Genomic DNA, 54,578 nt, shown 5'->3' on the forward strand with positions numbered 1-54,578 from the left:
TCATATTTGGCCTTTGTGAGGGATGTTGGTGCTGATACTCCTACTATTGAATCTTTTTTGGTAATACAAGACTTTCTGGATGTGTTTTTTGTAGACCTATCGGGCATGCCACCCGAAAGGGATATTAATTTTGGTATTGAATTGGTGCCGGGCACTCAGCCCATTTCCATTCCTCTATATCGTATGGCACCAGCAGAGTTGAAGGAGTTGAATGAGCAACTTCAAGAGCTTCTTGATAAGGGATTTATTAGGCCTAGTGTATCGTCTTGGGGTGCACCGATTTTGTTTGTGAAGAAGAAGGATGGTACTCTACCTATGTGCTTCTATTATAGGCAGTTGAACAAAGTTACAATCAATAACAAGTATTATTTTTCGTGCATTGATGATTTATTTGACCAGTTTTAGGGAGCGAGGGTGTTCTTTAAGATTGATTTGAGGTCTGGTATCACCAGTTGAAGATTCGGGACTCGGATATTCTGAAGACGGCATTTAGGACCCGCCATGGTCACTATGAGTTCCTTGTGATGTCTTTTGGGCTGACCAATGCCCCAGCAGCATTTATACATTTGATGAATAGTGTACTTCAGCAATATCTTGATTCATTCGTCATAGTATTCATTGATGATATCCTGGTGTACTCACGTAGCGAGGAGGAGCATGCACAACATTTGAGGATTGTACTACAGAGGTTGAGGAAGGAGAAGCTTTATGCTAAGTTTTCCAAGTGTGAGTTTTGGCTCAGTTCGGTGGAGTTCTTGGGGCATGTGGTGTCTAGTGAGGGGATTAAGTTGGATCCAAAGAAGATAGAGGCAGTTGAGAGTTGGCCCAGACTTTCCTCAGCTACTGAGATTCGGAGTTTTCTCAGCTTAACCGGATATTATCGTCGCTTTGTAGAGGGTTTCTCGTCCATTGCAGCGCCTTTGACCAAATTGACCCAGAAGGGTGCTCCATTCAGGTGGTCGGATGAGTGTGAAGAGAGCTTTCAGAAGATCGAGACTGCCTTGACCACAGCTCCAGTGCTAGTTTTGCCTTCAGCGTCAGGCTCTTATACCGTGTATTGTGATGCTTCTCGGATCGATATTGGGTGTATCTTTATGCATGAGGGTAGAATGATTGCTTATGCTTCACGTCAATTGAAGCCCCATGAGAAGAACTACCATGTTCATGATTTAAAGTTAGCAGCCATCGTTCATGCATTGAAGATATGGAGGCACTATCTCTACGGTGTGACTTGTGAAGTATTTACGGATCATCTGAGTCTCCAGCTCTTATTCAAAAAAAAGGATCTAAATTTTAGGAAGCGGAGATGGTTGGAGCGGCTAAAGAACTATGATATCACTATTTTGTATCATCCTGGGAAGGCCAATGTGGTGGTCGATGCCTTGAGTAGAAAGGCGGTGAGTATGGGTAGCCTTACGTTTACTCCTGTTGGTGAGAGGCCGCTTGCATCAGATGTTTAGGCCTTGGCCAATCAGATCGTGAGATTAGATATTTCGGAGCCCTGTCGGGTGCTAGCTTGTGTGGTTTCTCAGTCTTCCTTATATGATCGCATCAGAGAGCGCTAGTATTATGATCCCCATTTTCTTGTCCTTAAGGACACGGTTCAGCACAGTGATGCTAAGGAGGTTACTATTAGGGATGATGGGGTGTTGCGGATACAGGGTCGGATTTGTGTGCCTAATGTGGATGGGCTACATGAGTTGATTCTTGAGGAGGCCCACATTTCACGGTATTCCATACATCCAGGTGCCGCAAAGATGTAGTAGGACTTGAGGCATCATTATTGGTGGAGGAGGATGAAGAAAGATATAGTGGGGTTTGTAGCTTGGTGCCTAAATTGTCAGCACGTGAAGTACGAGCATCAGAGGCCGGGCGGATTGCTTCAAAAGCTTGAGATTATGGAGTAGAAATGGGAGCGTATCACCATGGATTTTGCAGTTGGACTCCCATGAACTTCGAGGAAGTTTGATGCTATTTGGGTTATTGTGGATCGGTTGACCAAGTCCACGCATTTCATTCTAGTTAGGATTACTTATTATTCTAAGCAGTTAGCTGAGATATACATCCGTGAGATTATTCGCCTTCACGGTGTGCCAGTGTCCATCATTTCATATCAGGCACGCAGCTTACATCGCAGTTTTGGAGAGTAGTGCAGCGAGAGTTGGGCACACGGGTTGGGTTGAGTATAGAATTCCACCCTCAAATGAACGGACAGTTCGAGCGCACTATTCAGATATTGGAGGATATGTTACGCGCATGTGTCATTAATTTCGGGGGTTCATGGGATCAGTTTCTACCGCTTGCAGAGTTTGCCTACAACAACAGCTACCAATCGAGCATTCAGATGGCTCCGTATGAGGCTTTGTATGGGAGACTGTGTCGGTCTCTAGTGGGATAGTTTGAGCTAGGTGAGGCTAGGTTGTTGGGTACTAACTTGGTTCAGGACGCTTTGGACAAGGTTAAGTTGATTCAGGATCGGCTTCGCACGACACAGTCTAGGCAGAAGAGTCATGCCGATCGGAAGGTTTGTGATGTTGCTTATATGGTGAGAGAGAATGTACAACTCCGAGTTTCGCCTATGAAGGGTGTTATGAGGTTCGGGAAGAAGGTCAAGTTGAGCCCTCGGTATATTGGGCCTTTTGAGGTGCTTGAGAGGATTGGAGAGGTGGCTTATAGGCTTGCATTGCTGTCTAATCTATCAAGTGTTCATCCAGTATTTCGTGTACCCATGCTCCAGAAGTATGTCGGCTATCCATCTCATGTTTTGGACTTTAGCATAGTTCAATTGGACGGTGATTTGACTTATGATGTGGAGCCAGTGGCCATTTTGGATCGGCAGGTTCGAAAGTTGAGGTCAAAGAACATAGCTTCAGTGAAGATGTAGTGGAGAGGTCATCTAGTTGAGGAGGCTACTTGGGAGACCGAGCGGGAGAGGCAGAGAAGATATCCACACCTATTTGAGACTCCAGGTATGTTTCTAGACCCGTTCGAGGATGAACATTTGTTTAAGAGAGGAAGGATGTAACGATTCTGCCGGTCATTTTGAGTATTTTAGTCGTGCTCTCCCATTTACTGCTTATTCTAGGCTTAATTATTGTTATGGGACTTGCCGAGGTAGTTGGTTTGGTTTCGGGGATGTTTTGAAATGAATTGGGACACTTAGTCTCAAGATTGGAAGCTTAAGTTGAAAGAGTTGATCGGATATTGACTAATGTGTAAACAACTCCAGAATGGAGTTTTGACGGTTCTGATAGCTCCGTTGGGTGATTTTGTACTTGGGAGTATGTCCGGATAGTGATTTGGAGGTCCGTAGGTTGATTTTGGCTTGAAATGGCAAAATTTGGAAAATTAGAAGTTTTGGAAATTGAGAAGTTTGGCCGAGAGTTGACTTTGTGGCTACTGGGCTAGGATTTTTGTTTCGAAAGTTGGAATAGGTCTATTGTGTCATTTATGACTTATGTGCAAAATTTGAGGTCAATCGGAGTTGATTTGATAGGTTTCGGCATCGATTGTAGAAGTTGGAATTCATTAGTTTTCATTAAGCTTGAATTGGAGTGCGATTCGTATTTTTGATGTTGTTTGATGTGATTTGAGGCCTCAACTAAGTTTGTATCGTATTGTAGGACTTGATGGTATATTTGGTTGAGGTCTCGGGGGGCTCGGGTGGATTTTATATGGTTAACGGATCGAATTTAGAACTTAACACATAGCTAAGCAGTCCTGGACTAGTGTGATCGCACCTGTGAAGGTCGTGGTCGTAGGTGCGAGGCCGCAGGTGTATGGATGGCATTGCAAAAGAGGATTTGGATGAGCTGGGGGAGTTGCGTAGGTGTGAGAGGAATTCCGCACCTGTGAGTTCGCAAATGCGGAAGAAGCATCTCAGAAGCGAAAAGAGGCATGGTGAGGCAGGTCCACAGAAGCAAAAGTTTTTCTCGCAGAAGCGAGGCCGCAGGTGCGGGTTAGTGAACTTAGGAGCGCAAGGTCGGTATCCAGTGTAATCCCGCAGATGCAGAGCTTTGACTGCAAAAATGGAACCTCAGAAGCGGCTAAAATATCCACAGAAGCGAAAAAGCCTAGCAGTGTATATAATTCAAGGGTTCTGAGATTTTATCATTTTCGAACTTTGCAAGCTCGGATTAAGGCGATGTTTTAGAGGGATTTTGAGAGATTTCTTGAGTAAGTCACTTTTGATCATTTTTATTCAATAATATTGATGATCCATTGAATATCTCACCTAATTTATGTGTTTTTAAGGTGGAATTTGGGAGTTTTAGGCTAGGGATTGGAGAATGAAATTTCGGGATTTGAGTGACGATTTGGTATCAGAATTTGATAAATTTGGTATGGTTGGACTCATGATTGAATGGGATTTCGGATTTTGTAACTTTTATTTGGATTACGAGGCGTGGGCCCGGGGATTGACTTTTTGAGTTGACGTTTTGACTTTTGATTAAGAACTTAGCATTTTCATATCTTATAGCTTGAGTTGTTTGTGGCTAGATTCGAAGCGTTCGGAGGCCGATTCGCGAGGCAAGGGCTTGTTGGAATAGAGATTTGTATGGTTTTAGGTAAGTAACACTTCTAAACTTGGTTCTGAGGGTATGAATCCCTGAAATTACATGCTTTGTGATTGGTGTTGAGGTGGCGTGCATGCTAGGTGACGGACGTGTGGGCGTGCACCATAGTAATTGTGATTCAGTCAATTCTATGGAACTGTGTAGTTATCTTGTCTGAATATTATTACTGTACTCTATGTGTTAGAGAATTTAAGTTGTGATTTATGTTAGAAATCATGTTTAGGCTATATGCTAGTGCTATTGGGAACCACAATGGTCGTTCCTTGTTGTTGAGTTATTTGCTTAATTACAGTTATGTACTCAGTCGCATTCATCATTGTACATCATATCTCAGTCTCTGTTATCATACGATTTTGGCTACTTGACATGAGTGTTGTGAGCCCGAGAGACTAGAGATTGATGGCTGAGTGAGGCCGAGGGCTTGTTTGTGAGTAATATTGATGGGATCAGGCTACAAGCTGTAGCAGGTACTATTTACTCATGATGGGATCGGGATGCATGTCGTAGCAGGTATTATTGATTCATGATGGGATCGGGTTGCGCGGCACAACAGGTTTTATTAGCGCTTGGGCAGGATTCACCCCTCCGGAGTATGCACACACACAGTAAGCGCAATTGCTATTGATTCATGATGGGATCGGGCTGCACGCCGCAGCAGGTACCATACAGTGCTGAGTGATTGAGTGTGATGAGTAAGAATTTGACAGTCAGGTTGAGTACTCTAAGAGTGTGAGTACGCGAGGCTTTCATAGTGTTGCATCACATACGATATGCATATAGGCATGTAGATATAGAGATGTCATATTCCTCATATCATTCAGACTGGCATATTTTAAATGTATTGAGCTTAACTGTTAAACCTGGAAGCATGTCTACATTCCTGCACTGGTACCTGCAAATTATGACTTTCTCTGAGATATTATTTTCATATTTTCTGTCAACTTCCATACTATTTAATTCTGTATTTGGACTGTATTGTTCAAGCTCGTCACTGCTTTCAGCCCACAGGTTAGACTTATTGCTTATTAAGTTGGTTGTACCCACGCTACACTCTACACTTCGTATGCAGAACCCGGTATTTTTGGACACGGTGGTTGTTGATTTCTGGAGCTTCATCAGTCGGAGATTATCGAGGTAGCTGCCATGGCGTCCGCAGACCTTGACTCTCCTCCTTTATCTTTTAGCTTTGTTTATACTGTTCTACCTTCCTAGACAGTGTTTCATTTGTCAGACCGTGTTATTGTTTAGATGCTCATGTACTTCGTGACACCCGAATCTTTTGGAAAATTCTGTTTTGAGTTGTGGCATTTTCATCCAGTTTTTATGAGATTCTTACTTACTTAAACATATTTCAGTATATATTGAATTTAAGATGTTGGTATGTGTGAGTTGTCGGTTTTCCTAGTATCATGATAGGCGTCATCACGACACTTGTTATTTGGGGTCGTGACATCAGGTGGTCTTTAACTTTTGATCCTCGCTTGCCTATGAGCAGAACTTCAAGGTCAAAAATTAAAAGTGTTGCACATGGGGCAAGCAAGTGAAATACTTATTAACCTTGAAGTTCTATCCATGAGGCAAGTGAGGAGAAAAGTTCAAGACAATCTATTTTTTTTGGGGGGGAAGGGGGGGGAGGAAAGTACACAAACAACTATTCTTTTAGGGCTGCTATTAAGGCATTAACCAGTGTTTATTTGTCTTGAAAATATTAATTAAATATTATAAAATTAAGATAATTCAGAATATTTATTTTTCGAAAAATTAAACTGAAAAATTAAAATTTCAGGACACATTGAGTAATTCCTATATAGCAACCATTTAAAGTGGCTAACTGGTGTCATTCCTACTCCATTTTGAGGGCCAACCACATACCATTAATTGGTTTGTTATACGGCCCAATACACACGAGCCAGTAGCATCGAACCCAGAAGCATAGTATCTCCTCCCCTTTCATCCACTTCAACAGACCAAATATTCTAGTCTCTTCCCCAAATCATTCAAAACAAAACGGATAAGGGTCTGATTTGCCCCTCTACTATCATAAATAGGCCTTATTTATACTTCGTTTAAGTGTTTTATCAAAAATATCTCTACAGTTATACATTAGGTTCATATTTACCCCCTACACGTTAAAACGAGTGAAATTTGCTCTTCGTTATACTTTAGGATCATATTTACCCCTCTACTCATCAAAAGGGTTACATTTGCCCTTCGTTATACTTTCTTGACATATTTATCCTTACAATTATACTTTAGGATCATATTTGCCTCTCATCCGTTAGATCGCCATATCCCACCTTTGTTTTCCTACATGGCGCCTATGTGGATTTTTTTTTCTTCCAATATAAATATGGTCACCTATTTAAGATAATTTAACCCCCTCACCCAATTTAAATAAGACTTCATTAACTCCATTGTTGTGCAATTTCTCGTAATTTACTTTGGTTACTGCAATAATTATGAGTTGTATTAGATTAGTGATTTTGAGTTCAAAGTTATTATTTGTCAATATGTTGCCGCTGCTATAACTATTGTATTTCGCACAATATTCATAAATGTCGTATCAGGAAATTGCTTTTCGTGGATCAATCATGGTCAATTGACCCAGCTTAGACTTTACAGAGTTGTATCTCTACAAACACTTCAAAACATCATTGAGTGATTCATGTCTCCTAAATCCTAAGTATTAAAGAGAAACAAATTATCATAGACAAATGTGAAATAATTAAATAAATCAATTAGAGATAACACTATAGTTTCGTTCACTCACTGTCCAAAATTTTCTCGCTCTCCGAAAAATATGGAACTGACCCGGAGAAGAGAGATGGACGAGTTGAAGGGGATTGGGAATTATGATTTTCATTTATTTTAGTTAGTGTGTTTTATTTAAATTGGGTGGGCGGATTAAATTATCTTAAATAGATGACCATATTTAAATTGGAAGAAAAAAAAATCCACATAGGCGCCATGTAGGAAAACAAAGGTGGGACATGGCGATCTAACGGATACGAGGCAAATATGATCCTAAAGTATAATTGTAAGGATAAATATGTCAAGAAAATATAACGAAGGGCAAATGTAACCCTTTTTGAAGAGTAGATGGGTAAATATGATCCTAAAGTATAACGAAGGGCAAATGTAACTTGTTTTAAACATGTAAGGGGTAAATATGAACCCAATGTATAACGGTAAGGATATTTTTGATAGAACATTTAAACTGAGGGTAAATAAGGCCTATTTATGATAGTAGAGGGGCAAATGAGACCCTTATCTGGAAAAAAAAACCCTTCTCCGACAAAACCGAGCGGCGTGTGCAGGAAGCTCAGACGGCGATTTCGCGACTCCATAACCAAAATGTGATTCTTTTGGACTCAAACGACCGAAATGTGTGGAAAAAAATATAGTGACCAAAATATGTATAATGCCCTTTTAAAGGGCGCTATACCTTAACGGTCGTTTGCCCGTTAAGGTATAACGCCCTTTAAATGGGTGTTATACTTGAATTTGAAAAGACGGGCAAGTATTTGTTTATTAAGGCGCTCTACATATTTTGTGGGCCCACAATTAATTTTTCTGGGCTTAACTGAAATAACAACAATTCAACTGGGCGTTATACCTAAAACAATTGTACCCCAGACTAGTTTTTATTCCCTATTTAAGGAGGTTAAGAACTTTTTAAAAATACATTCATAAATATTCTCAAGTATTCTAAAATATTTCTTCGTTAAGTTGTTTTGTATTTTTTCATAATGTCTGAAGAGCGAAAAGTAAGGGTTTCATTATATGGGGGGGAGGGGGGTGAGGTTATGGTGGCGAATAACTCAGTAACCTATAATTTATCTCCACAATGTTATGTTAAGTTGCCACTTACAATGGAGTACGATAAATTGGTATCGCTATTATGTAAAAAAAAAAATGACTGTGAGCAAACGTTCAGTGAACCTTAAAGTAACCGGAAGATATCCGTATTTTGTCACTCCGCAAGGGATTACTTGTTATGCTGAGTTTAACATTGAGGACGATGAAACTCTGAGAGATTTTTTGAGGACTCCGGATGAATAACGAAAATTTCTTGTGATAAAAATATTGGAAATGTACGTCAAGGTTGAAGACGTTCGCGATAATGAGGTTGCGCAAAGCAGATTTATCCGTCAGTCATCGGGTGGTTGTTTTAGAGCAGTTTTAGCCGAACAGGTTCCGGCTGAAAGAGTTTGGCCTGATCCAAACTTATCTCTACGGGCAAATGAGGAGCGAGGAAATAATTTCTCTCCTAGTTTACATAATCCACAAGACGAGTGGTAAACTTCAATTTTCCTTTGTGTTACGATGTTTATTTTTGCTGTATTGAATTTGTATTAACACTCATATATTCCACAGGGGGTACCGGCCAGATATGAATTTTACAAGTTATGAACTAACACCAAGTTGGAATATTCCTAGTTCAGGTATGTTGGATCATGGTGGTCCATCCGGGAGTCATCAACAATAGGATAATGTCCATCATGGGATGTCAACACATTACGATTTGTAAGTGAAGTGATATAGCTATACGTAAAGTATTTATCAATTTGAGTAACTCATTATTTTGTTGGTTGTGCAGTGAAAACGAACATCCTGAAGGTCTTGTCCTTACTCAATTGCCCGAAGACGACATATTTAATCGGGATCTGGCAGATGCACAGAGTCAGGAATTGAATAGTGATTATGAAAACAATGCCGATGAGTCTGGAGATGACACACCCTACCCTGATAAGGGTGATGATGAAGAGGAAGAGAATGTTGGACCTGAATTTGTCACACCTTCTTTTTTCTCGAGGGGATTGGGGAGTTTTTTCATATTTAAGTGACATTAATCGAAATGGGATTATTTATCTATTCAGAGTCGCTACTTGGAATAATTTATGGTGTCCCAAGTCACCAATTTATTTTAAATCCCAAATCGAGGAAATTGACTCTTATTTATGGTCTACGAATATAGAAGACCGGGTAAGGAATTCTATTAACTCGGGAGAAGGTGTGAGACACTCCCGAGTTCCGTGGTTTTAGCACGGTCACTCAACTGTTAATAATTGGCCTAATTATCTGATTTAATACATATTTGAAACCTATTGTGCACTTTTACCTTTTTAACCGCTTTAATAGAGTTTTAATTGCTTTTAGAATTTATGGAGTTTATTTAAATAAGTTACGATGTCGACTTATTGTTTATGTACACATTGTGAATCGCGTCATGTGAAACGCACCCGTGATTTGTAATATGTTTATTTTATTATTATTATTTAAAATTATAATCGAGTCACGTGAAACGCACACTCGAATTGGGGATTACGTATCATGACTATACTACGGGAACCGTACCCATAGTCATGATGATTATTATTAATCGCGCCTAAAGTAATCTACAATATTCATGAGTTATTTTCGTAAACTACTTTGAGATTTGTTGTACATTTAAACCATATATAGCCCAACTAGCAAAATACTACCAGAAATAGTTGAATTACACCATAACAGGAGCATAAATTCAACATTCAATCAATGAGGGAAGCTAGGTGATTCAATTATACAACTCAAACATAAATACATGGGATTATGTGTGCACCTAGTGTTCAAAACAAGCTGAAAAGACCAACTAAAGGCTATCAAATGAAGTGTTGGAGCTCAACAGTGGAATAGCAGCAACGACAGCAACAAAATAGATCGAATCAAACTTTGCACACCCAGAAATGATGGATGAAATATCTTAGAACAACGAGAAGCATAGGCTGCTTCATAACTGTTTGTCTTTTGAAAGAAAAACTCTATAATTGCTCACAATTTCTCAGCTGCCCTCTATGGTTTTCTTTTCCAATCCTTGCGTCACTTAGCCCAGATCCATCCTTTAACTAATTAGTGAACACATCTAATGACTTAAAGAGGCAAGATACAGAACACATATTTTGCAAAATCCATTTGTAGCTCATGAACTCAATTAACAATAAGGAGGATTTCAGATTAGATTTATGTCAAGCACATGAAACTATCAATTAATGCTAACAGTGATTCAAATCACAAACCATTCACGCAGGCTACTAGATCGATGTCTCAACTACTAAAATTAAGATTACAAACCAAGCATGTCATAAATGACCAATTCTTAAACTCTGCCCTTTATATTGACGCTTTTAGACATGAACTTCAGTTGGTTCCACAAGTGTTTCTAAAATTTAATTAACCAAAACAGTTTGAACATTAATCAGATCTGCAAAAATGTGACTTCTAACACAACTGATTTCAAAATATAAAAAAAAACTATTTAATCACTAATTAGCATATCCCGATAGGAATCCGATATATTCACAACAAGCAGATGGAATATAGTGACTGAATCATCTTAGATTCAAAGTGAAATGTAACATTAACGCTCATTCAATAACAAACACTTACGGATCTCAATTCGAGCTCAAAGCATATACATTCTTATAATTTCATGACATCAAAAGTCAAATAGAAGCATAATTTCAGGAAGGAAATTACTTACCTCAACAACAGCGGACAAAATAAAGTTGTTTGAAGCAAGAACAAAAAGCAAACTAGATCGAAAGCCGAATAAATACGAGGTTCTTCAAATTGGAGCCTAGCTTCAGCGAAAATCGGCAACTTAGACTTTGAACAGCACTGATAGGAATCCAGAAAAAGTCTTTAAGCCTTAACGTTTCTAACAATCCATTAGAATTCAAATCTTCATCAAACATTCATCTTCCCTTTTTAGACCCTTTATTTTCGGATTCGATTTTTTTGAAATTTGAAGAATCTCTCTTCTCTTTTAGATCTATGTATGAGTGAAATGAGGGTGAGATTGAACGTCTTGAGTGAGAAAATGCGTTGTTGGAGTTGATGGAGGAGCTGCTAGGGTTTTTTGTTTTTTTTTTTTAAATGAGGGGTCGTCCGCCTCTGGTGTTTTCAGAACCTCAGATGGCGGCTAGGAGGATGAAGATGGAGAAGGGGAAGGCTAGGGTTTTTTTGTTGGGGAAGGGAGTTATAATGAGATGGGAAGGGAAAACGACGTAGTACTTGGGTGATACTACGTCATTTCATGGTCTCAGAGGTTAAGAATTTGGACCGGGTCTGGGCGAAAATGTGGCAAAAATATGGCGTGAAACAATGGCCCAATCTGATTTAGCTTATCAGCCTTTTTCCTTCTTTTCCTTCTTTATTAGCCATTTGTAAAATTAGCCACTTTAGACTCAAATTTTAATTTAAATCTCACTTTTTGTGGCTAGTCTATTTATTTTACCTAATGATAGACTAATTCAACTAATTAATTAATTAACTAACCTAAGAATGCACTTTGTGATTTTATGTATTTAACTAATGCATTTAACAATGTAATTAAATTCTAAAATGCAATTTAAAATCTAGAATACTATAAAATTAAGATTTTAACATTTTTTATGATTTTCTTGATTTACGATACTACTAGCATGCATAACAATGCGAATAAGTGCAAAAACAAATAAAGGAAAACATCTAAAATCCATAAAAACAATTAAAATTATTTTTGGATTATTTTTAGGAGTAATTTTATATAAGGGCAAAAATTAGGTGCTCACAGCTGCCCCTCTTTACTCGAAAACATGAAGAGTTTTCGAGAAAAGATAAAGTGAGTAATTGCGAGCAATATTTGCCCGTTTGGATACTCCATGGGAAGCGTTTTTTGAAAAGTTTAACCGAACCTTGCTTCGGAGGTTCCCTACATATTCTTGGCTATAAAGGAATCAGGTCAATGTAGTTCTGGAAGTTTAGGTAGTTGAGACTACCAGGAAGCTGTTATTTCACTGTTGTTGTTGCTGCTGCTGCTTACTGAGCTCCTTATTACACCAAAGTCAAAAATGAAAAAGACTAACTAAGCCTATCAACTATGAGTTATAAGATTCCTATCTATAAGACTTCTGAAGCTTGATCTTGAGTCTTGGCTGGTCTAGATACAGACTCTGATCTCAATTTTGATGCTTGTTAGCTGCAGGTGCTAGTTCATTCTTCTATGGCTTCTTCGGATCAAAACGGGAAATGCAATGCTCGTGACTTCAGTCATGTCTTGAGTAGTCCACATCTATTCATCTGCTTCTGCACTTTGGATTCACTTCTTTCTTTTCTTTTCTTTTCTTTGGATCGAGACATCTTCTTTTGGTCATCTCGAACCTTGTGCCTCGAGGTATAACCTGCTCAGGCACCAAAACAAACGAACGAAATTTTCTGCCCCAGTTTTCACTAGGAATATTTAGTGAGTTATTTGTAACAAAACTCTATACTACTTCATTATTGAAAGCAATAAAAGGTTGGGATTGGTGTTCCCTGGGAAAACAAAGACTAGGGAGTGGAGACCCTATATCTAAGATAAAATCAACTAAGGAGTAGAGACCCTATGTAGAAAAAGCGATTAGGGAGTGGAGACCCTATGTCTAAAAATAAAAATCAACTAAGGAGTGAAGACCCTATGTTGGAAAAGAGACTAAGGAGTGGAGACCCTATGTCTAAAATAAAATCAACTAGATGAGTGGAGACCCTATGTTGGAAAACTAGACTAGGGAGTGGAGACCCTATGTCTAAAAACATCAACTAGGGAGTGGAGACCCTATGTTGGAAAAGCGACTAGGGAGTGGAGACCCTATGTCTAAAATAATCATCAACTAGGGAGTGGAGACCCTATGTTGGAAAAGCAGAATGGGGAGTGGAGACCCTATGTCTAAAATAAAATCAACTAGGGAGTGGAGACCCTATGTTGGAAAAGCGACTAGGGAGTGGAGACCCTATGTCTAAAAATATCAACTAGGGAGTGGAGACCCTATGTTGGAAAAGCGACTAGGGAGTGGAGACCTTATGTCTAAAAACATTCAACTAGGGAGTGGAGACCCTATATTGGAAAAGCGACTAGGGAGTGGAGACCCTATGTCTAAAAATCATCAACTTGGGAGTGGAGACCCTATGTTGGAAAAGAGACTAGGGAGTGGAGACCCTATGTCCAAATATCATCAACTAGGGAGTGGAGAACCTATGTTGGAAAAGTAGACTAGGAATTGGAGACTCTATGTTGGAAAAGAGACTAGGGAGTGGAGACCTTATGTCTAAAATAATATTAACTAGGGAGTGGAGACCCTATGTTGGAAAAGAGACTAGGGAGTGGAGACCTTATGTCTAAAAATCATCAACTAGGGAGTGGAGACCTTACGTTGGAAAAGAGACTAGGGAGTGGAGACTCTATGTCTAAAATAACATCAACTAGGGAGTGGAGACCCTATGCTGGAAAAGAGACTAGGGAGTGGAGACCCTATGTCTAAATATCATCAATTAGGGGGTGGAGACCCTATGTTGGAAAAGCAAACTAGGAAATAGAGACCCTATGTCTATAAAGCATCAACTAGGGAGTGGAGACCCTATGTTAGAAAATGCAGTTAGGGATTGGAGACCCTATACTACCATGATTTCGAACTTTTATTCTTTTTTTTTTAGAGAATGAGTAAAATACGGGAATGAATTTGGAGAAGACTTCCCCCTTTTTTTTCATCATTATAATCATCGTTTTCTTTTTCTTCTTTTTTTTTATTTCAGAGAATGAGTAACTGCGGGAAATAATTTTGGAGACTTCCCTTTTTGGAGTTGTTGCTGCAAAGTTGTTTCTAGCCCTTGCGCAGTTTCTTTTTGGTTGCACCTGCTTCTTGCAAGGTTGCTTTGGATTACATCTGTTTCCTTTTTTTTTTAAAAGAACAATGTGTTAGTTTGAAACGGTGGTTGGTTTTGTGGCCTTGAATGTTTCGGTCAGTTGATCTCGGCCCTTTTAACTGCAACTGGTTATTTCCTAAATACCGATTGCATTTCTGACCCTAGAGAACCTCTAGCTTTTCCAGACTTTGCCATGACGGTTGGTCACGTGGGACTTAACCTTTCAACTTTATTTTGCCTTTGTGGGCATTTGACTTTGATTTCCTTTCTTTTCAAGAGTTTTTGATTTCAAAACATCGGCCATCATGGCCAGTCGGAGTCAACTCGATACACCTGCCGAGGCTGGGTGCCTTCTTGAATATTGGCTCGTATCACACAAGAACCCTGTAAATCAATATTGCCATCCTTTCTTTGTCTTAGTTTCATAACAGAATTAAACCGAAAGGGATTCAAATAAAAGCAAACAATGAAATGGACAAATGAACTTAGAAGAGAGGTATCCCTTACGGGGAAAGGAAAGAAGGACTTATCTGGAGTGCATGCGGACTTCATTGAACATGACATGCCTTTTGGACTGGATGCCTGATCTTGTGTAAATCGTCTGACTCTCAGAAATTCATCACAACTTTTGCCTTGAAACTGAGAGACCTTGCCCAGGATTGTGTCGGTGCCAGTGATTGTGAGGATCCTCTTTTTGATCAGTGGCACCCTTTGCAGGTTTTTATCAGCTGACCTCTCTTATTTCTCTTCTCACCGTCGCCTTATAGTGCTCTTTGCGAGTTTTCACTAACAAGACTCTCATTTTCAATTTCTCTGCTTACCGTTGCCTTTCGGTGCCTGTGAGGGTTTTCACCAATAAGACTCTCTCATTTTATTTCTCTCATTTTGTTACATTGGATACATATAACTGTATCCTCCCATTTTGAATCTCTTTGCCGATTGATCGGAAGGACTTGAACAGGAGTTTGGGGTAAAAAGCATTTGGATTGAATTACAACTTTGGAACCTTTTAGGCGAGACCATCGCCGAAACATTATAAGATCTGCCCTAGTTTCACTTTTTGGGGAATTTGAATTTTTATTTTGGTGTGACTGAACCCCAGAGAGAGGCTGCCTACGTATCCTTTCGGAATCAAGTTGAACGTAATTCAAGGAACTTTTGTTTTCTCTTTCTTTTTCCTTTCCTTTTTTTTCATTTTTCATTTCATTTTCTTTGTCTTTTCTTCATCCTTTTTTTGTATTTTTCTTTTTCTTCTCTTTTCATTTTTTTTTTCATTTTTCATTCATTTTGTTTTTCAATAATGACTTCTAGGTTCCAATGAGGGTAATCAAAGAATAGGAGCCGGCTCAAAAGGGTTTGCAAAGGGTTAAATATTTGGATAGTGAGAAAGAAAGCTTTCTTCATCACAACCGGAGAACATTAATGCGATATAGAGGATCCAACATAGTACCTTTTGACTGCACCTGCGTTGACAATTGTTTTAGGGACATTTTCTTCGATGTGTCCCAAGTACAACGCTCTCTTTTGGCAGTACTCTTGTGCAATGTATGAACCTTTCCAACCTGAAGCCAATTTTCTTTTAGTTGTTCCAATTCTTTGTTTTATTTTCTTAAACATATCTTCATTGCATTCTGATTCTTGATTCATTATTTCAAAGTCTGACAGCATTTTAGGATCTGGGCATGAAGTCCGCAAGCATGTCATGTTATTGAAATCTGCATTTACCATAACTGAAAAAAGAATAAGAGAAGTGACAATTAAGAAAGAGACATTCCTGAACAATAAAATATTAATTTCATTTGATTTTTGTTCTTTTTTTCGATTGATTTTTTAAAAAAAAAATTAAAGATAGAAGGGTTTACACCGAAAAGTAAGACAATAAAGTAAAACATCCGGATCACATCCTGAGATAATCATGACGCAGAAAGAATAGCAAGACTGGCTACCAAGACTCCCATCTGATGGGGAACTTCCAGGCTTGGCGACCGTTTTTTGGCTTTTCCTCTGTCTCGGCAAGGGCTGTAAGGGACTTCAGTGCCGTATCAAATTCCTCATCTCTCCAATTTCTGTTCATCAAACCCTCCAAACCACTCTGAACGGCCCGTGATGTGGCCATAAAGGTAGCATGACTCAAAATTCGGCCCGTTTTTAACCCATTTTCTACCAACTCCCCAATTTTGATAACCTCGGCAAATGGCCTACCCATAGCGGACATCATGTTTTGGAAGCTGTCCGCCTCTTGGGCATGTAGAAATACTACAACCATTTCGGCTTCGTCCATCGGAGGCTATACCCTGGCAGCTTGCTCACACCATTTGATGTCATATTCGCGGAAGCTTTCCGCGATTTTCTTTTTCAAAATGGACAAAGAGTTCCTGTCGGGGAGCGATGTCTACATTATATTGGAATTGGCGGACAAAATCTCGAGCCATATCGTCCCACACATTCCAATAGGTAATATCTTGATCCATATACCACTAAAAAGCGATTCCAATGAGGCTTTCTCCAAAATAGGCCATTAGCAGCTCCTGTTTTCCACCAGCATCCGGTTACAATATCATTTCAGATGAGCGACTGGGTCTCCGTGCCCGTCTTACTTTTCAAATTTTAGCGTTTTGAAACCAGTCGGCAAGTGAACATGGGGAAACATATACAGGTCGGAGTAAGAGACACTCTTTTGGCCACTCAGACATTGCATGTTTTTCGGTCTCTCTTCCAGGCTCTTAATCTTCCGAGTCATTTCCTCTTGCTCGGGATTCTTGACAACCTTTTCTTGCCTCGACGAGAAGTCACATTGCGTAAGTTGAGTAAATGAGTATGGGGTCACATATGTTATTTCTGGTTGAAATTGTAGACCTTGAAAGGTGAACATTGGAGGCTCAACATACGGCCGTGGTAAAGTTAGTTGTGTTGTGGTGTAGACTGGTACTGCGGAGAACATTATTGGCGGTGCCTTTGAAGCCGACGCCTGGGGGCGAACCACAGAAGGCATTCCGGGATCGTTAAATGACATTTGAGGGAACCCGCATGGGATGAACAGGTTGGGCACCGAGGCGTTGGTAGCCTTACCTGACCTGGGATCAACTAAGGGAACCCAGGGATTGCACTTGGCGGTTCCCTACCATTAGAACAGGCGTCCCACATTTCCAATATGCGGAGACGCAATATCCTATTCTCTTCAGCAACTGCTGATTCTGATTGTGGAATAGCCGGTGCTGGGCTATCCTCAGGATTGATAATTGGTAGATGACTTTCGGAGGCTATAGGAACACTGCCTTTAGATCTGCTGAAGTAAGGATGGGAAGCCAGATTACCACAAAACCAACCACCTAAAACAGGACCTCTCTTATTTGCACACACAACAAACTGGTTAGCATGAGACATTTAACAAATAGGGAATCACATATTGGGGATGCAATGCACCTGAACAGTTAAACATTTCTAAATATTTTTGCAACAGATGTGTGTTTCATCTCGGCTTTGCTATCTCTTTTCTCAAATTTCAAACCCTGATTTCTTTTCCCTTCTCTTTGCTGTTTTTCGCTCTTTTATTTCTTCACTCTTTTCTTTCTTTTTCACTCAATTTTTTCCTTTTTCTTTCTCTCTTTTTTCACTCGTTTTCAATTTATTTTTCACTCAGATTGTCTATAGCCATGATCGAATCCGATGGGGATTGCCTGCGTATCATGACGCCGAATGAATCAGATCATTACATAGTTCAGGAAATAAATGCAGAATAAAAGAATTTTTTTTGGGGGGGTTTTCAATATTTCATTAAATATAATCTTTTTGGATTTTTCTATTACAAAGACTTTGGAAATATTAGCGATTAAACATTCAGACTCAAAACAGAAAAACAAACAAACTTTGAAAAGATAAACAGACTCGAAAAGTTAAAATGCAGACTAAAAGCCAAAAATAAATTTTAAAAAAATCAGGAATACATAAGAGCCTCCAATACTACTCCGGGGGCCTGCGGGACATCAGTCGGTCTCGATACGGGCCTGCATGCAATCTCTTTTTGAAGGTACTCTAAATCAGCCATCACCTGATGGACAAAGGTCATCACAGAAGCAAAGAACATGGACATGGTCATATCTTTGCATTCATGGCACTTTATTGCGACATAATCAGTGATTTCTTTAATCCTTATTCTAATGACACCCTTTTCTTGGAGCAGGCGTCTAATTTGCGGAGATCGGGCCTCCAACACTTACGTGGCCGTGTGGTTTTGGTCTTGCAATTGTTGCATGTCTTCTTCCAATCGGGAAATCAATATATAGCAATGCTCTCTTTCCTCTTTGAAATCCTTTATTTTCTGGACCATTTCATTTTCAAGAGTGGTCAGCTTTTTCTTTAAGATCGTGACTCCTCTGTCATACTTTTGCTTTAACTGTTGAACAAACCTTGTTCGTTCTTCTGGATTTTTTGCCAATTTTGCCCGAGCTTTTGCCAATTCATCCTCTGCCTTTGTCAGATTAAACCCATAATCATGCACTTTTCACCTCAGATTGCTTATGAGTCTTTTATCTTTTTCGCTTCTTACCGGGTTTTCAGCGGCTATTTTCATTTTCTGAATCTGAGCTCGGAGGGCTTCGTTTTTCTGAGCCAACTTTTTCTTTTCCCCTTCATCCACAGCGGCCTACAAACTACTATCAAATTTGATGTTTCTAATTTGATCTTCTAGTTTACTTATGGTAGTCCGGTAGTCATTCTCTTTGGCTAACCAAGCCCGTTGTTCCTGCGATGCGTCGACAAATTCTTGGATATGAGGCATTTTAGTCGCCCTTTCATATTCATCATTCGTCGCGACTCTCTTTCCATACCAAGCAAGATAACCAGGTAAAATCTCGCCCCGGACAAATCGCGTACTCGGGTGTTTGCCCCCAAATACTGGCATTCGTTCCAAATATGGCGAACCACTTCTTCAGGAAATTAAGCCTCGGAGCGGATTTCAACCACATGAGTACTAAGATCTTCATCTCTAGGAACTGTTTGGCATCTTCCAAGTTGTCTCAACACCCGGTACAGAGCATAGGGTTGGATGCTTCGGAGACCTATTAGAAGGAAGTAGGGACCGGTGGCAGGCATGTAAACAATCTCATCAACGGGAAGCCAACCCAATGTCCACTCTATCTGATCCACGGTTATAGAACGAATGCGGAATATCCAATCTTTGACCCCTTCCGGCATTACGAACCTTGTTACTAGTGTAAACAAACTCTTCGATGCAGTTTTTTCCCGTAGACCCGTAGTTCATGTATCGGGGACGGCGACAAAGGTGCTCGATCATCCACATTTGCAATAACCTTCAAAAAACCCGACTACGGCCTTACAAGATGTGAGAGCTCGGAATATATCTGATACGATCATGGGCGTGAAGGTACTTTTGGCTTGGGTAGTCAAAACATGGACAACTCTGGCTACACACAAATCAATGCGCCCGTACTCCCTCAGGAATACTAAAAGGCCTAAAAATGCCACCATGAAGGCAAAGCATCTATGCGTTTCCCACTTTGACCGGTTTCCCTTACTGCAGAGTCCATTTTCTGGGTCTTCAAATCCCTTTAAGTGCCCGTATCGCTGGTATAGAAAGTGAAAAGTGGAAACTCCACATACTACACTTTCAGTCTTGATCTTCCTGTTTATTTTCAGTAGGTCTAGAAACTTGTGGGGAGTAACGGTCCTTGGAGATATCAGATACTTGTGCCTTAATCCCTCCGTAATCCCGACATAACCCGTAATTTCTTCCAAGGTAGGTGTAAGCTCAAAATCTGAGTAATGCAAAACATTGTGAGCGGGATCCCAGAACGACACCAGTGCCTCTATCAAATCCCTTCTAGGTTGAATTTTCAATAGTCCAGTGAGTGCCCCTAGGTATCGGTTGACCTTGTCTTGCCCTTGTTTTCCCAAGTTTTCCCACTACATGTGGAGTGCTAGTGGAATCTGATCCATAACCTTCACCGGTAAATTCTGAATAGTGCTCATTTTGCACATTTTTAAATTAGGGTGACTGGGTTAAAACATGTGAGTTTTGTTTGAAAACTGATCAGAAAAGATTATTTTTGCAAAATTATATTTAAAACAAATCACAGCTACTTTTGCAGATACGGCCCTTCAGCACTTCAGAAGGAAAGATTTTAGGGTTGTGTTTGCTAAGAGGATAAAAAAAACTAGAAAAAGGACCATAGGCGACTATTCTTACAAAAAAGACCTTCCGGCGTCCGGTCGGGACACTTTTGGCTATTTGGACAAAAACGACATCACCTAACTTATTTATGACAAAATGACAGCATTTCATATTTTTGGTTCTTTTTTGCAAAAAGCGGGGCTGGACCCGATGAAGGTTGCCTACGTATCCCACATCCGGTAAGAATCAAACCCGCGTAGTTCGGTAAGTTTTGACGCAACAGGAATATATGACTTATTTTGAAATAACTTTTTCTTTTCTTGTTCTTTTTTTTCTTTTTTTTGTTTCAAAATTTCGGCAGAGTTTCGAGATATTTTGAATACCGAAATTTTCAGAAACTGATGACTTTCTCTCTCTTACCTCAATCTTGGTTTTTTTTTTGATTTTTCCTCCCTATTATAAAAGCCAGTCAACATGCAAGTCGAAGTACATAAATGCACAAGTAGCACGTAAAATGCATCAGGATGGCTTTTATATTTCGGGTACACTTGTCCTATACGGACCCAACCCCTGTGTTAAGTCCCCAAAGTCAAATACACATGATACAAACAAGCGTTCCTACTAGGGATTCGACTTGAGGCTATGTAATTCTAGTTTTAAAATCTGGTGTATTGTTTTAGACCTGACTTACCCGAGCGGACAACTCGAGCCAGGTGGGGAGGCAGCGTACCGGTAACCAAAAGATCATCCGGCGTTACAACTTGTCCAATCCTCGTTCTAAATTAGGGATATTTTAAATCCCAAATCGAGGAAATTGACTCTTATTTATGATCTACAAACATAGAAGACCGGGTAAGGAATTCTGTTAACTCGGGAGAAGGTATGAGGCACTCCCGAGTTTCGTGATTTTAGCACGGTCACTCAACTGTTAATAATTGGCCTAATTATCTTATTTAATACATATTTGAAACTTATTTTGCACTTTTACCTTTTTAACCACTTTAATAGAGTTTTAATTGCTTTTAGGATTTATGGAGTTTATTTAAATAAGTCACGATCTCGCGCACTTATTATTTTTGTACACATTGTGAATCGCATCACATGAAACGCACCCGTAATTTGCAACATATTTATTTTATTATTATTATTTGAATTTGTGGTCGAGTCACGTGAAACGCACACTCGAATTGGGGATTACGTATCATGACTATGCTACGGGAACCGTACACATAGTCACGATGATTATTATTAATCGCGCCTAAAGCAAGCTACAATGTTCATGAGTTATTTTCTTAAACTACTTTGAGATTTGTTGTACTTTTAAACCATTTATAGCCCAACTAGCAAAATACTACCAGAAATAGTTGAACTACACTATAATAGGAGCATAAATTCAACATTCAATCAATAAGGGAAGCTAGGTGATTCAATTATACAACTCAAACATAAGTACATGGGATTATGTGTGCATCTAGTGTTCAAAACAAGCTGAAAAGATCAACTAAAGGCTATCAAATGAAGTGTTGGAGCTCAACAGTGGAATAACAGCAACGACAGCAACAAAATAGATTGAATCAAACTTTGCACACCCAGAAATGATGGATGAAATATCTTAGAACAACGAGAAACAGAGGCTGCTTCATAACTGTTTGTCTTTTGAAAGAAAAACTCTGTAATTGCTAACAATTTCTCAGCTGCCCTCTACGGTTTTCTTTTCCTATACTTGCGTCACTTAGCCCAGATCCATCCTTTAACTACTTAGTGAACTCATCTAATGACTTAAAGAGGCAAGATACAGAACATATATTTTGCAAAATCCATTTGTAGCTCATGAACTCAATTAACAATGAGGAGGATTTCAGATTAGACTTATGTCAAGCACATGAAACTATCAATTTATGCTAACAATGATTCAACTCACAAACCATTCACGCAGGCTACTAGATCGATGTCTCAACAAATAAAATTAAGATTACAAACCAAGTATGTCATAAATGACCAATTCTTAAACTCTGCCCTTTATATTGACGCTTTTTGACATGAACTTCAGTTGGTTCCACAAGTGTTCCCAGAATTTAATTAACCAAAACAGTTTGAACATTAATCAGATCTGCAAAAATGTGACTTCTAACACAACTGATTTCAAAATACAAAAAATAACTATTTAATCACTAATTAGCATACCCCGATAGGAATCCGACATATTCACAACAAGCAGATGGAATATAGTGACCGAATCATCTTAGATTCAAAGTGAAATGTAACATTAACGCCCATTCAATAACAAACACTCACGGATCTCAATGCGAGCTCAAAGCATATACATTCTTATAATTTTATGACATCAAAAGCTAAATAGAAGCCGAATAAATACGAGGTGCTTCAAATTGGAGCCCAACTTCGGTGAAAATCAGCAACTTAGACTCTGAACAGTACTGATAGGAACCCAGGAAAAGTCTTTAAGCCTTAACATTTCCAAAAATCCATTAGAATTCAAATCTTCATCAAATATTCATCTTCCCTTTTTAGACCCTTTATTTTCGGATTCGATTTTTTTTTGAAATTTGAAGAATCTCTCTTTTCTTTTAGATCAATGTATGAGCGAAATGAGAGAAAGATTGATCGTCTTGAGTGAGAAAATGCGTTGTTGGAGTTGATGGAGGAGCTTCTATGGTTTGTTTTTTCCAAAATGGGGGGTCGTCCGTCTCTGGTGTTTTCAGAACCTCAGACGGCGTCTAGGAGGATGAAGATGGAGAAGGGGAAGGCTAGGGTTTTTTTGATGGGGAAGGGATCCAGTCCGTTCTGCTTAGGGTTAAGGGGAAGAGGAGTTTTAATGAGATGGGAAGGTAAAATGACGTAGTACTTGGGGTGATACTACGTCGTTTCATGGTCTCAGAGGTTAAGGATTTGGACAGAGTCTGGGGCGAAAATGTGGCAAAAATTGGGCTTGAAACAATGGCCCAATCCGATTTAGCTTAGCAGCCATTTTCCTTCTTTATTAGCCTTTTGCAAAATTAGCCACTTTAGACACAAATTTTAATTTAAATCTCACTTTTTGTGAGGATAACCTATTTATTTTACCTAATGATGGACTAATGCAACTAATTAATTAATTAACTAACCTAAGAATGCACTTTATGATTTTATGTATTTAACTAATGCATTTAACAATGTAATTAAATTCTAAAATGCAATTTAAAATCTAGAATGCTATGAAATTAAGATTTGAATATTTTTTATGATTTTCTTGATTTACGATACTCCTAACATGCATAACAATGCGAATAAGTGCAAAAACAAATAAAGAAAAAGATCCAAAATCCATAAAAACAATTAAAATTATTTTTAGATTATATTTTAGGAGTAATTTTATATTAGGGCAAAATTTAGGTGCTCACAGATTTGACGAGGGAGCATGCTCCACCCCCCGTTAGACCAAGAGTGTACGAGTCCCACGTACCATTTCATTCAAGGGAGATTCCCTACCTTGATCATTGACCAAGTATGTCGGATGTGGATGCCCTCACAAGGGATACTAACGAAATTCGGACAGCAATGTGGGATGAATCTAGAGCAACGGTGCTGTTAAAGGGAATGCTTTTTCCCGATAAAACGTGCCTAACTAGGGCGGTGCTAATGTACAACGTAAAAGAGTATCGTGAGATCTACGCGAGTCCTCTCCAGATGTATATAAGGTAGTCTGCCGTAGATAGTTTACGGGTTATAATTGGATGCTGCGTACGAGGAAGAAGAAAAACAATATGTGGGTTGTAGGTAAATACATTGACACCTACAATTGTGAAACGAACACATTCAGTGGGAATCATTTTAACTTGAATGTTGACTTGATTTCTCTTGTCTTGATTCCACACATTGAAGTGTCCATAAGGTACAAGATCAAAGAGTGTATAACATCCGTCCATCAGGAATATAGGTGCACCATTACCAAAAGAAAGGCATTTCTTGGGCACAAACGTGCGTTTAAAATTATTTATGGTAACAGGGATAAGTCCTTTGCATCTCTACCTAGGTACATGGCTGCATTGCAACACTTTAATCCCGGGACTGTTGTTGAATGGAAGCTTGAGCGGAGTCCGAAAATACCAGAACATATATTCAAATATGTGTTCTGGGCATTTAAACCAGCAATTGATGATTTTCTGCATTGCCGGCGAGTAATATCCATAGACGACACTCATGTCTATGGAAAGTATGATATTAAGCTGTTGATCGTCGTTGCAGTAGATGCTAATGGAAGTATATTTCCCTTAGCTTTTGCTATTGGTGCCAATGAAAGCCAAGAGACGTGGACACTATTTTTGAACCACTTGAAAGAGCACGTTATCAAACAGCGTTCAGGTATTTGTCTAATATCTGATCGACATGGTGGCATTTTAAGCTCTGTACAGAATTTGCGTGTATGGAAGGAACCGTATGCCTACCACCGTTACTGTGTAAGGCACCTGAAGGCCAATTTCCAGAAGACATAATTCAACAAGTATTTGCATGATTTAATGTGGATGGCTGCAACAGATCACCAAGAGTGTAAATTCAGGAGGCGCATGGAATCTATCAGGCAGAAAGATGAGAGAGCCTATCGTTGGTTGATGCGACATGAGCTTGACAAGTGGACTTTGCATACGGATGATGGCAGAAGATGGGAAATTCTGACTACAAATGTGTCAGAGTCTTTCAATGGGTTATTGAAGTCTGCACGAGAATTGCCTGTCACTGCCATGGTGCGGATGCCATTCAAGAAGATGGCAGAGAGGTTTGTTGAAAGGGCTAGAGGTGCATCGTCATTGATGGAAATGGGTGCTTAATTTATGCCAATACCAATGAAAAGATTTGAGAAATACAGGAAGCGAGCACATTGGCATTCATTTTTGCAGTATTGCAATGAGCGAAATATTTTTGAAGTTCACACTGCTATCCATCACAACCGGGGGAATAATACACACACCGTAAATGAAGCCAGAAGGTTATACTCTTGTGGGAAATGATCTATCTACCACATGCCGTGCTCACATGCCATCAAGTGCTTTCAACATACAGGTTTAGGGGCAACCAACTACGTTGATAAAGAATATAGTGTTGCTGCATACTTAAACACCTATAGTGAGCAGTTGCAGCCAGTGGGTGCTGAGCATTATTGGCCGCCGGAACCATTTAAAATGGTGTGTAATAAGGACTATGTACGTCAATGACAGGTGCAAAAAAGAACGCGTATACGGAACCAAATGGATGTTGGTGATACCGTTTATGCGCGCAAATGTGGCATATGCTCGCAAACAGGACACGACCGTCGTAAATATCCTTCAGTTGGTTTGGGTGGCAGTGGTAATCCATCTCCTGGTGGAATTTCATCTAATGTTCCCAACTATCAAGGATACGCGTAGTGTTTTATTTCCGTAATGTGGTTGTAATAAGCGTATGTACTTGTTTATCTTGCAGAATGTATGAAATAAAATTATATTTCCATTGCTGTTAAATCTTATTAATATCTAACATTTATACTTCAGTACAATAATCTAACATAAACCCATTTTTAAAAAAATAATTGTCTTATCGACCAGAAAAAGCTGCTCGCCTGCAAAAGCTATCTTCTGAAAAAGTTGTATTGTACCCGAAAGAATCTTTAACACACGAAGCATAGCGCAGTGAATTACTACGTTATGTGTATTGTCTTCACGACCTGAAAAGTTGCTCACCTGCAAAAGCTATCTTCTGGAAAAGTTATTTTGTACCCGAAAGAATCTTTAACACGCGAAGCATAGCGCGGTGAATTACTATGTTATGTGAGTTGTCTTGCCTATAAATAACTAGCGCATTTTAGTTATTATATGCGTTTAACAAAAAAAAAAATAGCAAAACTTTTCATAAATTTTTTATTTTTCTTGCATTAACTAATGTCTGGACGCAATAACCAACCAATGTGCTATTGTGGCAAACGTGCGATTTTGAAGGCATGTTGGTCCGATTGTAATGTTGGGCGCAGATACTGGATGTGTCAACATTGTTTGAGCACAATGACAGAAATCATTGTATGTTTGAGGAATGGTATGATGAACCCATTAACCAGGAATATTACAAATCATGCTTGCAGTATGTTTGGAATATGAATGGTGAATACCAACGCCAGATATCTAAAATGCAATGAGAAATTGCGGCAGTGCAGGAGAAACTAAAAGAGGCGGAAGAAGAAAAAAATAAAATAGAAGAGAAATTTAAGTGGTTGGAGTAGAGAATAATAGGCGGTAGTGACTAAACAAATACATGTATGTGTTGAGTGTAGTATTTTATCTTTATGTTTTTCATGTCATATATTTTCATTAGTTGTACTGAATTTAAATTATGTTAAGTTGCTATGTTTGTGTTTGTGTTGTAGTATTAAAATAACTAAGAACCAGAGAAATAAAAACATAATGCGCATATAATGTAAACAATAAAAATTATTGTTATTATTTACTGAATGTCATATGTACATAAAATACAAAAAATATCAATGTGTCCCACATCCTGTATGCTTTAATGCAGCTGTTGGCCTGAGGCGCATCTCATCCTGCCCGGCTACGCTATCAAGATCATCCTCATCACGTCGCCTCTTTATCGGAGGATGCGCTACAGCATGATCGTCAGTAGGGCTGGCAGGCTCGATAGAAGGGGTCGTCGGTCCAGCAGTAACCTACAGAATAATAAGATATTTTAGTATATGAAATATATATTAGTAATGTACGTGTTACGTTATAAAAATTTAAATTGTCTTACCATGGTCTCGTCGGACTCCTGAATATAATCATCCGTCGCAGGCAACATGTCTGTTTCTTGATTTATCACTCAACATGTCTGTTATTTTAAATGTTAGTTTATTATTTATATGTTAGTTTAATATTGTATATGTTAATTTTATTAATTTATATGTTAGTTTTATTATTTTATATGTTAGTTTTATTATTATATATTTTTGTTTATGACTCACTTATTTTTTACTATAATAAAATTAAATAATTATTTTTTATAATTATACAAGATTTAATTATTAAATATTTACATATGGGTTTCGGGCTCGATATTTGAGGCCCAGTAGCTCCAATATATCCTGAATTCTTGTGTTCATGATGAAAACATTTTCTCGATTTATCACTCAACATGTCTATTATTTTAAATGTTAGTTTATTATTTATATGTTAGTTTAATATTGTATATGTTAGTTTTATTAATTTATATGTTTGTTTTATTATTTTATATGTTAGTTTTATTATTATATATTTTTGTTTATGACTCACTTATTTTTGACTATAATAAAACTAAATAATTAAGTTTTATAATTATATAAGATTTAATTATTAAATATTCACATATGGGTTTCGGGCTCGATATTTGAGGCTTAGTAGCACCAAGGTATCCTGGAAATATTATTGGTTTCTCATACTTAATCCAGGAAATATTGTTGTTTTCTCATGTTATTTTTTTACGATTGTTGACTAGAATTGGACAGAGTTTGTGTTTGAACTATCAGCTTTTTTGACGTATTTTTGGATATAATAGATACTTAAATGATTAATTTCAATAACTATAAGGATACTACGCTAAAGGGCACTACATTTTACTACGCTAAAAGGGCACTACATTACAAATACAAACACTACATTTGGCCACAAGATACCACTAGAGGGAACTAAAGTAACAATTTATCTATTTTACTAGTCTTTAAACAAATAAATAATCTAAACCGGATAAAAAAATAACAAATAAATTTAATCACAAAACATTCACGAAAATACATATACCACAGTAAAATGTAACTAATTAACATTTTTTTAACAACTAATAATAATTTTTCTATTTTTACTAATTTTTTTAGCACACTAATATCATAGTCCGGATAAAAATAGCAAATTAGTTAAATCGCAAAACAATCACAAAACAACATAGAACACATTAAAAACAACTAATATGCATTTTTTATACGAGTTTTAACAAAAGCTAAGCCGGAATACGTCGATTTAAGATTTTTGGAAAGTTTAAGATTTGGTGATTTGGAGCCGAAACGAGTAATCCACAATGAGATAACGCCTTAGCTAGAATGTGGGACCGAGAATCTTTACTTTTTATGGGACGGGTGGGCTCCACTCAAGCTTTTTTGATCGTTAATAGGGGAACGCCTGTTTTTTTAAGTTTTAATAGGGGGAGTTCTGGTTTGGTGGGGAAGGGAAGGGGACGATTTATTATGTAGGTATAACGCCGTTTATTAAGGCGCTATACTATAACGCCTTAATAAACGGCGCTATACTTGTCCGTCTTTTCAAATTCAAGTATAACGCCCTTTTAAAGGGCGCTATACCTTAACGGGCAAACGGTCGTGTTTGGTATAACGTCCTTTTATACATATTTTAGTCACTATATTTTTTTTTCACACATTTCGGTCGTTTGAGTCCAAAACAACCACTTCTTTCCAATAATTTATTTCACAAAATATGGGGAAAGGGTTTGGCTATATTCAAAAGTCTAGGGTTATGATTATTCTTTTAAAATGATAAAGGAAAGGAAAAGCAGAAACTATAAGTTGGTTTTCTAGAGAAAGGGGAAAGGGTTTGGCTATATTCTTATATATACAGTACATAGCTATGATCTGAGATTGAAAGTTGTAGATTTATTTTTGGTTTTTTCACAAGTTTCCTAGGTTATTCAATCTGTGGAAGAAGTCTTGACAACCACGTATTTTTGGTCTTTTTGCTCTTTTTCCAAAAGATTCTTTACATCCTAAAAACTTGGGGCTTGGGGTTTCTCTTTTGCGTTCTCTGATCTTAGATCTTGTGAGAGAGAAAGAAGGTAATTCTCATTCGCAGCATGTGATTCAATCCCTATCGGGTATACGGAAAAAAGTTGCATCTTTTCCTATCCACATTGGACATCAAGTGTCTTTAGCACTTATAGGGTTGGTAACAAATGAATATTCGTAGTCAATTCTAAGTCTTAGGCAAATTTTGAGGATTCTGGCATTGACCTAGTAGAAGTTGTGAATGTGGAAACTTTATCTCTTACATCGTTTATACTAAATTCAAGTGCGATGAGTAAAGGACTTTACAGGTCATATCTGTAGTTCTTTGTTCTTTTGGGGAAAATATAATATTGAACTTTGTTGGTAGTAATTGAAGTAGAAGAAGATGATGAAATCATGATGCTCTCCGTCAAAATCAAACAGTGAGTTTGGAGATTAGGGACCAATGTGGCTAACAATAAGGACTATTAATGCTCCAAGTTAAAGAAGAAAGATGATTTTAAGTTTAAGCCCAAAGATTAGGGACTATTTTAGGGCCTTTCTCCGAATTTATACCCATTCTTGCTTTGAGCTCATCTTTTCATAATCATTTCAGTCGTTCCTCTTATTGACGCCGCAGTGGTGTTTATGTCAAAGCCTGTAGCTTATAGCCTGAGAAAAGGTGCGGACAGGCATCCCAAATTCCAACAATTCATTGTCAAAAAGGGTCAGGTAAATAATTATGCTTTACCTGGAAGTGCTTAAGTAATGTTGAGTAACTCTACGAAGTTTTTAAATAATGCTTTACCTGGAAGTTTTTAAATAAGTGTTTATATCAAAATCTCATTTTTTGGGACTCAGAGATTCCATTTTGGTGATGCCCCTGTTGTTGATGAGGAGAAAGCTATACAGAACGCTGCCAAAGCTCTTGTTGTTTTTACGGTATTCTTTCACATTAATTAGCTCTTACTGTGTATTTGATCAGAGTGAAGTTGCTTTATTTATTACTAATAATTTTCCTTGTTTAGATGGCAGGTACTGCAGTTGTCTATCAATGGAACAGAATGCAGCAGCGGAGATATCGAAGAGTCTTGAACTTATTAAAGCAAGAACGCTCGGAGGTAGAGCAACAATGCTTGGCGAAAATGCAGCGAGAAATCTTGGAGGAAAAGCGAAAAAACAACGATAAAACGTGGAGGGTAAAGGTAGAATTCTGCTGCTCTCAGTATCTAGCCCGCCCTTTTGTAATTTTCCTTCAACAATCTATCCATAGTGCAAATCCCTAATATTCTACTTAGTCCTTCCAACAGTGATAAAAACATTTAGGTCGCCTCTTTATTGTAGGTGATGTTTCCTGCTTGAAACCTGTTATTTTGATTCTTACATCTTATACTTGTGGCAGGCAATGAATCAGTTTCTGCTGGAGACAGCAGAAAAGGCGCAGTTAGAGGCAGTTAACGGAACAAAACCACAGGTTGTGGCAGTTAACGCAAGTCTTGAAGAAGTAAATCCATGATTGAGGAACAAAATTCAATTTCTTTTTTCGTGTTCATGTGCTGTAATTAAGCCTTAGAGGCACAAAGCATTGAGCAAATTGTTTGTCAATTAGCTGCTATAACTAGTTGCTCTTCTCTTTTATGTATGAAAGTAAGCCTTGAGGTGGCTCAGTACTCAATTTTAGTTGCTGTGGTTGTAAATGCACATCCTTCTAATGTTATTCATTGGACACAATATAATGAGGAGCTGCCATATCTTTCACATCTATTTAGTTTTACTGTTTTAATCTAATCTTTGTGAGAATTATGGTCAAAACACTCAAAAAAGTTACCTTAAGGTCAATTGGAAGATCAAAATACCCTTCCCAGGAGCTAATAGCTTTCAAGAAATTCCAAAACCAAGAACACAGATGCTATGGTATATCTCTGCAAATCTAGAGAAATTGATGGAAGTAGGGCCAAATTATTCTGCTAAAACTTTAAAATGAAAGGAATAGAGTGCTTAATATTTCCAAGTACTGTTGAAGATGTTACAGGGGAATATTCTTGTACAAACCCAATGGAGCTGCCATATCTTTCCCATCGATTTAGTTACTGTTTTAACTAATCTTTGTGAGAATGATGGTCAAAACACTCAAAAGTTACCTTAAGGTCAACTGGAAGATCAGAATAAGTTAGAGCGTGCCGCAATGACCGCCCTCCAAACCAACTGGTCATCCCCGAAGGGACTTGTTCCCCAAATTTCAACTTTATCTACTGTGTGTTTTTTGTTATTCTCCTGCAAATTACTCCAACGAAAGGCCTATATGATAGGAAAATGGAAACTTTGGAGCGTGGACAACAATAATATGTGCGTATAATATTGTATAAACCGAAAATTGAGAATGATCTAATTCTGATACCATGTTAACGAGGAGTCTCTTACTCAAATAGTCACTCAGTTGTCCGAATTGCATATTAAAGGCATATTTTTTTTTTGTAACAGAAAAGTCACTTAACTATGTCTATAGTTACTGGTAGATCAATCAATGTATTAGCAAGTTTTTCTTTAAGTGCGGACCACATGTCTATTTCATTTTCATACTTTCTGGATTCTCTCTGGATATCATCATCCATATTACTCAACAATGTTATACGTGTTTGACCCAAAAACTGGTTTTGAGATTAAATAATTGAATTTGTATTTTTAAGGGCCATTAGCAATTTGTTTGGTATGATACACTTGTAGATAATGAATAACGATAAATGAGAAACAGTAAAATAGAGTAAGAAAAAAGAATAATGCGCCGGATAAAACTTTTCTTATTCCCAGTTTCGAGCGTTCTCAGTTCACAAGTATGGCCGAATTACAGAGCTTGATCAAAGGAAAAAAGCTAGCACAAGATGATATTCCTGTTATAGGGATTTTTTTTTTTTTTTTTTATGATTCCCTCCTTCCGAGTGTAGGAGCCACTTTTATAGTGATGAGAAGAAGATTGTTCTTTCGAATTTTACGCCAGCACGCAGTGGGTTAGGTAGTGCGGAGCGGGATCCTCGATATTAGCTTCCATTTCGTAGATATCCACGATCTAAGTATAAGGTTGACTGAGTCTCCAAACTTATTCGACTACATCTTCAAATACTTGACCCTTCGACCATAACCTCTAAATTCGACAACGGGTCCCGTCACTTGATCTTTAGGTCTTAATCGCCATGTAGAACTTTTCGATCAGGTCACATGAAAAGGGTAATTTTTACCCATACATTCAATTTCCCCACTTGTAGGACGATGCAATGACTAATGCTCGATTTTCTTGGTAGGAGTCGATTTTGTTGAGGATTCTTCCTTTGCAAGAAAGATTTTCATCGAAATCCAATCTTTAGGATTCATGCGACTTATGTACAATCTGCTATTAATACGTAAGGACAGGTGGTTGTTTCTCGTTGGACTCTTCACATGTTACGGTTTCTAGACAATGATGACTACTTATGATAGGGAACCTTTCCGATATTGGCAGTTATAGAAGTATAATTTTTTTGTAACACCCCGTAAAATTTCGCAAAGGAATTTAAGTTTTCGTGGTGCTGAACTAGGTTTATGTGTTTGAGAATTGTAGAAGCGGCTCAGACTTTTTGGGGTTGAACAATGCACTGGGGAGTAAAAGAAAATTTTTGTCAGAAAAAGTCATTTCTGCGGCCCACTATGCGGACGCAGAATCACTTTGCGGACCGCATAATGGTCGCAGAGTGAATCAGAGGCGGACCAACTTGGAGGAAGGTCTGCGGTGCATTATGCGACCGCAGACCAGTTATGCGGTGCATTATGCGAGTGCAGACCAGTTATGCGGTGCATTATGCGATCGCATAACAGGTCTGCGGGGCGCATAATTACCGTAGACCCAACCAGGCAACAACAGTTTTTGACACCAAATTGTGGGGCGGATATGCGGACCGCATATCCATTCTGCGGTCGCATATGCGATCGCAGACCTGTATCTGGGCAGCTTTTTTATTTTATTTTTGTAACTCGATCCTATTTTGATAAATAGCCTTTGGGGGTCATTTTGAAGGGTTTCATCTCATATTTTAGAGAGAGGTGAGAGCATCTTAGAGAGAGAAGGTGAAGACCTAGTCATTTTTCCATCAATTCTTGTTCAAGTTTGAAGATTTCACAAGGATCTTGCTAGGGCTTCAAAGATGTAAGAATTTCTTTCCCCAATTCTTTAATTTCAAGTTTGGAGTAAAAGATGGGAGATTAAGAGTATGATTCTTGGTGTAAGAGTATTAATTATACATGCTTGTACCAATAAGGTTTGTGAAAAGATTGTTGAGCTCAAATAAGTAAAGATTGGATTGTGAAATGAAGGAAACCTTGTAGGAGAATCTTGTAGCCAAATTTACACACCTAGTGTTTGATAAAATGCTCAAATGAAATAAAACTATGAATATCTTCCTAATTTGTGTTCGATCTTGCTATATATCTAAATAGATCGAAGTGGCTAGGATTTTCGGAACTTTGTAACAAATTGAAAGGCTTGAAGAAAAGATATGTTGGCTAAACTACTCTCTTAGAATTGAATTCCATGATGTCCCCGTAAGTTTCAAGTATGGTTGTCTCAAGTTCCTTATTCTATGTTCTGAGTTGTTCCCAATAAATTCGATTGTCCCGAATAAGCAAAGTGTCAAGAATTATGTATTCAATACATGTTCCGAATGTTCCTATCACATTATGTTATCCTTCGAAAATGTGTTCAAGAATGATATGTGTATTAAAATGTTATGACTTTGAGTAGTGTTTTAAATGAAAGCTAGTATGCCAAATTGTGTGAGAAAAACTCAATATGCTTAAGACTCTTAATTGCTCATATGTGTACCTAAAGTCTTGATTGGAAAAGTCTTATTGTTGATAATCTATAAAGATGGTTGGAAGTGAAATAAGTGAATTGGGGATATAGAGTGTGGCCAACGTGCCAAGAGTGAAAGTTATACTTATGGCCAATGGTGCCAATGAAATGAAATGATGTGAGAAAGATTATGAAATGAGCTTTGATTCAACTGTTCCAAAATTGACTTCGAAAATAGAATTGCTTAAAAGCTTATGAACTCAAGTAATGCCCATATGTGACTGTTTTAACTAATGTTATGCTTTATAGGTAGTTTCGATGTGTTTTGCATTCTTACATATTTGTGAGTTGAAATTGTGTATTGCCCTTTTTGGGGAAAAGTATTTCAAGAATAAATGATGTGTTACTTGTTTATGATTTTAACTTGTGCTTCGATTGCCAATCATTTTACTCCATTTCTTGGAAAGAAATCCATTGGTTTAAAGCATTTATTACTAATGAACCTAAAGTTGTGATTTTCGAAATAGTCTATTTGTTGATATTTATGATGATGATCCATGAAAGGGAAGAAATGAAAGTGTGAAATATGAAATACGATCATTGTACCATGAATGAAGAATCATATGTATGGCCAAGAGAGCCAATAGAATAATGATGTTGAAAGTTGTTGAAAGTGCCAATGAGACTATATACGGTATAAAAAGTTACGAGGTAAATGCATCTGTGTTGTTGTTTCCTTTGTAAGCAAATCAAAAAAATATTTTTGGGAGTATCGATAGCCACCGATGAAGGGTAGGTTGAAATAACCTAACCCCGAAACTACACGTACCGGTGTAGGAGTGAGTGAGTTATTTCCCTTAATTAGGATGCGATGATTGATAGAAAAAGATGATCTCGATCCACACGACATTGTGGTGAGATGGCCTAGCCGATCGGGTCGTGATCGGACACCATGCCACACACATAATGGTGATTGTGCTGGAAATTATAATTGAAATTTTGATTGTGGTTGATGTCTCGGATGAGACGGCCTAGCCGATCGGGTCGTGATCGAACTCTGTGCTAAAAATATGGTAGTATTGGTATTGTGAATATTGGTATTGTGAACAGTGGTATTGCGAAAAATGATATATCGGTGCTAAAGATCTCCAAACCAAAAATAATATTATCATCATATTTTTATTATCACTTCACGGTATTTCATCATATTTTGGAAATTATTATATTTTAACTTGGCATTTGAATATTATTGATTACTGATTGTTGTTTTCATGGTTTTTCCTTTCTTACATTGGTATTCTATTTTGAAAGAGGACAGTTAGCTTTACATACTAGTACTATTCCATATGTACTAACGTCCCTTTTGCCGGGGGCGCTGCATCTTCAATGGATGCAGGTTGTTCATCAGCGGGCAACTTTGATCCTCATTAGTAGTCACTCTTTATTCAGCAGGTTTTGGTGAGCCCTACTCTATTTAGGGCTTTATGTCATCTTACGTTGTATTTTGTACTATGAGGTATAGCCGGGGCTTTGTCGCCGGTACTTCCATTCTTCACTTCTATTGTACTTAGAGGCTCCGTAGACAGGTTGTGGGTGGTATTCGATGTTGGGAACTGAACTACAAATGTTGATATTTGAAAAACATGTTTTTCGTTATATCTATAAACTTGTAATAATTTAAAAATTATAAATAAAGCTGCTAATGGAAATGAAATGGGAGTTGCTAATGAAATCTTTTCAATGTTGGACTAATGGAGTACATCTCCTCTTTATTCATGGATGAGTTTGGGTAGAAGGAAATCTAACAGTCTTTCTCGGCCGGGTTCACTCGGTTGAGGTTGAGCACCGGTCGCGCTCCCCGAGTTTGGGCGTGACATTTTTTGCCTCTATATATTGAGCTGTGAGTCTTTCTATTAACTCGAAATCTTTTCGATGATCCTCTTCTCTGGTTTTCTTGCTTCCCTTACTTTCTAATCAGCTCTTCCTTCTTTTATCTCACTGCTTGTAATTCACATGGATCCCCAATGCTTCGGCTTCTCTTCAATGGACGACCAATTTTCGACACCTTTGGTTAGTGATGCTCTTTCACGTCCACCAAGAAATGTTCCCTCTTATGAATTTATCCTTCTGCGGGGGCTTCATTTGTTGGTCCTTCTCATAAAAAATCTTCCAAATCTCACAAAAGCAAAAAGGGGAAGCAGGCTTCTGAGCCTACGATCGGTTTTTTACTTTTTGCAAGAAATGCTATTGAGTTTTTCTTGTTGCCAAAAATTAAATCTATATCTATATTTATACTATATTAAAAGTACGAAAACCCTTAGCGAAATGTCGTTCGCCTTTTTTACTCTTTAAAAATAGAGTTCATACTAAACAGAAAAGTCATTTAATTATTCTCCTAATATTTAGAATTTTAAAAAATACTATAACTTTATTATTATTAAATCTTTTTATATTTGAAGTTTATAAAAAGTCCTAATTTTTAGGACTTTAAATTCAAGTAAAATTTGCTTTTCCTAAATTATTTACCTTTTAAATTAATGAGCTTTAATTTACATGTAACTCTAAATTTTGAGAATATTGCTTCCTTGTTAGTATTTGTTTATTTTTTATTTTGTAACAGTAAGAACGGTTGTTTTCTATAATTTTGGATATCACAACTATTTTATTTATTTATTTATTATTTTATCATGAACTAATACTTAGGAGTTAGGATTAGGTAAATTATGATTCTGCCACTTTAATTAAAAACTTTTTGTCCTTCGATTCAAAAGATACTACATTTTTTTCTCAGTGTATTTCACTGACTATTAGTTTTTCTTTCCAATAATTTATTTCACAAAATATGGGGAAAGGGTTTGGCTATATTCAAAAGTCTAGGGTTATGATTATTCTTTTAAAATGATAAAGGAAAGGAAAAGCAGAAACTATAAGTTGGTTTTCTAGAGAAAGGGGAAAGGGTTTGGCTATATTCTTATATATACAGTACATAGCTATGATCTGAGATTGAAAGTTGTAGATTTATTTTTGGTTTTTTCACAAGTTTCCTAGGTTATTCAATCTCTGGAAGAAGTCTTGACAACCATCAAAATGTTTAGAAAAGGTACGTATTTTTGGTGCTCTAATTTGATCTCATGAGGTTATTATTTATTCTTAAAGCTTATAACTTTTATTTTATTTGAGGCAAGATGTTTTGTGATGCTCATGTGATTGTAATGTCTAGTCGCTGATGCGGTTCTTGGATTTAAAATCTATGGTTTCTGAATTCTAGCCCTTTGGAGTTCTAATTACATGATTTTTAAGGTTATGCAAAAGGGTAAATCCTTTTTTATCTAATTATAATGTGATAATCCTAGGGTTTAATGGCCGGGCGTGGTAGTGATAGTGCTTTATTCTAGTCTAGGATGGCTTTGATCATGGTTTACATCCCGATAATTGAACTACTATTTTTTTCCCTTGTTCACAGTTTAAAAAAAAAAAAAAAAAACGAATGTAATGTTCAAAGCTTTGCGCTCATTTTTAATTTTCATCATCATGTCAGTCTTAATTTGTATTGATGATGCGGTGGAGATTATATCAAAGCCTTTAGTTTTTTGCCTGCGAAAAGGTGCAGACATGAATCCAAAATTCGAAGAAATTATTGTCAAAACGGGTCAGGTAAGTTAATTAATTATGCTGAATACAATCTCTTCAAAGTGTTTAAATAATTTCCAATTTGACAAGGCTATTATTACTAATCCTTTGACATCTCCTTTTTTTCTGGAATTCAGAGATTCCACTTCGCTAATACCCCTCTTCCTAATGAGAAAGCTATACAGTATGCTGCCGAAGCTTTTGTTTGTTTTACGGTATTCTGTCACATAAATTTTCTGTCATGCTCTATTTGATCAGGGCGAAGTTGCTAGTTATTTATTAGTGCTAATTTTTCCCATGTTTAGATGGTAGGTACTGCGATTGTCTATCAAGGGAGTAGAAGTCGGGAGCGACGAGATAAAGAACTTTTGGAATATTTAAATCAAGAACGCTGGAGGAAAGAGCAAGAAGTCTTCAAAGAAACGAAGCAAAAACTCGTGGAAGAAAATAAAAAACTCGACTAAGAACTGACGATGCTAGTGGTAGAATTCTGCTGCCCTGTGTATCCATAGTCCAAATCCTCAATTTTCGACATAGTCCTATTAACAGTGATAAAAACATTTAGGTCATCTGTTAATATTTTACTATTATTGTCGGTGATGTTTAATGCGTCTTGTTTGAATCTTGTAATTGCGGCAGGCAAAGTATCGAAGGAGTTCAGTCGGAGGCAGTTGACGGAGAAAAATAACAATGGGTCAAGGCCATTAACGCGAGGCTTGAAGAAGTAAACCGATGACTGAAGAAACTTTTTAAAAGGAAACTAAGAGAGGAGATGAATGGTTCTGATAGCTAGTATGTATTAACAGTTACAATTTCCTTTTTCATGTTCATGTACTTCTAATTTTAAGCCTTTTGTCACTTAGCTGCTATATTTAGTTGCTGTGTTATTTATGTACTCGAATTAAGCCCTTTGAGAGCCTAAATTATTTCAGTCCTCAATAGTAGATGCTGTGATACAACAACAACAAACCCAGCTTAATTTCATACGTGGGGTCTGGCGAGGATAGTATGTACGCAGTCTTATCCCTACCCTATAAAGGGAGAGCCTATTTTCGATAGATTTTCGGTTTAAGGAACGATAAAAATAAAGCAACAAGCAATAACAACAGTAATACAATAAGGTAATGGAAGCGATCGTAACATAATAAGGATTAAAGAACTATGAATAAAAGAATACAAGAATAGTACTAATACAACTGGTAAACCTAGGAGAAACTCACAACTACCTGTCAACCCACCACCTTAATCCTTGACCTCCACACCTATCTATTGCTAGTCATGTCCTTGGTTAGGTGAAGCAATGATATGTCCTGCCTATTCACCTCTCCCCAATACCTCTTAGGCCTACCCCTGCCCTTCCTCAAGCCCGCCATGGTCAACCTCTCACACTTCCTGACCGGGGCATCTATGTCTCTCCTCTTCACATGCCCAAACCATCGCAACCTCGATTCCCGCAACTTGTCTTCCATAGATGCCACTCCCACCTTGTCCCTAATAACTTCATTCCTAATCTTGTTATTCCTGGTATGTCCACACATCCATCTCAACATCCTCATTTCAACTACTTTTATCTTCTAGACATGAGACTTCTTGACGAGCCAATACTCAGCTCCATACAACATAACCGGTCTAATCACCACCCTGTAGAATTTTCCCTTACGTCTAGGCGGCATATTTTTATCGCATAAATCCCAGAAGCTAGCCTTCGTCTTCTCCACCCCACTCCAATGCAGTGCGTAACATCCTCGTCAATCTCCTTGTTGCCTTGGATTATAGACCTAATATACTTGAAACTATCTCTTTTGGGAATGACTTGAGTATCATTCTTCACTTCCACTTCTTCTTCATGCCTCTCATCACTGAACTTGCACTCCAAATATTTAATTTTCGACCTACTCAACATGAAACCTTTAGACTCCAGCATTTGTCTCCAAACTTCCAACCTAGCGTTAATGCCCCCTCGCATCTCGTCAATCAGTACTATGTCATCAACAAATAACATAAACCATGGCACCCTCACTTGTATGTAACATGTCAGCACATCCAACACTAGGGCAAACAAAAATAGGCTACGGGCCGATCCTTGATGCAACCCCATCTCCACAGGGAAATATTTCGAGTCTCCTCTCTCAGTTCTCACCGGAGTCTTAGCACCTTTGTACATGTTCTTAATCACCCTAATGTACGCTACCAGGACTCCACTAACCTCCAAACATCTCCATAGCACATCCCTCGGGACTTTGTCATAAGCCTTCTCAAAGTCAATAAACACCATGTACAAGTCCTTTTTTCTCTTCTTATAATGCTCCACCAATTGTCTCACAAGGTGAATGACTTCTGTAGTTGACCGTCCCGGTATAAATCCGAACTGGTTCTAGAGATAGATACACCTGTCCTCACTCTCCTCTCCACCACCCTCTCCCAAACTTTCATAATGTGACTCAACAACTTGATACACCGATAGTTATTGTAGTTCTGGATATCACCTTTATTTTTGTACAACGGAATTATCAAACTCCACTGCCAATATTCGGGAATCTTCTTCGTCCTAAAAATGGCGTTAAAAAGCTAATAAGCTACTCCAAGCCTACCCTACCCGCTTATTTTTAAAATTCTATCGGAATCTCGTAATGCAAATTCCTTTCCGTTTGCGATCTTACGTTTTATGAGCTTATATTCTTTGGGAGGTACTAGGTAATCGGTGGAATAAAAGAACACCACCGTAGTAAGAGGACAAATGTTCATTCTTAACTAGCAACAGTAGTGGAAGGCGTGGGCTATCTTTCTTGCAAAAAAAGGTAAAAATTGCAGTGGCACCCTATTTAGTCACCCCCATTTAACTTGCACCCACTTTTTTTTAACTTGTACTCAATATTTAAACAACTTCAGCCCTTCGGATAAGAGTGATTTTATATGGTATTTGTGAACATATTTTAAGGTAGTTTATGATGTTTTACAATGGTGAGTTATTGTGGCGTTTTATTTTTAACTATTGTTTAGGATTTCTTTTTTTTTTTCTTAATTGCAAAATGGGTTCGTTAGATTTATTGTTGTTTTGATAAATTGATGATTGGGATTTGTTCTTGATGATATTTGGAGGTTATGTTTCAATTTTGTGCTCATTTAGAGTAGATTTATGTATTAAATCGTATATTGGATTGTTAAAATTCGAAGAACAAATTTCTGTTTCTGGGCAATTTGCACTTCAGGCCTATTTGGCCTTAAGTGCATCAAAACGTTAGTTCACTTACAGAACTTTTGGCCTTAAGTGCATCTGAAGTGCAATTTTTTACTTCAAACTTATTAGCCTTAAGTGTAAGAAAACGTTTGTTGCACTTCATACCATTTGGCCTTAAGTGTATGACACCATTGATTGCACTTCAGACCTATTTGGACTTAAGTGCATCTAAAGCGCAATTTTTCACTTCAGACTTATTGGCCTTAAGTGTAAGAAAATGTTTGTTGCACTTCAGGCCTTTTGGCCTTAAGTGCATCTGAAGTGCAATTTTTCACTTCACACTTATTGACCTTAAGTGTAGGAAAACGTTTGTTGCACTTTCAGACCTTTTGGCCTTAAGTGCAACTGAAGTGCAATTTTTTACTTCACACTTATTGGCCTTAAGTGCATGAAATCATTGGTTACGCTTCAAACCTATTTGGCTTTAAGTACATCTAAAGTGTAATTTTTTACTTCAGACTAATTTTTTTTTTTTAATTTAAGACCCGATAAGTTTGAAGTGGATCGTAAAGTGAGTAGTCTTGCAAATTTCTTTGCAAAGTGAGTATAGATTCAATTGTGACCCCAAAACTGGATATACATGCAAAAGCCCCCAAAAAAGGCTTTTAGTGAATAAGCTAATCTTACCAAACAACTAGTAGCTTAAGTATCATATCAGCATATGCTCGTATTTACATGTGTTGTACAGTTCTTAAATTATCAAATAAGTTGACGAAGTAACTTAGCTCGGAGAAAATGGTTCAACATAATCCTTTACAATTTGAATAGAAGAAAATTGTCCTACAAAGACCTCTTGTAGATTTGTTTATACTAGTCTCAAAGTACGCGCAATGCGTATGTATCTCATTTCGATGAGTACTAATTTATTTAAAAAATTATGCTTGGGTTATAAAATAAAAACGTAAGTTCCTTAGCATGATCATGAATATTGATAGTATATAACTAATTCAGTCAAAAAAGAAATTATCTCATAAAAATCCTCAATCATTAGTCAATAATTCAACTTAGAACTTGTTCCAATTTTATAATGTCATAATTTCAAATTCACTAAGTTATCGTGCTTTCTTTTTAGTTTGAACAAGAACACTTAACCCTTGAAAACCTATATAGTACTGAATATGATAGTATTTAAAATATGTCAGTGTGCAACTAACAATTTGCGAATATCGAATGAATACAAAATAAAAGTGCAATAAAAATCAGAAAAACACTCAAAAAGGATACTAAAGCAAGCTAGTGAAGGAAGGGGTTCGAATATAATATAAAAATCTATTACAGTGCATATATAAAGTTCAAAGTTAGCATGAAGGGGCTTTATATGACTATTATACACTCTTCAAATAAGAACATAATTTACAGAAGGTTAAATTTTAATTAATATTAAAATTCTAAATATAAGGACTTACAAAGACGAAGAACTTAATAAATAAAATTTCAGTTAATCTCAAGATATTATGGAATAAATATAAGAAAAATAATATTAAAGAATTATAGTTATTTTGTGATGAAAATTTTATGCTCAAAGAATCCTTTTTTACATGTCTTCTTCTTGACAAGTAAAAGCTAACGTTTAGCCTTAAAATTTTTCTAATTTTAGTACCAGTTATACATATGTTACCTACTTCAATTAGGAAAGAATTTATGTAAGGTAAATCTGATTTTAAATTTCTAAATATTAAGAATCTATAAAAATAATTAAGACACAGAAGATTTAATAACCAAATTTTAGTTGATTTTAATATCCTAAATATTAGAAAATTAATTTACAATTTTGTCCAATGTAAAATTTATTTTAAAGGGTAAAAAGGGTGAACGATATTTCGCTAAGGGCCATTGTGCTTTTAATATAGTATAGATATAGATGTAAAAATAAATAGATGTGAGAAGAGCTTCGAAGAGTTAAAAGTAGGTTAACTCAACGCTAGTCTTATCTCTTGCTGAAGGACCCAAGGGGTATGTTATATATTGTTATGGGCCTGGCCAGTGTTCTAATGCAACATGTGAAAGTTATTGCTTACGCTTCGAGTCAACTAAGGAAACACGAGTAGAATTACCCAATGCATGACTTGGAGCTAGCATCTGTTATATTTGCCTTGAAAATATGGCGTCGCTATCTGTGTGGAGTTCATATTAACATATTCACTGATCACAAGAGCTTACAGCATATATTCAAGCAAAAAGAATTAATTCTGAGGCAACAGAGATGACTTGAATTGTTAAAGGATTACGATGTTGATATTTTGTACCACTCTGGGAAGGTCAACGTTGTAGCTAATGCATTAAGTCGAAAATCTATGGACAATCTATGGCATGTGGAAATGCATTAGTTGGAGATGACTAAAGACTTGTACCGGTTGGCTAACTTAAGTGTATGATTACTAGATACCGGTAGCGGAGGAGCCATACTTCGAAATGCTGCCGAATCCTCGCTAGTAGCCGAAGTAAAGGCACGACAATTTGATGATCCAGCCTTGATGAAGATAAGAGAAGGCATTCCCTTTCAAAAGAAGCAAGTGTTCGAGCTATCCGAGGACGGAGTCCTTAGATACTAGGACCGGTTATGTGTGCCCGATGTCGGAGGACTCCGAGAGCAGATCATGGCAGAGATTCATCAGTCCCGATATTCTGTTCATTCGGAGTCAACCAAGATGTATCAGGATCTTCGACAATTATATACTGGTAGAACGACATGAAAGGAACATTGCTGAATATGTCGCTCAGTGTACAAATTTCCAACAAGTTAAGGTTGAATGCCAGAAACCAAGAGGATTGCCTCAGAAGATGAAAGTTCCGACCTAGAAATGGGAGGTGATCAACATGGATTTTGTTACCGGATTACCACGATCATGCCAAAGATTTGATTCCATATGGGTCATCGTGGATCAAATCACCAAGTTAGCTCATCTCCTACCAGTTAAGACTACCTTCTCAGCTGAAGATTATGCTAAGCTATATATTAAGGAGATAGTTCGACTCCATAAGGTTCCGATTTCCATCATATCAGACAGAGGTGCCCAGTTTACGACTAAATTCTGGAGATCATTTCAGAAAGGATTGGGCATCAGGATCAACTTTAGCATGGCTTTCCATCCACAAACAGACAGTCAAGTCGAACACACCATTTAGACGCTCGAGGATATGTTACGACCTTGTATGTTAGACTTCAATGGAAGTTTTGGAAGATCATCTACCGCTCATCGAATTTGCATACAACAACAACTACCATGCTAGTATTCGGATGACCATATATGAAGCACTGTATGGACTGAAGTGCAGATCTCCTATCGGCTGGTTTGAAGTTAATGAAACAAAGTTATTATGTCCTGATTTGGTGCAACATGCTATAGAAAGGGTGAAAACAGTTCAAAATCAACTATTGACCGCTCAAAGAAGGAAAAAATCTTACTCAGAAAATCGACTACGAGATTTGGAGTTTACTGTGGAAGACTGGGTATTCATAAGGGTATATCTTATGAAAGGAATAATGAGGTTCGGTAAGAAGGGCAAACTCCGTCCCTGGTATATCAGACCGTATCAAATCCTTCAAAGAATCGGTCAAGTATCTTGTAAGCTTGACCTGCCCCCGGAATTGGAAGCAGTGCGTCCGGTATTCCATGTGTCAATACTTCTGAAGTGCTTAAGTGATCCATCCCGTACTACCCCTATTGAAGATATTCAAGTTACGGAGGACTTATCATATGAAGAAATTTTGGTGGCTATCCTGGATTGTCAAGTGCGTAAGTTGCGAACCAATGAGGTAGCTTCAGTTAAAGTATTTTGGAGGAATAATAATAAAGAAGAAATGACATGGGAAGCTCAAGAAGACATGAAATCCAAGTACCACCATTTATTCCACACTACGGGAGGCAACAATGATACTACCATGGCGGGCACAACCCAAAAGGACTAAAGAAGTTTGCAAGGAGTGACTATGATTTAACATTCGAGAAGGAATGTTTCAAAGAGGGGGATGATGTTATACCCCACACTATTCCCCCACATATGAAGTTGAAAGATTTATGAGGTTTAAGTATGACCAACTATATAGGGGCACGCTATCGAGTAGAAGGGGAGACTGCATGTGACCAGATTATGGTAGTTGTCCCACCGGGTGCTGCAACTGGGGTGGGGGTGACCTATTTTGCATGTACAAGCGGCGGAATTTCCTAGGCCTAGTATAGTATAAAAAGCCAGTGGATATCTTCTCCCTCTCATTCTAAAATATATTACCCAATTTAGTTTATCCCCAATACTCTCAAACCCCCTTTAGAATTTCCCAAACGGTTTAAGGCTAAATCGAAGGTGAATCTAGAAGGATTAGGGTGGAGGAGCTTTAATCATCATTGTAAAGTCTATCATCTTGTCGTATTGATTCTGAAAATTTGTTGGAGGCAGAATTAATCATCATAGAAGTGTAGCTAGTTCTTCAACAAGGTATATAGGACATCTTTCTTTCTTGGCATGACTTGGTATGAGCGTCTCTCTTTCCTTCAAGGATTTCTATGTTGTGAGATTGGTTAGTTTTAAGGTCTCCTCAATAGTGTTCTTTCCCTTCTTGTGCATTGTTCTTACCGGTGGCATTCCTTCAAGTTTGAGGTGTCCTCAGATAGTACCTTGAGCTCGAAAAATATATTATGAATCCTGCTGAATTTAATCTTGATATTTCCTTGACACTAACCTTGCATTGCACTTATATATATGTATCTATTTTACTTTATTGAGTCACACTATAGTCAGCCGGGTACGACACCTATTGTGCAACCACTGATGAGTTGTGTATGATGAGCTATGATATGAGATATTACCGAGACATTGTGTGGCCGAGTACGATGATGTGTGATGTGAGGTTACCGAGTCCTCTTGAGGCCAACTACATCGACACCTATTGTGAAACTACTTATCAGCCGGGTATGATTATACATGATGTGTGATGTGAGGCTACTGAGTCCTCTTGAGGCCGACTACGCCGAGTCTTGATGAGGCCGGGTACAGTTGAGATCTCCTGAGGCTGGGTACGATCGAGTCCTCTATGAGGCCTTGTGATTTAAAGATTTTATATATATATATATATATATATATATATATATATATATATATATATATATATATATATATATATGTGTGTGTGTGTGTGTGTGTGTGTGTGTGTGTGTGTGTGTGTGTGTGTGTGTGTGTGTGTGTGTGTGTGTGTGTTAATTAATGCATAGCCCTAAAGTGTGGCTTGATTTTACAAAAGCTTGCATACATCTATGCGATAATTCATGGTTATAGAAATGTACGCCTTGGTGGCTTGTCTACGGTATCTAGGTTAATTTTGTGCATTTCTATCTCTTATGTTATGTCTTTTATTTACTCACACTATCCTTTTTACATACACAATACATCTTTCGTACTGATGCCCTTTTCTTTGGGCGCTATGTTCATGCCCACAGGTATATATAGACCTGGTGACGTCCCTTCCGAGTAGGGTGTTTGTTCCACCCGTTAGTCGTTGCACTCCACTTCTTCGGAGTAGCTGTTCAAAAGTCAATAGGTATCAAAGTGTATGCTCTAGTTATTTTGGGTACGGTGGAGCCCTGTCCCGACCAAGTTGTGTACATGTATTCTGTTTTGACACTCTTAAAGGCTTGTAGACTAGACTAGTGATTAGTATGTGTAAGAGAATGTGGTATCTCTGATGGAAACATATGTCTATATGTATGTGTAACTATATTAATGACAAGGTCTTTTCCACAACAAGTTATGTGTTCATTTAAATATTTACTTGGAGGCCTCATTGGCCCAGACTCTATGTTATAAGGTCTAAGTATGGGCGTCGATTCGCACAGAACTTCGAGCGTCGTGTGTCGGTCGCACCTTCCAAGATTGGGGTGTGAAAAAATGGCACCATGTACAGGATTCGTACAAAAGCATTCAAGACAAAAATAACCTCGAAAGGTCGGGAAAAAGGCAGCCGGAAGGCCTCAGGACAAAAGGGAAGGCCCATGGCCCCCAAAGCCCAAAAAATCCTTAAAGGTGTGTCGCTACCAGATGGCCAAAGACCCCAAAAGTAGGATCCTATAAACGTAAGTTGCCTCAAAAGAAAGGCGCCCCTTTGAACATATTGTTGAAAATTCACCAAATGCGACAAACGTATTTGAAATAATTATTTTGCTAGAATAAATAAAATTTTATTTATTTCTTCTACTTATGTTTCCGAGAAGCTCCCCAAAAAAGCGTAATATAGCAGCCATCATTGCGAAGTCACAATTAACAATGGATTCTCCCTAAGCAATAACTCCAAGAGACCTACGAAACCAAATAAACATTTAAGAATTTAACGGAAAGGAAATAGGCATAGTCAAATCTACAAGAAAAGACATGTGCCTATGAGCATACTCCATTTCACAAAAAAGGGTCTGAAACCGGGAAATATATTAAAAACAACAAAAAACTACGAGCTCGGGCTAAGACCGGGGGCTTGAGAAGTTGACGTAGAAGGGGTATTCGGGTCATCATTGGCTGCTGGAGGGATTAAAGAATTATGGTCAACCTCATCCCCTCGTCTATGTCATCAAGGCCCTCCTCGTCCAAATCAGTACTTAACCCCTGCCTGTCATGAGAAAGAAGGCCAAGCAGTACCCGCATCTCCCTCGCATTGGCTTCAAGTTGAGAAAGCACAAGGTAATATCCAACTCTCCAATGTGCGCCTCATGGAGGGAGTTAAGGCGAGTCTCCGCGACTGCCCAGGACCAATCAACGATTATCCTCATCAAGGCCTCTTGAGCAGCCTCCGTGTCTCGGTTGTTAGCTAAGGCCCTCTCCTCAGCTACTTCCTATTCAAACTGCATGCCCCAAACATTGCCCTCTAATAGAGAGCAATCATCCCTCAGCCGCAGTTCCATGTTCGTCTTCTAAGCCAGCACCCCTTAGAGGACCTAAATTTATTTGGAAGCCCTAGATCGCTTAACTCGGAGGGAAGCCTCGCTTTCCAATAATTCTTATATCCTTTGATCAACACTCCTTTTTGTGTCCTCCGTCCATGTCTAGAAGGCCTCCTTCTCAGCCTTGAGCTCCTCGACCTCCTTATGGAGCTTCTCGTTTTCAACCTTCAGCAGTTTATCGAACCTCACGATCTCCTTAACTATGGCCATGCCAAACCAAACCTTCTTGAGGTCTAAAGAGGAGAGGCAACAAGCTTCTTTGAAAGAATGAAGAAGGAAAGAAGAATGAGAAAACAAACTCCAATAATGCGAGTACAAAAAGAAAAAGGTCCATAAGATAGTTTACCTTGGAGACTTCATGGATTATCTGTGTTACCAATGCCGCAGAGTTCATAGAGTCCATCTGAGCCCATTCTTGATGATTCAACAACTTGGGGAGTTGTATAGCCATGGGCCAGGGATTCGTGAAAACATCGGCACCACCGGGTAAGGAAAGACTGATGACCTTATAATTATTAATAGTGGGGCATGATGATATGACCGAAGCCTGAACCGGTATCTTAGAAGCATCCCCTGAGGGTTCCCTCTCATTCGTAGCTTTCTTTACATGAGAAGGTGGGCTCCCCGGACTCCGGGGAGATGCGACAATACTCTCTACCTCAATTTGGCTGGGGTGCCCTATTATTAGCCACTTTTTTGGGATCAAATCCGCTGCCTCCTTGGGCTTTAAGGCCATGGGATGAGGGGCTTCTTTGTCAGCTTCAACAGTAATGTGCTCGGCTGGGGTCGGCCCTTCTTGCTCAAACCTAGGGCGAGTCGTTCTTCTCTTGGAGAATCGCATCCTTTGCGGGATGATGGGGAGGGAGAGCACTGAAGAAGGGCTGGCATCGTCTCCTCCCGACACTTCAGGAAGTAGCTCTCAGAGAAGTTGGTGCCATCAGCCACTGATGGAAGACCTACTGGACCAGTAGTTGAAAAGGAACTCTCTTCTCGAGTCCCACCCGTGCAAGATTATAATATGAATTAGCAAGAAGAGAAAAGTAATAGTTTCAACCTAGAGAAAAACGTGATAGGAAAAGAAGATGGTTACCGTGGTACAACGCTCGGATACCGCCTAGCGCGGCACCGATAGATTTTCAAGTCCTCGAGTAGTGGTTTGAAACCTGTAGGATCTTGGACACCCAAGCCTTGGTGTCGCGCACCTTTTCAAGAGGCACCGCGACAGCTGCAAAGCCCAAAAAGAAGAGAAATAAAGGTCAGCGATGATTCAAGCCAAAATAAAACAAGGTGATTCTCGCACTTACGATTATTGTTCTATTTCTCTAGAAACCGAACTTTGTCATTCGTATAAAGAAACTTGGTCGAAACGAACAAGTACCTTTCGAACCACCGACGATTAAAGTCGTCCCCGCAGTCTGAAATGAGGGCCTTTGAACCCCGCTGCGTCATGTTAATTACTCCCCCTCGATAGATCTTGAGAGAATATAGATGAAGCAGGTGCTAATAAATTGAAAGTACACTTGCCTTTTTGGCCAGGTGGCTGAGACATATAATGAGCCTCCAGATCTGAGGGCCAATTTATGCCAAGAACAAGTTATACCGAATGCACATTTCGGCTACCACGTTATCAATGGGAGGGGAAAATCTCATGGAAAAGGGAACGCGGTTATAAATGAGTATCCAGGACGATGGCTGGTCAACCTTTCACCCCCGTAAGGATGATCGAGGACAAAGTCCATCCAGTCCTCTCACCCGAAATCTTTTCGAACATGAGGAATGATTTCGTTGGTGATAAGGGAGGGGGTAGCAAAAAACTGGAGCATTTCGATCCCCCATCGACTTTTCCTTAACATTAAAGTCATTGTCTTTTTTTGGCTGTCTGGGTACGATGTTAGAAATTTTCCTCTCTAGTTGGGAGGATAAATCCACCTTTTGATGGTCCTCCTCATTTTCAGCGGAGAAGGGGCGGCGCACACCACTGTCTTTGCTATGCCAGCATGGTGAAACTTCCTCCCGTTCCATTAGGCAAAAATCAGACTTGACTTTATGGAAAAGGTATTTGAGTTGTTAAAGAGAAAGACGATCGAGATTTAGAATATATTTCCAAACTAAAGGCTAGGAAAGGATGAGAGGACGAGCAATGAGCCCTCCTCCTACTTTTATACATCCCGAAAAGACGATCACGATTGGACATGACCATGTGTCAATCGTATTAAATAAGTGTGACGTAAAACGTCAAAGTAATTGAAAGGATGCTTGATAGAATGGCGCACCTTTTCAAGTTTTCTTTCCCTATAAACAATAAACCTGAATTGAAACTTGCAAACACCGAACACATACTCTAGGTAGTTGTGCAGAGTTGGCGTCGAATGAGCACCACGTGTCGCCCCGTGCGTATGCCTTCTCGAGGACTATGGTGAAACTCTCTGAGGCTCAGAGAGACATGATTATTGTAGTTCGAAATCATAATTTGTTACAAAAAGATTAAAGGCAAAATTATGTTTCATTAAATCAAGGTTTTATACAAGACTGAGGTACAACCTCACATGGCAAGAAACAAATAGCGAAAAAAGAGAACACAACTTGATTAACTGGACAACGCCCTAAATCTCATGTATGCTGAACTATGCCCTCAACGGTCGCCAACTGGGGAACTCGGATCACGAGACTCGTCTTAAGGGGACAAACGGCTAGGGCGCGAACTCGAAAGTCCTTTACTGCCTACATCCGAAGGGCCAGCAAATCCCTCATCCCCTAGGAATCCCCCTTCGAAAGATGCCACATTGAGATCAAATTCAGCTTCCTCCTTGACTTACCTTGTCTTCCTTATCTCATCTTCTATATTAGGAACCCTCGCATGAACGTCCTTCAAAGTGGGTAATTGGGCTTAAGGAAAATGACATTTTGCGCCAACTCCGATTGTAGTTTCAACTGGTAAATTTCTCGGGCCACGTCATTCCTCTCTTCTTGTAGCCTGGCCACCTCTCTCTATTGGGTATTGGCGGAGTCCTTCCATGAACCAAGGCTTTCCTCGAGGTACGACGCACGCTGCTTGGCCCAAACCAAGTCATAGGAGAGAGTGACGTTCTCTTCGATAAATTGGTTTATCCACGCTTCCTTCTCAACTAATGAGGCTCCCAACTTCATAGCCTCCTTCTACCACTCCTCTACATTGTCCTTGCTCAGGAGGGCCAATAGCTCATAGGTTTTATTTTCCGAAAGCATTTCTTCATAGTGCTTCACAACGAGCTTCCCAATCTTTAGTGTGTTGTCTTAATCATTCTATGGATCTTTCATAGAAAACGAACTTCTTTTTTATTCAGGTCGAAACCAAATTTACATATGCAAAAACAACATAGCCTTACAAGTAAAGAAAATAGAAACAACAAAGAAATAGAAATCAAAAATATTACCTGACAGGTACAGTACAGTATGCCATCATCTAGCATGGTTCCGGATTGGGCAGACAATTCCCCCCTCTCCAAGGGGCCTATCAATCCTTCCAACTATGTCTTCCCTCTCCCGAACGATTTAGAAGGTTGACCCTCAGGGACACATTAATCAAAATCGGGCGAATACAGGTGCTCGTCGAAAGGCTGGTTAGGGGAAAGCGGAGCAGAATGATGCAGCGGATGAAGACGGGAAGGTCTCTTAGAGGGCTCATCCATAACTAGTCATTTTCCCCGATTTAAGTGAGAGGGTTCGCCTCTTGCTGACTCCAAAGCAAGTGACTCCAAACTTTGGCCCCTTAGAGCCTGTTCTGCTAATTTAGATCTAGGGGACTCCGATCCCTCATGCTCCGATTCAATGGGGATGCTATATAGAGGGTGCTCGTATCGGGGAATAACTCTAGGAAAACCCCGAACGCCGTCAGGTCCTATCATGAAATTTGACCTTGTTCTTTTTTAGGGGGACCTGCCAATATTAAAATAGGGGAGGGGGTCCTCTTTTCTTTTCAGGAAGAAATCTACCTGACCCTTTCCCGAGAAGAATAAAAAAAAATGAGAAGCCTTATCAACACTTGCAGAGCGACCTTCAAGATAGGAAACTCGAACGATTGAAATATAGTTGGAACAAATGCTTATCATGATCCTTGTCTCGCTACCCTAAGTCCTGAGATATGAATCTCCATGACCTCTCCATTATCAGAGAGGATGCCAAAATCTTTTCTAACCACTCTTCAATGTTCGGAATACCTTCTGGGTACACCAACGTGGCTGCAAAACAAAAAAGACAGATCAGAGCAATGTAAGACAAGGAGAGGGTGAAAGGAAAATAAAGAATGCTGGTAATGGAAACTATATTTACGTCTTTTACTCCATCTCTCCGAAGTAAACCCGTCCATGGACTTGACTAACTCATGAGTGGGGACTGCAACAAAACGGTCAAACCACCCCTATCGTAGTTGTCCTCGATGTCCATGAGGGTCTGAATACCTCAACTAGCCAAAAAAATAATACTTCCCTTGAGCGGTTTAGGAGAAAATAGATGTAGAAGGTACAAAGGAAAGAATGGGATGTCGGCTATATTTACTAGGAAATAGAAGTACACCATGAGCCTCCATAAGTTTGGCCCAACTTGGCCCAAGCACGCATTGAAATGGCGACAAAAGTCAAAAATTACAGGATCTATCAAGAGTTCAAACAGAAGGGTGAACAGATAAGTGTAGACAAAGAAGGAACCTGGTCTAAAATTGAAAATCCTTTCGGCCGCCCGAGGAACGTGAACGACGACATGATCACCCCATTGACAATCACGAAGCATCCGGGGAACATGTTCCTCACAAACAAGGGAATCTATGTTATCAACATGTGAACTCTCACACTGTCCTACCACCTTGTTCTGCGCTTCAATCACTCCCTTGTAATCCTAGCTTTTTGGGAGGTTAACCTCCCATACTGTAGGCTTAGAAGTCTGCTTCCTCTTTCTTCTTTTGTGAGATTTGGGAGCTTTTTTATTAGAAGGACCAGCAAGTGAAGCCCCCGCAGAAGTGAGGAATTTAGAAGAGAGGACATTTCTTGGTGGAGGTGAAAGAGCACCACTGGCCAAAGGTGTAGAAGATTGGTCGTCCATTAAAGAGAAGCCGAAGCCCTGGGTATCCATATGAATTACAAACAGTGAGATAAAAGAAGGAAGAGTTGATTAGAAAGTAACGGAAGTAAGAAAAAACAGATAAGAGGATCAGTGAAAAGATTTTGAGTTAATAGAAAGACCCACAATCCAATATATATAGGCGAAAGAATTCTGCTTCTATATTTGCCAATATCGGGAAATGCGCCCTATTATAAGTAGTCATTGCCTAGAAACTAAAATAGGTGAAGAGTCCAATGAGAAACGGCTTTGCGTGTTAATAACAGACTGCATATGAGCCTTATTAATCCTAAATATTGGATTTCGATGAAAATCTTTCTTGCAAAGAAAGAATCCTTTACAAAATCGATTCCTACCAAGAGAGAAAGACTGTCGCTTATCGAGCATTCATCATTGAATCGCCCGACAAGTAGGGGGACTGACTATATGGGTAAAAATTACCCTCTCCAAGCGTCTTTATCGAAAATTCCTTGTGACAATTGAGACCTAGAGATCGAGTGACGGGACATGTTGCCGAATTCAGAGGTTATGGTCATCGAAGGGTCAAGTATTTGAAGGTGTAGTCAAATAAGTTCGGAGATTTACTCAACCTTATCCTTAGATCGTGGATATTTACGAAATGGAAGCTACTATCGAGGATCCCGCTCCCCACAACCTAACCCACTGACATGCTGGAAGGACAATTCTCTTCTCATCGCTATAAAAGTGGATCCTACACTCAGAAGGAGGGAATCATAAAATTATAAAAATAAAGAAAAAAATTTCCTGTAATAGAAATATCATCTTATGCTAGTTCCTTTCTCCGATTAAGCTCTATAATTCGGTCATACCTGTGAGCAGAGACCGCTCGGAACTAGAATAAAGAAAAGTTTTATCCGGCATATTATTATTTTTTCTTAATCTATTTTACTATTTATCATTTATTGTTATTCATTACCTATGACTGTATCAGACCAAACAAATTGCTAGTGGCCCTTAAAAATATAAATTCAATTATTTAATCTCAAAATTAGTTTTTGGGTCAAACATGTATAACATTGCTGGGTAGTATAGATGATGATATCTAGAGAGAATCCTAAAAGTACGAAAATGAAATCGACATGTTGTCATCACTAAAACAAAAACTTGATCATACATTGACCTACGAGTAACTGTAGGCATCGTTAGATGACTTGTTTGTTACAAAAAAAATATGTCTTTAATAGGCAATTTAGACAATTGAGTGACTATTTGAGTAATGGACTCCTCATTAACATGGTATCAAAATTAGATCATTCTTAATTTTTCGTTTACACAATGTTATACGCCCGTATTATTGTTGTCCACACTCCAAAGGTTCCATTTTCCTATCTTATAGGCCCTTCGTTGGAGTAACTTGCAGGAGAATAACACAAAACACGAAGATAAAGTTGAAATTTGGGGAATAAGGTTATCCATCTTCTTATATTGTTGGCCGTTGGTGGGGTTTCGCTGCTTGTGCTTTGTCCAATAAACAAAACCAACCACTGTTGTGACAGTTCCTACAGTTAACTGTAAACAACTCAAGAAACATAAACCATAGAAAAGAATTTGAGCCGTCAAAATGAGCCAAAAAACCATAAAGAACTTAACAACTTTTTATACTCTGGCCTAGTGAGATCTAAGCAGATCCTAATGTGGTTGTGGGTTCATTTGAACTCATAATTTTTAGATTTAACTTAGACTTATCTG

The 54,578-nt window shown here is 38.4% G+C and overlaps 3 protein-coding genes and 1 long non-coding RNA gene across 5 annotated transcripts; 2 read left to right on the forward strand and 2 right to left on the reverse strand.

Annotated features, from left to right (window-relative positions):
* Nucleotides 1–10,090: 10,090 nt before the first annotated feature.
* Nucleotides 10,091–11,570, reverse strand: LOC107771105 (uncharacterized). Its single transcript, XR_001644752.2, has 2 exons — nucleotides 11,098–11,570; nucleotides 10,091–10,462 (listed from the first exon to the last, which is right to left on the reverse strand). It is a non-coding gene; the product is annotated as an uncharacterized LOC107771105 (long non-coding RNA).
* Nucleotides 11,571–28,937: 17,367 nt separating this feature from the next.
* On the forward strand, nucleotides 28,938–30,903 carry LOC107771110 (uncharacterized). The gene is made up of 4 exons (XM_016590433.2): nucleotides 28,938–29,899; nucleotides 30,029–30,109; nucleotides 30,196–30,372; nucleotides 30,570–30,903. The coding sequence occupies exons 1-4, from the start codon at nucleotides 29,816–29,818 to the stop codon at nucleotides 30,681–30,683; spliced, it is 456 nt and encodes a 151-aa protein (XP_016445919.1). The 5' UTR covers nucleotides 28,938–29,815; the 3' UTR covers nucleotides 30,684–30,903.
* Nucleotides 30,904–35,920: 5,017 nt separating this feature from the next.
* Nucleotides 35,921–38,507, forward strand: LOC142168249 (uncharacterized). 2 transcript variants are annotated; one of them, XM_075228914.1, is made up of 6 exons: nucleotides 35,921–36,056; nucleotides 37,027–37,086; nucleotides 37,525–37,640; nucleotides 37,754–37,831; nucleotides 37,922–38,098; nucleotides 38,256–38,507. In XM_075228914.1, the coding sequence occupies exons 2-5, from the start codon at nucleotides 37,074–37,076 to the stop codon at nucleotides 38,078–38,080; spliced, it is 366 nt and encodes a 121-aa protein (XP_075085015.1). In that variant the 5' UTR covers nucleotides 35,921–36,056; nucleotides 37,027–37,073; the 3' UTR covers nucleotides 38,081–38,098; nucleotides 38,256–38,507. The 2 variants fall into 2 exon arrangements, with proteins under 2 accessions (XP_075085015.1, XP_075085011.1); XM_075228910.1 differs by having other exon boundaries at nucleotides 37,027–37,640.
* A 742-nt stretch (nucleotides 38,508–39,249) lies between these two features.
* Nucleotides 39,250–39,891, reverse strand: LOC107771108 (uncharacterized). The gene has a single exon (XM_016590431.2). It carries the CDS (start codon nucleotides 39,889–39,891, stop codon nucleotides 39,250–39,252), a length of 642 nt encoding a protein of 213 aa, XP_016445917.2.
* Nucleotides 39,892–54,578: the final 14,687 nt, after the last annotated feature.

Source organism: Nicotiana tabacum, chromosome 2 (assembly GCF_000715075.1).
Source record: "Nicotiana tabacum cultivar K326 chromosome 2, ASM71507v2, whole genome shotgun sequence".
NCBI lineage: Eukaryota > Viridiplantae > Streptophyta > Magnoliopsida > Solanales > Solanaceae > Nicotiana > Nicotiana tabacum.

Bases quoted from the DNA above. Each gene is read 5' to 3' on its own strand.
- LOC107771110 (XM_016590433.2), top strand. From the start codon at position 29,816: ATGTCAAAGCCTGTAGCTTATAGCCTGAGAAAAGGTGCGGACAGGCAT. The intron at 30,110-30,195 runs GTATTCTTTCAC...TTCCTTGTTTAG, and splicing joins AAGCTCTTGTTGTTTTTACG to ATGGCAGGTACTGCAGTTGT. The intron at 30,373-30,569 runs GTAGAATTCTGC...TACTTGTGGCAG, and splicing joins ATAAAACGTGGAGGGTAAAG to GCAATGAATCAGTTTCTGCT.
- LOC142168249 (XM_075228910.1), top strand. From the start codon at position 37,479: ATGTTCAAAGCTTTGCGCTCATTTTTAATTTTCATCATCATGTCAGTC. The intron at 37,641-37,753 runs GTAAGTTAATTA...TCTGGAATTCAG, and splicing joins TTATTGTCAAAACGGGTCAG to AGATTCCACTTCGCTAATAC. The intron at 37,832-37,921 runs GTATTCTGTCAC...TCCCATGTTTAG, and splicing joins AAGCTTTTGTTTGTTTTACG to ATGGTAGGTACTGCGATTGT.
- LOC107771108 (XM_016590431.2), bottom strand. From the start codon at position 39,891: ATGGTGTTTATTGACTTTGAGAAGGCTTATGACAAAGTCCCGAGGGAT.